This window comes from Nerophis ophidion, linkage group LG01, assembly GCF_033978795.1.
Source record: "Nerophis ophidion isolate RoL-2023_Sa linkage group LG01, RoL_Noph_v1.0, whole genome shotgun sequence".
In the NCBI taxonomy this organism is placed as follows: Eukaryota; Metazoa; Chordata; class Actinopteri; order Syngnathiformes; family Syngnathidae; genus Nerophis; species Nerophis ophidion.
This window is the reverse complement of record NC_084611.1, coordinates 6187384-6245500: the sequence shown is the minus strand read 5'-3', so window position 1 is coordinate 6245500 and position 58117 is coordinate 6187384. Positions and strand designations below refer to the sequence as shown.

At 41.2% G+C, this 58117-nt stretch overlaps 3 protein-coding genes across 3 annotated transcripts; all 3 read left to right on the top strand.

The window, feature by feature from the left end:
- The first annotated feature begins 2674 nt into the window (after positions 1–2674).
- On the top strand, positions 2675–7772 carry LOC133549578 (gastrula zinc finger protein XlCGF8.2DB-like). The gene is made up of 2 exons (XM_061895141.1): positions 2675–2960; positions 5010–7772. The coding sequence occupies exons 1-2, from the start codon at positions 2852–2854 to the stop codon at positions 6041–6043; spliced, it is 1143 nt and encodes a 380-aa protein (XP_061751125.1). The 5' UTR covers positions 2675–2851; the 3' UTR covers positions 6044–7772.
- A 2538-nt stretch (positions 7773–10310) lies between these two features.
- LOC133549573 (gastrula zinc finger protein XlCGF57.1-like) lies at positions 10311–25326 on the top strand. The gene is made up of 3 exons (XM_061895132.1): positions 10311–10599; positions 17513–17824; positions 21741–25326. The coding sequence occupies exons 1-3, from the start codon at positions 10509–10511 to the stop codon at positions 22691–22693; spliced, it is 1356 nt and encodes a 451-aa protein (XP_061751116.1). The 5' UTR covers positions 10311–10508; the 3' UTR covers positions 22694–25326.
- Positions 25327–30684: 5358 nt separating this feature from the next.
- Positions 30685–42106, top strand: LOC133549570 (zinc finger protein OZF-like). The gene is made up of 2 exons (XM_061895119.1): positions 30685–30990; positions 38884–42106. Exons 1-2 carry the CDS (start codon positions 30900–30902, stop codon positions 40182–40184), a joined length of 1392 nt encoding a protein of 463 aa, XP_061751103.1. The 5' UTR covers positions 30685–30899; the 3' UTR covers positions 40185–42106.
- Positions 42107–58117: the final 16011 nt, after the last annotated feature.

Here is a 58117-nt window from a genome sequence, read left to right as displayed (position 1 = left end):
ATCCTACAGCAAGAACAGAAGGGACTTTGAAAATAAGATAAACGGGTCCAAAACGGACCCGGGCCAGATGAGCCAGGGTTTTTATGAGTCCGTTGCTGGTCCGCGGCGGATGTATGTCTGGGTCCCAATCCGCACTCGCCGCGGAGGTAAGGTTTTGAACATGGATGCGGAGCGGATCCAGCTCGGAGCCAAGGCGCTACCCGCCTCTGTGGCGAATGCGTTCCTTGGAGCAGTGGTCCCCAACCACCGGGCCGTGGCCCGATTGGTACTGGGCCGCAGAAGAATTTTTAATACATTTTTATCAAAAAAAAAAATTAAAAAATGTATTTATTAAATCAACATAAAAAACACAATATACACTTAAAATTTGTGCACCAAGCATATATACTCTGTATACTTTAAATAGACCTCCTTTTTGGACCAGTTGATCAGCCGCTTCTTTTCTTTTTTCTCCTATGTCCCCCCCTCCCTTGTGGAGGGGGTCCGGTCCGATGACCATGGATGAAGTACTGGCTGTCCAGAGTCGAGACCCAGGATGGACCGCTCGCCTGTGTATCGGTTGGGGACATCTCCACGCTGCTGATCCGCCTCCGCTTGGGATGGTTTCCTGTGGACGGGACTCTCGCTGCTGTCTTGGATCCGCTTTGAACTGAACTCTCGCGGCTGTGTTGGAGCCACTATGGATTGAACTTTCACAGTATCATGTTAGACCCGCTCGACATCCATTGCTTTCGGTCCCCTAGGGGGCGGGGAGTTGCCCACATCTGAGGTCCTCTCCAAGGTTTCTCATAGTCAGCATTGTCACTGGCGTCCCACTGGATGTGAATTCTCCCTGCCCACTGGGTGTGAGTTTTCCTTGCCCTTTTGTGGGTTCTTCCGAGGATGTCGTAGTCGTAATGATTTGTGCAGTCCTTTGAGACATTTGTGATTTGGGGCTATATAAATAAACATTGATTGATTGATTGATTGAAGCACAAAAACCTCCCTTTTTCATGACAAAGAAAAAAAAAAAAAAAAGGACACCCCCCCCCGAAAATTGTGGCAATAAGTCGCCACTAACGGAGATCAGCGGAGCCAGCGTCCTCCTGCAGCTGCCGTGACTTCTCTCAGAGACTCTGGGTCAACACACCCGTGGCCACACCCCTCTGACTTTAAGGTACTATTTGACTCACTAAAACACTAGCAACACAATAGACAGATAAGGGATTTCCCAGAATTATCCTAGTAAATGTGTCTAAAAACATCTAAATTGCTCTCACTGTGTTGGGTTTCTTCTTTCTTCACTCATCTTCAATGAATACTCCAGTTGTATGTGTATGAAAGATGATGGTTTATTTTAAGGCTGGTTCAGTACAATGTCTCACAGCACCGGGAAATAAAACATCGGTGACTGGGGAAAATAGAACACAACTACATCAAACTTTCCTGTGTGTATAACGTCATTTTCTGGCACGCATTGAACCGGAAGAGATCACGTGACGATAACACGGATGAGCCGGCACTACCGTATATAACCTGTTGGAGGCACAAAACAACAACTGCAAGCCTCTCTCTCTTGATACACAGAAGCAGCATTAATAACAATGAGATCACATTTACTCAACACACTGCCCTCGTCTTTTTTTTTTTTCTTTCTAGGCCTTCACTCTAAATTTCCTCATCCACGAATCTTTCATCCTCACTCAAATTAATGGGGAAATTGTCGCTTTCTCGGTCCCAATAGCTCTAGCTGCTGCTGGCTATGGTTGTAAACAATGTGAGGATGTGAGGAGCTGTCTCGCTAAATTTCTTCCCCCTACAACCCCCCCCCCCCCCCCCCCCATTTACTTCCGGGGTCATGATTAATACAGATGTTTTGTTAACGCTATATTACAAAAATAGAACGCTATATTATAAAAATACAGACGTTTTGTTAACGCTATATTATATTTAAAAAAAAACAATGTCGTTGTGGTTTGTGCAGCCCTTTGAGACTCTTGTGATTTAGGGCTATATAAATAAACATTGAATGATTGATTGAAAAAAAAAAAAAATTTACAAACACAAGCTATGGGATGACGTAAGAGGAAACGTGAGGAAACGTGAACCCGGAAGTAAATGTGTCATCCCATAGCTTGTGTTTGTAAATTGTTTTTTTAATTTAATTTTTTATAATATAACGTTAACAAAACGGCTGTATTTTTATAACATAGCGTTATATTTTTCTAATATAGTGTTAACAAAACGTCTGTATTAATCATGACCCCGGAAGTAAATGGGGGGGGGGGGGGGATTTGTAGGGAGAGGAATTTTTTTTGTTTTTTAAAGGTTTATTTATAAATTTCAACAATTACAAACAATAAGTCAAACAACTATACATTTGGCGTGACAGCGCCCTACAACCGACGTCACGCGCACATCGTCTGCTACTTCCGGTACAGGCAAGGCTTTTTTTTTATTAGCGACCTAAAGTTGCGAACTTTATCGTGGATGTTCTCTACTAAATCCTTTCAGCAAAAATATGGCAATATCGCGAAAAGATCAAGTATGACACATAGAATGGACCTGCAATCCCCGTTTAAATAAGAACATCTCATTTCAGTAGGCCTTTAAATATACATTTAAAAATGCCTATATTTTGAAAATAAATACCGCTTTGAAGTAGGAAACGGAAGTGGCTTATATGTGGCGCATGCGCAACCGGACCCTGCGGCTCAAAGACTTTTGACTGGGCGATTATGGCTAAAATGAAGTAGTTTCACGATCTAACGGCTGGTATTTATTCTCAATGACTCGTCTTTGTTTTAAACCCACGAAATGCAAGTTGATTTTGGAGCGATATCTGAAGTGAAGATTGAAGACGTGATAGAAGATGGACGACTACTGCTATGCTAAGATGGCGACGTCATGTCAAAGAGAAAGTGAAAGAGAATCAGAAACTTCCAGCAAATCACCAACGGAGATAAAGACGGAAGATGAAGGTGAGTGAGTTGAATTTTCGTCACTTGAAAGTTATTTCAGGCCCCAAAAAGAGCGTCGATGAGAAATTAGCCGACTTTTGTTGAAGAATGTAAAGAAAGAGCCGCCATGATTGTTAGCTTGAAGAAGGCAGTGGAGTTCACATCAGAGGAGATGAAAGAATGCAAAAGTCAAATGAAGAAAGTGGAAGAGCAAAACAAGCGCTTGTGTAAAGAAAACAATGATTTTGAAAGGAAATGATAATGCCAACAAAACACCCAGGTTCGATACCAGAAACTTCCTGGCAGTAAACCAGCAAACAAATTGTTATTTTCAGGTTTCTCTAAGTGTGCATTTTCACACTTTGCACTATTTTGTCCCACTTTATTACGCATTCCTTATTTTTACACCATTTAACGAGGTTGTTGTTTAATGCCATCCATTTCTTACCGCTTGTCCCGTTCGGGGTCGCGGGTGGGTTGCTGGAGCCTATCTCAGCTACAATCGGGCGGAAGGCGGAGTATACCCTGGACAAGTTGCCAGCTCAACGCAGGGTTGTTTAATGTTTATTGTGATTTTAGAATGTTCAATTAATCAATGTTTATTTATATAGCCCTGAATCACCGGTGTCTCAAAGGGCTGCACAAACCACAACGACATCCTCGGTTCAGATCCCACATAAGGGCAAGGAAAAACTCCCAACCCAGTGGGACGTCGATGAGAATAATGATGAGAAACCTTGGAGAGGATTGCAAATGTGGGTAACACCCCTCTCTCTCTCTAGGGGGGACCGGATGCAATGGACGTTGAGTGGGTCTGACATAATAGTGTGAGAGTCCAGTCCATAGTGGATCTAACATAATAGTGAGAGTCCAGTCCATAGTGGATCTAACATAATATTGTGAGAGTCCAGTCCATAGTGGATCTAACATAATAGTGAGAGTCCAGTCCATAGTGGATCTAACATAATAGTGTGAGAGTCCAGTCCATAGTGGATCTAACATAATAGAGTCCAGTCCATAGTGGATCTAACATAATATTGTGAGAGTCCAGTCCATACTGGATCTAACATAATAGTGGGAGTCCAGTCCAAATTGGATCTAAAATAATAGTGTGAGTCCAGACCATAGTGGATCTAACATAATAGTGAGAGTCCAGTCCATAGTAGATCTAACATAATAGTGTGAGAGTCCAGTCCATAGTGGATCTAACATAATATTGTGAGAGTCCAGTCCATAGTGGATCTAACATAATAGTGTGAGAGTCCAGTCCATAGTGGATCTAACATAATGGTGAGAGTCCAGTCCATAGTGGATCTAACATGATAGTAACAGTCCAGTCCATAGTGGATCCAACATAATAGTGAGAGTCCAGTCCATAGTGGATCTAACATAATAGTGAGAGTCCAGTCCATAGTGGATCTAACATAATAGTGAGAGTCCAGTCCATAGTGGATCTAACATAATAGTGAGAGTCCAGTCCATAGTGGATCTAACATAATAGTGAGAGTCCAGTACATAGTGGATCTAACATAATAGTGAAAGTCCAGTCCATAGTGGATCCAACATAATAGTGAGAGCCCAGTCTATAGTGGATCTAACATAATAGTGAGAGTCCAGTCCATAGTGGATCTAACATAATAGTGAGAGTCCAGTACATAGTGGATCTAACATAATAGTGAAAGTCCAGTCCATAGTGGATCTAACATAATAGTGAGAGTCCAGTCCATAGTGGATCTAACATAATAGTGAGAGTCCAGTCCATAGTGGATCTAACATAATAGTGAGAGTCCAGTACATAGTGGATCTAACATAATAGTGAAAGTCCAGTCCATAGTGGATCCAACATAATAGTGAGAGCCCAGTCTATAGTGGATCTAACATAATAGTGTGTGAGTCCAGTCCATAGTGGATCTAACATAATAGTGTGTGAGTCCAGTCTTTAGTGGATCTAACGCAGTGGTTCTTAACCTTGTTGGAGGTACTGAACCCCACCAGTTTCATATGCGCATCCACCAAACCCTTCATTAGTGAAAAATAAAATGTTTTTCAAATTCAAATTGTGTCCCGCAGATGTTCAGCAGCTGATTGGTCATCCAGAAGAACTTCCCTCTCAGTCAGGGGGGAGCTCCACTTTGAAGCAGACACCCTACATTAAAAAGGAAGAGGAGGAACTCTGGATCACTCAGGAGGGAGATTATTTTCTTGGATTGCAAGAAGCTGATCTCACCAAATTGCCACTGACTGTTGTCTCTGTGAAGACTGAAGACGATGAAGAGAAACCACAACCAGACAACTTCTTAGCTCCACTATCAGAAAATGAGGCTGAAGACGATGTTGAAGAACCTTTGAGCAGCGATACAGACTGTGAAGATGATATGAGGACTCACACCGACAACAAATACTCTGAATACGCAAAGAAGAAAGGTGAAAAATCTTTGAGCTGCTCATTTTGTGATAAAAGCTTCACTAAAAAGAGCAGTTTGACTCAACATGTGAGAGCTCACACAGGAGAAAAACCATTTACTTGTTCTGTTTGTGGTAAAGGTTTTGCCCGAAAGAGCAGTTTGACTCAACACATGAGAACGCACACAGGAGAAAAACCATTTGATTGCTCAGTTTGCCATAAAAGCTTTACGACTAAGTGTAATTTGACCCAGCACAAGACGATCCACACAGGAGAAAAAGCCGTTAGTTGCTCAGTTTGTTGTAAAGGCTTTATCAAAAAGAGCCGTTTGACTGAACACATGAGAACACACACAGGTGAAAAACCATTTTGCTGTTCAGTTTGTGGCAGGAGCTTTTCTATTAAGAGACGTTTAACTCAACACATGGGGACACACAGAGGGCAAAAAACATTTAATTGCTCAGTGTGCGGTAAAGTCCTCGTGTCCAGACAGGGTTTATTTCGACACATGAGTATACACACAGGTGAAAAACCGTTTCATTGTTCACTTTGTGGTAAAACATTTTCCCGGAAGAGCAATTTGACGCAACACATGAAAACACACACAGGGGAAAAAACATTTAGTTGTTCCGTCTGCGGCAAAAGCTACCGCCACAATGCAGACGCATTGACACACATAAGAACCCACAAGGTACAATAACCAATCAGATGATTAGTTTGTGGTATGTTGTGATACATCTACCCAATCGCAGGATTTTCTCAAAAGAAGTTTACTGCGTCTTACAAAAACATTTGAGTTATTTGTACAAATTGGGATTGTTTGGGGCTTAAATGTATCTCCTCGCGACTTCATGTCTTCTGTGTGTCTGACATTTTCCTGAAAAGTAAGATAGATTGGAGTGCTTGTAGTCTTCTTCAGTGATGCTTTTTTCATGAATCGATCTGCCAGGCCAGGACACATCACTACAAACTTCATTGCATTTGCACATCACAACTATCTGTACATTCATCCTATTAAATATGTTTCCTGTCAGGACTGCACAATGTTGGGAAGAAACCCAATTGTGATTTTTTTTCTCTTAAATTGCTATTGCCTTTCGATTAGCGACTTTTGTATTTTAAACATGTAAATGCATAAAATAGTAAAAACAACTAATGAAGGAAGACTTTCAAAATGTCATTCAACATATTCTTGTTTGAAGGTGCTACACATTAAAACATTATGCAATCATGTATTTAAAAAAATATTTGGCTTTATGCAGACAGACTAAGAGTTTGTGTCTACATCATGCTCGTGGGGCGATTTAGCTCGGTTGGTAGAGCGGCCGTGCCAGCAACTTGAGGGTTGCAGGTTCGATTCCCGCTTCTGCCATCCTAGTCATTGCCGTTGTGTCCTTGGGCAAGACACTTTACCCACCTGCTCCCAGTGCCACCCACACTGGTTTGAATGTAACTTAGATATTGGGTTTCACTATGTAAAGCGCTTTGAGTCACTAGAGGAAAAAGCGCTATATAAATATAATTCACTTCACTTCACTTAAACTAAATAAATATTTGATAACAACACAGTGTTTATAATGTAATGTACTTGTAATATATAATAATAATAATACAAATAACCATTTAAAAGGATATACATTTTTATTTCTTATTACTGTAAAATTGTACTGTGATTGGAAGGTAAAAACTTGTAGTTATCCTAAACAAATACACACAAAAATAAAATGGACTCTTATCTCTGTCTGCAAAATAATTTACTAAATATTCAACATATCTATTTTTTTTTTCGCGAAAGGAACAAGCGGTAGTAAATGGATGGAGTCTGTTTTGCTTCCTGTGTGTGTAATCTAGTGGTCTTGATCACCAAGACAAAGATTGTGAATGACTGAAAGGAGGGCTCACTCTGTCTGTTTAGTTAGTTTTACTGTTAAATAAAAGGTGCTGGGAGCTATGCAGAGAGTGAGACCTCTTTCTGTGGGAAAAACTGGACTCTTTGGAATACAGTTGTGTCTGCGTGGTCATTTAGTGCAATGACAGTAATTAATATTGTAAAGATGATATTTTCAATGGAGATGTACAGGAAGAATAAAGTAATTTTGTTCTGGATGTTTTTTTCTATGTGGTAAATCATTAACTACCTCTTGTTAATGTTTATGTTGTGGTTCCATCCATCCATCCATTTTCTACCGCTTATTCCCTTTTTGGGGTAGCGGGGGGCGCTGGCGCCTATCTCAGCTACAATCGGGCGGAAGGCGGTGTACACCCTGGACAAGTCGCCACTTCTTCGCAGGGCCTATGTTGTGGTTCTCTTTTTCTATTATGTAAACTTTTATTTTTATTTAGAAAATAAATAAAATGTTAAAATATCACAGCATGTGTGACTTTGCGGATTTTTCAAACACATTTTTATGGATTTTATTGTAAAAAAAAAAAAAATCAACAACAATTCAGTCATTTTTTAAAAGAATAATGTCTACATAAGGAAACCCATGAACAGTTTAATATCTTTTTCTTAATTAAACATAATTGACAACTATCTTCTAATACGGTAGTGCGAAGAAAATCTTTCCCAAACATTCTGTAAATACAACATAAAAGTTTATATATACATATAAACATATATATATATATATGTATATATATATATATATACACACATATATATATATATATATATATATATATATATATATATATATATATATACATACATATACATATATATATATATATATATGTAGGTGTGGGAAAAAATCACAAGACTACTTCATCTCTACAGATCTGTTTCATGAGGGGTTCCCTCAATCATCAGGAAATCTCCTGTAGATTGAGGGAACCCCTCATGAAACAGATCTGTAGAGATGAAGTAGTCTTGTGATTTTTTCCCACACCTACATATTGCGCTCTACCACGGTATCGAGCACTATTCTCTGGATAATCCAATCAAGACATATATATATATATATATATGTATATATATACATATATATATATATATATATATATCAATCAATCAATCAATCAATGTTTATTTATATAACCCAAATCACAAATGTCTCAAAGGACTGCACAAATCATTACGACTACAACATCCTCGGAAGAACCCACAAAAGGGCAAGGAAAACTCACACCCAGTGGGCAGGGAGAATTCACATCCAGTGGGACGCCAGTGACAATGCTGACTATGAGAAACCTTGGAGAGGACCTCAGAGGTGGGCAACTCCCCCCCCCCCCCCCCCCCCCCCCCCTCTCTAGGGGACCGAAAGCAATGGATGTCGAGCGGGTCTAACATGATACTGTGAAAGTTCAATCCATAGTGTCTCACACACACATATAGATATAGATAGATAGATATAAATACATTGATATATATGTATGAATATATACATATATATTTGTATATATATATACATACATATATTTGTATGTATATATATAATATTTATATATGTGTATATATACATATATATGTATATATATTTATAAATATAATAATATTTATATATATATATATGTGTATATATACATATATGTATATATATTTAAATATATATTATATATATGTATGTATATAAATATACATACATATATATGTATGTATATAAATATACATACATATATATATGTATATATAAGAATATATATACATATATATATATATATATATATATATGAATACATATGAGTATATATATATGTGTGTGTACATATATATATGTATATATGTATATTTATGTGTATATATGTGTGTATGTATGTATATATGTACAGTACATATAAATGTATGTATATTTATACATATAATTTATATATGTATGTATGTATAAACAATATATATGTATAAAATATATATATACACATATAATATATGTATACATACATATAATGTATATATTATATGTATATATGTGTGTATATATAATATATATGTGCATGTCTTTGGTGCATGTCCAAAGACATGCACCTGGGGATAGGTTGATTGGCAACACTAAATGGTCCCTAGTGTGTGAATGTGAGTGTGAGAATGTGAGTGTGAATGTTGTCTGTCTATCTGTGTTGCCCCTGCGATGAGGTGGCGACTTGTCCAGGGTGTACCCCGCCTTCCGCCCGATTGTAGCTGAGATAGGCGCCAGCGCCCCCCGCGACCCCAAAAGGGATTGAGCGGTAAAAAATGGATGGATGGATGGATATAATATATATACATATAATATATGCATATATATACACATATAATATATATGTATGTATATGTGTATGTATATACATAATATATATATATATACATAAATTGTATATAAAATATATAATTGTATATATAATGTAACGTACATTTAGCGTCATACACCCTCACCACCACAAATAGATTACAGTTCTGTTTCAAACGCTGGACTATCCAGTTGTGCCTGCGTGAGTCATTTAGAGCAATGACAGAGTGAAATGAGTGATTAATTATGTGAAGATGATATTTTCAACGGAAATGTAAAAGATGAATAAATAAACTCTGTTCTAACGTCTATATTGTGGTTCTCTTTTTCTATTGTAGCCGAGTTTCCTGGGTTCGCCAATACAGTGTAGTTATATAATAAAATAATAAACGGGAGACATTAGAGCAGGTCCGGTAGTCACCGCTTCTTTAATGTGTACTCCTTTTTAACTCCTTTCTAACTCCTTTCTAACTCCTTTCTAACTCCTTTTTAACTCTCTCTCCACAACAACACACACCCTACGTCAGCACCCCAACGGCAACTCTGAAAGGACAAAACTCCTCCTCACTCGCTGTAAACTTGGGACACCCTGAACTCTTTGTTACACTATCATGTAATCATTTTTTTATCATTTAAACTAAATAAAACGTTAAAATAATGCAGCAGAAATGACCCTGCAGGAATAAAGAAAAAGAAGCTGTTGGAAAGGATGGAGGGATGGTAATGACTTCGTCTGAGCGCATGCGCAGAACTGACCGTGCTTCCGGTAGTGAAATGCCAGGTGGCGAGCAAGATGGCGGACTGAGTGGCTGTGACTTCCCCGTCTATAAATGACCATATAACAGCGAATATAGAAACATCGAACCTCAAACAATCGTCTTTTCTTGAACCCTCAAAACTTAAGTTGCGTTTGGAGCTCTGGAGTGTTAGCTGAAGTGAAGATTGAAGACGTGATAGAAGATGGACGACTACTGCTATGCTAAGATGGCGACGTCATGTCAAAGAGAAAGTGAAAGACAATCACCAACGGAGATAAAGACGGAAGATGAAGGTGAGTGACTTGACGTTTCGTCATTTGAAAGCTGTCGTAAGCCATTAAAAATGAGTGCCGATGAGAAAATAGCCGACTCACTTAAACGTAAAGAAAGAGGCGCCATGATTGTTAGCTTGAAGAAGGCAGTGGAGTTCACATCAGAGGAGATGAAAGAATGCAAAAGTCAACATTTCATTTCATCCATACATCCATTTTTTACTGCTTATTCCTTTTGGGGGCGCTGGCGCCTGTCTCAGCTACAATCGGGCGGAAGGCGGTGTACACCCTGGACAAGTTGCCACCTCATCGCAGGGCCAACAATGTCAATCAATCAATCAATGTTTACTTATATAGCCCTAAATCACTGGTGTCTCAAAGGGCTGCACAAACCACTACGACATCCTCGGTAGGCCCACATAAGGGCAAGGAAAACTCACACCCAGTGGGACGTCGGTGACAATGATGACTATGAGAACCTTAGAGAGGAGGAAAGCAATGGATGTCGAGCGGGTCCAACATGATACTGTGAAAGTTCAATCCACAATGGATCCAACACAGTCGCGAGAGTCCAGTCCAAAGCGGATCCAACACAGCAGCGAGAGTCCCGTTCACAGCGGAGCCAGCAGGAAACCATTCCAAGCGGAGGCGGATCAGCAGCGCAGAGATGTCCCCAGCCGATACACAGGCGAGCAGTACATGGCCACCGGATCGGACCGGACAAGCAAAATCATTTTCATTATTTTTTTTTTGTCTTAATCGTCCAGCCCGAGGTCCAGTATTGGCAAGAGGGGGGATTCACAAACCACGTCAAACTAGGAATGAACCATATGGCCTTTTTTTTAATATATCGTTATTTGTAGGCCATGTCACGATACACCATATATATCTCCATATTTTGCCTTAGCCTTGAATGAACATTTGATGCATATAATCACAGCAGTATGATGATTCTATGTGTCTACATTAAAGGCCTACTGAAATGAGATTTTCTTATTTAAACGGGGATAGCAGGTCCATTCTATGTGTCATACTTGATCCTTTCGCGATATTGCCATATTTTTGCTGTAAGGATTTAGTAGAGAACATCGACAATACAGTTCGCAAGTTTTGGTCGCTAATAAAAAAGCCTTGCCTGTACCGGAAGTAGCAGACGATGTGGGCGTGACGTTACGGGTTGTAGGGCTCCTCACATCCTCACATTGTTTATAATGTGAGCTCCCAGCAGCAATAGCTATTCCGACCAAGAAAGCGAAAATTTCCCCATTAATTTTAGCGAGGATGAAAGATTCGTGGATGAGGAAAGTTAGAGTGAATCACAAAAAAAGAAAGAAGAAGAAAAAAACGACGGCTCCAGGCAGCGGCATTGGGAGCGTTTCAGATGTAATTAGACACAATTACTAGGATAATTCTGGAAGATCCATTATCTGCTTATTGTTTTAATAGTGTTTTAGTGAGATTGTAAATACCTGAAAGTTGGATGGCTGCGGTAAATGCCAGTGTCGCTCAGAGAATCCAATGGAGGATTCCATTTGATGCATATAATCACAGCAGTATGATGATTCTATGTGTCTACATTAAAGGCCTACTGAAATGAGATTTTCTTATTTAAACAGGGATAGCAGGTCCATTCTATGTGTCATACTTGATCATTTCGCGATATTGCCATATTTTTGCTGAAAGGATTTAGTAGAGAACATCCACGATAAAGTTCGCAACTTTCGGTGCTAAGAGAAAAGCCTTGCCTTTACAGGAAGTCGCAGACGATGACGTCACAAGTGTGGGGGCTCCTCACATATTCACATTGATTATAATGGGAGCCTCCAACAAAAAGTGCTATTCGGACCGAAAAAAACGACAATTTCCCCATTGATTTGAGCGAGGATGAAATATTGGTGTTTGAGGATATTGATAGCGACGGACAAGAAAAAAAAAAAAAAGTTAAATAAAAAAAAAACGCGATTGCATTTGGACGGATTCCGATGTTTTTAGACACATTTACTAGGATAATTCTGGGAAATCCTTTATCTTTCTATTGTGTTGCTAGTGTTTTAGTGAGTTAAATAGTACCTGGTACTCGGAAGGGTGTCTCCACGGGTGTCTGAGGGGGAGTCGACGACAGCTATGGACGGCACAAGCTCAGCTTTTCCCCGGTAAGAACTGACTTTTTAACCACAATTTCCTCACCAAAACCTGCTGGTTGACATTCGGTAGGGATCCATGTTGGCTTGACCGCGCTCTGATCCATAGGAAAGTTTCACCTCTGTGAATTTTAAACAAGGAATCACCGTGTGTTTGTGTGGCTAAAGGCTAAAGCTTCCCAACTCCATCTTTCTGGATGTAAATATAAACAGAATACAATGATTTGCAAATCCTTTTCAACCCATATTCAGTCTAATGCACTACAAAAACCAGATATTTGATGTTCAAACTCATAAACTTTATTTTTTTTTGCAAATAGTAACTAACTTAGAATTTCATGGCTGCAACACGTGCCAAAGTAGTTGGGAAAGGGCATGTTCACCACTGTGTTACATCACCTTTTCTTTTAACAACACTCAATAAACGTTTGGGAACTGAGGAAACTAATTGTTGAAGCTTTGAAAGTGGAATTCTTTCCCATTCATGTTTTATGTAGAGCTTCAATCCTTCAACAGTCCGGGGTCTCCGCTGTCGTATTTTACGCTTCATAATGCGCCACACACTTTCCATGGGAGACAGGTCTGGACTGCAGGCGGGCCAGGAAAGTACCCGCACTCTTTTATTACGAAACCACCCTGTTGTAAAACTTGGCTTGGCATTGTCTTGCTGAAATAAGCAGGGGCGTCCATGGTAACGTTGCATGGATGACAACATATGTTGCTCCAAAACTTGTATGTACCTTTCAGCATTAATGGTGCCTTCACAGACGTGCAAGTTACCCATGCCTTAGGCACTAATGCACCCCCATACCATCACAGATGCTGGCTTTTGAACTTTGAGCCTATAACAATCCGGATGGTTATTTTCCTCTTTGTTCCGGAGGACACCACGTCCACAGTTTCCAAATATAATTTGAAATGTGGACTCGTCAGACCACAGAACCCTTTTCCACTTTGCATCAGTCCATCTTAGATGAGCTCGGGCCCAGCGAAGCCTGAGGCGTTCTTTGGTGTTGTTGATAAATGGGTTTTGCTTTGCATAGTAGAGTTTTAACTTGCACTTACAGATGTAGCGACCAACTGTAGTTACTGACAGTGGTTTTATGAAGTGTTCCTGAGCCCATGTGGTGATATCCTTTACACGTTTTTTGATGCAGTACCACCTGAGCGGTCAAAGGTCCGTAATATCATCACTTATGTGCAGTGATCTCTCAGATTCTCTGAACCTTTTGATGATTTTACGGAGCGTAGATGGTAAAATCCCTAAATTCCTTGCAATAGCTCGTTGAGAAATGTTGTTCTAAAACTGTTCGACAAGTTGCTTACAAATTGGTGACCCTCACCCCATCCTTGTTTGTGAATTACTTAGCATTTCATGGAAGCTGCTTTTATACCCAACCATGGCACCCACCTGTTCCCAATTAGTCTGCACACCTGTGGGGTGTTCCAAATAAGTGTTTGATGAGCATTTCTCAACTTTATCCGTATTTATTGCCACCTTTCCCAACTTCTTTGTCACGTGTTGCTGGCATCAAATTCTAAAGTTAATGATTATTTGCAAAAAAAAATGTTTATCAGTTTGAACATCAAATATGTTGTCTTTGTAGCATATTCAACTGAATATGGGTTGAAAAGGATTTGCAAATCATTGTATTCTGTTTATATTTACATCTAACACAATTTTCCAACTCATATGGAAACGGGGTTTGTAGAACATGATGTCTGTCACTCCTAATCGCTAAATCCGATGAAATCTTCTTCCTCGGTGTCGCTTCTAAACAACTAGTTTTCTTTATTTCAATAAGAGTAGCCTCCACTTCTCGCCAGTCCCTTACAAGTTTCTCGCTTACTCCAAACTTTCTGTCTGCTGCTCGATTGCCTTTTTCTGCTGCATATTTCTCTACTTTCAGCTTATAACCTGCAGTTTACGATTTCCTTTTCGGTGCCATTTTTGTTCAGCCTTTCTCAGTTTTTATAACTTTCTGTCAATGTTGAAATGATCAATTTTCATTTTCAATTTTTTACGGTAATATGTTAATAATTTCACACATAAGTCGCTCCAGAGTAGGGCTGGGCGATATATCGATATATCGCGGGTTTGTCTCTGTGCGATATAGAAAATGACTATATGGTGATATTGGAGTATACGTTCTCACGCAGTTGCTTTTAGCTGCGGGCATTACACTACAGCAGGGGTCGGGAACCTTTTTGGCTGAGAGAGCCAAGGACCCAAATATTTTAAAATCTATTTCCGTAAGAGCCATATAAAAAATTGTTCAACACTGAACACAACTAAACGTGTGCATTTTTAAGTAAGACCATTTCTAGAGTATAATAGGTCTCTTATTCTTTGTATTAACATTGTTATTCCGAAGCTAACTGTGGAGGGGGCGTGGCCTGCGGGCCTGCAGCGAAGCGGGGTGTTGCCAGGATCGGCCTCGAAATCAGCGACAGATTCGTAGATGGCCCACCTTTGCCTTGTTATCTAATCACCTGTCGCTCTGTTATAAGCAGCAGCCAGGAGGAGAGACGGGGTTGGGGCTGGAGCCAGAGCGCGAGCGGGAACGAAAGAGGAAAAGACAATTACTAGGAAGCAACTGAGAGACGTATTGAAAAATAAAACAATACTGTAACCCTAAAACAGGCTCTCATGTCGGTGCTTGGTGGTCTGAAGAACCCCCAGGAGGGCAAGCCCCACACTAACCAATAATAAATACATAACTTCTTACCATTAACGCAACTTCTTGAACAGGTGCGGTAGAAAACGGATGGATGGATTCAAAATGCATGAGATTTTTTTATATTTTGAGCGTTACTTTTAACACTGTGATTACAAGTGGAATTATTCATTACTTATCGTGTTACGTAATGTCAGCTCAGATTTATCCGGGAGCCAGATGCAGTCATCAAAAGAGCCACATCTGGCTCTAGAGCCATAGGTTCCCTACCCCTGCACTACAGGCTCTTCTCAATTTTTCTTGTCCCTCCTCACAGGGACTTAAACGAGCGCACCTTCTTTCATACGTCACATACTTATACGGCCTTGCGGAGCAGAGAGATAGCAGCATGGGTAATGTTAGCGGTGATGCTAATGGAGCCGTGCGAGTGGTAATACGAGAGAAAGAATGGGCGAGCCTGGTAACGAATGAAGGAAGAATTAATTCCCAAGAAAAACAGCAGGGGGTCCATCGTCTGGCGGTGGTTTGGCTTCAAGCGGGAATATGTCGAACAGACAAGCGTAATTTGTCAAGTGTGGGGCAAAAGTGTTGCTACAAAAAGTAGCATTACTGCTAATATGTAGCATCATTCTTCTATGTCCCACTCTCCCCTGTGGAGGGGGTCCGGTCCGATCCGGTGGCCATGTACTGCTTGCCTGTGTATCGGCTGGGGACATCTCTGCGCTGCTGATCCGCCTCCGCTTGGGATGGTTTCCTGCTGGCTCCGCTGTGAACGGGACTCTCGCTGCTGTGTTGGATCCGCTTTGGACTGGACTCTCGCGACTGTGTTGGATCCATTGTGGATTGAACTTTCACAGTATCATGTTAGACCCGCTCGACATCCATTGCTTTCCTCCTCTCCAAGGTTCTCATAGTCATTATTGTCACCGATGTCCCACTGGGTGTGAGTTTTCCTTGCCCTTATGTGGGCCTACCGAGGATGTCGTGGTAGTTTGTGCAGCCCTTTGAGACACTAGTGATTTAGGGCTATATAAGTAAACATTGATTGATTGATTGATTGATCATTTGAAAAGTCACCTGCTAGAGAATGAAGAGTGCTTGAAACTCCGCATGTCAACATCTCCGTTCGGTGCCACACCAACAAAATATCGAGGCAAACATTTCCACATCAACACCTTATGTAAAAATTAGTCAACAACAAAAGGAGATAATGTCTGCAGGAACCTACCACATAGCGAAGGACATAAACTATTTGATTTCCTATTATGCAACTCATTTTTATTTGACACTTATTGAAATATCTTGTGTGACATCATGCACAAAAGTGCACTTTATTTGTTTTAAACTATTGTAGTGGCGTTCTGTACAAAAAGTACACTTTAATTTAGTGTTGTTTTGATATGTCATCTCAGTGACATCATGCACAAAAGTGCACTCATAGCTTGTTTTAAAATGTCTCAGCCAATCTTGCACTTTCTGTTTTTGGAAATGACATGAATGTTTGTGCCACTGCTTAATAACTGTTTCATAAATACACTTTTGGTCAGTTGACTTAGATGTGGTTTCCCTCTTTGCATGAAAGTTTAAAAGTAGCATATAGTAATGAAAAGTAGCATATATCAAAGCAGTATGAAGAAGAATGTTTGAATGTAGACACATAGAATCATCATACTGCTGTGATTATATGCAGCAAGTGTTCATTCAAGGCTAAGGCAAAATATGGAGATATATATGGTGTATCGTGACATGGCCTAAAAATATCGTGATATTTAAAAAAAAGGTCTATCGCCCAGCCCTACTCCAGAGTATAAATCGCATTGGCCAAACTATGAAAAAAACTGTGATTTATAATCCGAAAAAGACGGTAAATGTCAAAGAAAACATCCTACCCTTGTTCACTGTTGACTTCTTATGAATAGATTTTATATCATTGATATATTTCCATATATATTTACTATTTTCTATATTTCTAGCTTCACTTGTCCGAGTCCAAGCCAAGTCATGTAAAACATTGATCCATCATTCTGGCAAGGCACTTAAATGAACGGCCATGAAACACTACACACACATACAGTACATAGAAGAAAGTGTGTTTTTGTTGTTTGTGTCTTGCAGACGTCCAGCAGCTGATGGGTAATCCAGAAGAAGTTTCCCCTCAGTCAGGGGGGAGCTCCACTTTGAAGCAGGAGACTCCACAACCACCCTGCATTAAAAAGGAAGAGGAGGAACTCTGCATCACTCAGGAGGGAGAGTGTCTTCTAGGACGAGAGGAAGCTGATTACACTAAGTTCCCACTGACTGTTGTCTCTGTGAAGACTGAAGATGATGAAGAGAAACCACAAGTAGACAACCTCTTAGCTCCTCTATCAGATAGTGAGGCTGAAGACAAGCTTGAAGAACCTGTGAGCAGCGATACAGACTGTGAAGGTGATATGAGGACTCACACTGACAACACACACTATGAATGCTTTAAAAATAACAGAGGTTAATACTTTACAATAGATAATCATATGTTAAATTAATGAATAAATTGTGTTATTAATTGTGATTTCAATATACAGCAAAATATTTTGTTTGGAGATTTCCGATATTGTCTTTTATGCCGGTATCCAATATTACGATATTGTCCAACTACTGATATCAACCGATACCGATGTATTCAGTCGTGGAATGAACACATTATTATGCCAAATTTTTTTGTGATGACCCGCTGGATGCATTAAACAAAGCAACAAGATTTTTCAAAATAGATCAACTCAAGTTATGGAAAAAAAAATGCCAACATGGCACTGCCATATTTATTATCCATCCATCCATTTTCTACCACTTATTCCCTTTTGGGGTCGCGGGGGGCGCTGGCGCCTATCTCAGCTACAATCTGGCGGAAGGCGGGGTACACCCTGGACAAGTCGCCACCTCATCGCAGGGCCAACACAGATAGACAGACAACATTCACACTCACATTCACACACTAGGGACCCTTTAGTGTTGCCAATCAACCTATCCCCAGGTGCATGTCTTTGGAGGTGGGAGGGGCCTATCCCCAGGTGCATGCCTTTGGAGGTGGGAGGGGCCTATCCTTAGGTGCATGTCTTTGGAGGTGGGAGGGGCCTATCCCCAGGTGCATGTCTTTGGAGGTGGGAGGAAGCCGGAGTACCCGGAGGGAACCCACGCATTCACGGGGAGAACATGTAAACTCCACACAGACAGATCCCGAGCCTGGATTTGAACCCAGGACTGCAGGAACTTCGTATTGTGAGGCAGACGCACTAACCCCTCTGCCACCGTGAAGCCCGCCATATTTATTATTGAAATCACAAAGTGCTTTTATTTTATTTTAACATGCCTCAAAACAGCAGCTTGGATTTTGGGACATGCTCTCCCTGAGAGAGCATGAGGAGGTTGAGGTAGGCGGGATAGCGGGGAGGGAGTGTATATTGTAGCGTCCCGGACGAGTTAGTGCTGCAAGGGTTTCTGGGTATTTGTTCTGTCGTGTTCATGTTGTGTTACGGTGAGTATGTTCTCCCGAAATGTTTGTCATTCTTGTTCGGTGTGGGTTCACAGTGTGGCGCATATTTGTAACCGTGTTAAAGTTGTTTATACGGCCACTCTCAGTGTGACCTGTATGGCTGTTGACCAAGTATGCATGCATTCACTTGTGCGTGTGAAAAGCTGTAGATTTCATGTGATTGGGCCGGCACGCAAAGGCAGTGCCTTTAAGGTTTATTGCTGCTCTGTATTTCTTCCTACATCCGTGTACCACTCCATACAGAGGCGTGTTAAAAAGTCATAAAGTTTACTTTTTGAAAACGATACTGATAATTTACGATACTACATTTTAAAGCAATTATCGGCCGATAATATCGGCAGTCTGATATTATCGGACACCTCTAATTTTTGTTTATTAATTTAGGCATAATCCTCCAGCCCTTGCCTTAGTATTCACAAACATTTCACAATACAAGATGTATCGGGACACTTGGCAACCCCAACCCACATATGCGGTCCTCTCCAAGGTTTCTCATAGTCATCATAGTCACTGTCACCAACGTTTTTCTTTGCCCTTATGTGGGCTCTGTACCGAAGATGTCGTTGTGGTTTGTGCAGCCCTTTTAGACACTTGTGATTTAGGGCTATATGAATAAACATTGATTGATTGATTGATATAATACTCTAGTACAGACCTGGGCAAAATTAAGGCCTGGGGGCCGCATTTTGCCCGTTAAGCTTTTCAATCTGGCCCGCCGGACATTCCCAAATAATTTTTTTAGATCTTTAAGATGGAAGGTGTAGCTGCCATTATGATGTGCAGTCATGTTTTTAAATGACTAAGTCTTGAACAATACGAAGTATTTCAATGGTTGGAATCTGCGCTTTTGCATGATATACTAGTTACTATGGTCATGTAAATCATGGCATCTCGGACGAGGCACCAAGCAGTGTGGGTGGGGAGTGTTTCCACAGAGTGTCAGCCTGAAATGCAGGTGTCAGAGACAGACACGGAAGGAGATTTTTACAAAAAAGTTCTAAAGCTTAGTGATATATCCGTCAGGGTTATTTGTTGTTGGACCCCATGATGCAGAGATGGAGGCAGGCATTAGATAAGAAGACATGATTTAATTAAAACTAAACAAGAACAAACAAAAAGCATGCACGTGGGCGGAATAACCAACTAAGGGAGCTAGCATTGGGCGCTAGAAAAACAAAAAGGAACTTTAGCATGGAAGCTAGTGGATAGCAAACAGAAAAACTGGAAATAACTAATGCTAACAAAAACAACTTACCGCTACGACGACCTAGACAAAGTGTAGCATGACAGGTAGCGGCTGTAACAAAATGACACGCCAAGAGTGACATGTGGCAACGACAATGCAATACAATACAATGATCCAGCACTGACTGGAGGAACAAAGCAGGTGAAATAGGAGCTGGCTGATTGACATCAGGTGTGACTAAATGCCAATCATCAGCAGCTGAGTGAAGACAGGACACAGGGAGACCAACAGGAACCAAAATAAGAGCACTAGACAGGAACTAAGGACAGGAAATACTAAACACAGAGGAAACAGACAAATGCAGAGGAAAACTAAAACATGGACAAACTGTCAGGGGAAAGCCTGACAATATCAGATTGTAGGTGGGATTTTTTTTTTTTACCCTTCGCGTTCATATTTTATGGTGTTTGTTGCGTTTCGCTTGATTGTAAAATATGTCGATCAAGAGGGTAGGTGACGTTCACATGTTGTCAATATTCAGCGTTTTATCGTTCGTAGTTAATATTGTAAATCCCACATTCTTTATTTTCATGTACATTCTGGGTGCTTCACTTAGTAAACACATTTTAAATTCCATTACATTTTTTCAAGGCGCTCTGTCATAACGTTTTTAGCATTCAGTCAGACATTATTGTGAAGTTTGTATTAGTTTTCCTAAAAATAGATATACCGGCTCCTAGTCTCTAAATTTGGCCCCACGAGTCAAAATAATTGCTCTCGTCTGTCGCGATAAAAATATAAATATATAATAAAAAAAAAATTAAATGAGCTTGTTTATAGATGTACAATAAACTCATCATAGGAAGTCTCCATTTGTTGTATGTGTTATGTGTTTGTGACATGATACAATGCACATTAATGAACAAACACAATATAAACAGCCCTTTGAGACACTAGTGATTTAGGGCTATATAAGTAAACATTGATTGATTGATTGAAATGTGAGAGATCGTAGCCAAAGGCGGATTTCCATCTGCATATCATTGCAAAGAAACAAGCCCCGACTAATTCAGGCGTTATAGTGAGTTGTGTTTTCCATGCTCTTATTTTTGCTGTATTTATCTGGCACAAGTGGAAAGCCGGTCCCTGAAAATAATGCCTGCATTAAACAAAAAAGGTCTGGGACCACTGCACGAGATGACAGTCATAATTTATTGGAGAAACTGTGTCAAAAAACAAAGTAATTTGATTTAAATTCATTGCAATTGTACAGAAAGTGGATCAAATTTATTGCCACTTGAATGTAAAAAAAAAATAATCCTAATCTTCTTCATTGGCGACTGAAAAATAGAATTCATATCGATAAAAATGTTTTTGACATATTTCCATATTGATATCCTAATGTCCATCAAAACCGATATTTTCAATGTTCTGTTACTCTAGCTTCAAATGTGCTAGTTTAATGCCAAGTCATGTAAACATTGACCCATCATTCTGGCAAGGCACTAAATGAATGGCCATGAAACACTACACACACATACAGTACATAGAAAAAAGTGTGTCAGAATTTCAAGGAGAAACATCTCACGGATCATGTCTGAACTTAAGTTTGTGTTTGTGTCCTGTAGACATCCAGCTGCTGAGTCGGCATTCAGAAGAACTTTCCCCTCAGAGCTCCACTTTGAAGCAGGAGACTCCACAACCACCCTGCATTAAAAAGGGAGAGGAGGAACTCTGCATCACTCAGGAGGGAGAGTGTCTTCTAGGACGAGAGGAAGCTGATTTCACCGAGTTGCCACTGACTATTGTCTCTGTGAAGACTGAAGATGATAAAGAGAAACCACAAGTAGACAACCTCTTAGCTCCACTATCAGGTAGTGAGGCTGAAGACAAGGTTGAAGAACCTTTGAGCAGCAATACAGGCTGTGAAGGCGATGTGAGGACTCACACCGACAAACACCTTGATCGCTCTAAAAAGAAGAGAGTTAAAACATGTTTGAGTTGCTCAGTTTGTGCTAAAAACTTTAAAAGAAAGAGCCTCTTAGCTGAGCACATGAGAACACACACAGGAGAAAAACCATTTCAATGCTCAGTGTGCGGTATAACCTTTTCCCAAAAGAGCAGTTTGACACAACATATGAGAATGCACACCGGAGAAAAACCCTTTCATTGCTCAGTTTGTGGCGAGAGCTTTCCTCGTAACAGCTATTTGACTTCACATATGAGAACACACACCGGAGAGAAATCGTTTAATTGTTCGATTTGTCTAAAAAGCTTTACTACAAAGAACAGTTTGACTCAACACATGAGAATACACGCAGGAGAGTATCCATTCAATTGTTCAGTTTGCGGGAAAAGCTTTTTTGTGAAGGGCAATTTGACTCAGCACATGAAAACACACACAGGAATAAAACCATTTGTTTGTTCCGTTTGCGGTAACAGCTTTGTTTACAGACAAAGTCTTAACCGACACATAATGACCCACTCGGAGGACAAACGCTTCAGTTGTTCAGTGTGCTGTAAAAGGTTCCATCAGAATTCTGACGCAGTCAGACACACAAGAACACATAAGGTAGAATAACCAAGCAGCTGTTCAGTTTGTGCTATGACGCTCACATGTGGCCACAGCCACTAAAATCGGAATTATCTAGAGCAGGGGTGTCAAACTGGTTTGGATTGAAGGTCACATGGCAGTTATAAACCCTGTTTCCATATGAGAATTGTGTTAGATGTAAATATAAACGGAATACAATGATTTTCAAATTATTTTCAACCCATATTCAGTTGAATGCACTACAAAGACAACATATTTGATAGTCAACCTTATTTTTGTGCAAATAATCATTAACTTTAGAATTTGATGCCAGCAACACGTGACAAAGAAGTTGGGAAAGGTGGCAATAAATACTGATATAGTTGAGGAATGCTCATCAAACACTTATTTGGAACATCCCACAGGTGTGCAGGCTAATTGGGAACAGGTGGGTGCCATGATTGGGTATAAAAGCAGCTTCCCAAAAAATGCTCAGTCTTTCACAAGAAAAGGATGGGGCGAGGTACACCCCTTTGTCCACAACTGCGTGAGCAAATAGTCAAACAGTTTAAGAACAACGTTTCTCAAAGTGCATTTGCATGAAATTTAGGGATTTCTACATCTATGGTCCATAATATCATCAAAAGGTTCAGAGAATCTGGAGAAATCACTCCACGTAAGCGGCATGGCCGGAAACCAACATTGAATGACCGTGACCTTCGATACTATAGACGGCACTGTATCCAAAAAATGACATCAATCTCTAAAGGATATCACCACATGGGCTCAGAAACACTCACATCTGTAAGTGCAAGTTAAAGCTCTACTATGCAAAGCGTAAAGCCATTTATCAACAACATCCAGAAACCCCGCCGGCTTCTCTTGGCCCAAAATCAACTAAGATGGACTGATGCAAAGTGGAAATGTGTTCTGTGGTCTGACCAGTCCACATTTCAAATTGTTTTTGGAAATATTCGACATCGTGTCATCCGGACCAAAGGGGAAGCGAACTATCCAGACTGTTAATGACGCAAAGTTCAAAAGCCAGCATCTGTGATGGTATGGGGGTGCATTAGTGCCCAAGCCATGGGTAACTTACACATCTGTGAAGGCACCATTAATGCTGAAAGGTACATCCAGGTTTTGGAACAACATATGCTGCCATCTAATCGCCGTCTTTTTCATGGACGCCCCTGCTTATTTCAGCAAGACAATGCCAAGCCACATTAAGCACGTGTTAAAACAGCGTGGCTTCGTAAAAAAAAAATGCGGTTACTTTCCTGGCCCACCTGCAGTCCAGACCTGTCTCCCATTGAGAATGTGTGGCGCATTATGAAGCGTAAAATAGGACAGCGGAGACCCCGGACTGTTGAAGGACTGAAGCTCTACATAAAACAAGAATGGGACAGAATTCCACTTTCAAAGATGAAACAATTAGTTTTCTCAGTTCGCAAAAGTTAATTGAGTGTTGTTAAAAGAAAATGTGATGTAACACAGTGGTGAACATGCCCTTTCCCAACTACTTTGGCACGTGTTGCAGCCATGAAATTCTAAGTTAATTGTTATTTGAAAAAAAAAAAACTTTAGGAGTTTGAACATCAAATATCTTGTCTTTGTAGCATATTCAACTGAATATGGGTTGAAAATAATTTGCAAATCATTGTATTCTGTTTATATTTACATCTAACAATTTTCCAACTCATATGGAAACAGGGTTTGTATATCAGAGGACCACTTGTAACAGCGACTACTGTATGGACATGCCTCTGGATTTCATTGTTAATTACATAAATTGTTTTAAGTAGACTGTCGATTTTACAGATTATTTTATTTATTACATTTTATGGTATATATAATAACAGTACCACTTTTTTTTTTAGTTGTTTTTTTTTCTTACAGAAAAAGCTTGCAGCTTAGTTGGAAAAAATGTTACTATTACAATTACATTGGTTTTTTACAACATTGTCTGGTTCATGGAAAAACAGCACAAGTTCCTTTTTTATTCTGGCAACTTAGCTGCCAGTTTTTGTACCGTAAAAAGAAATGTACCGTATTTCCATTTACAATAATACGCCGTCAAAAATAAGATTTTACGTTAAAATATAGCAGTACAGTCAACAGAATGTTTAATGCTATTTTTTATTTCTTTTTTCAGTAATATACTGTAAAGAACACCATAAAATGTATTGTCATTTTTATTATATGGATGAGTAGTTTGCTGTAAAATCATAAATCAAGCAGATATTTGAGTATTGATTTTTAATTAGACAAAAAATGTGGGGAAAGTATAATAACATACTGTATTTTTTTTCAATTATAGATATTATTAAAGTTTAAAAGGCATGTATTTTCAAGCAGTACATATATTTTTTCCTGTCAAAATGAATAAAATCAGTTACATTTAATGAGAAAATATGAAGTACTTCTATTGACATATCACTTCTAGGTGTTTGCGGGCCAGATCTGGCCCCCGGGCCTTGAGTTTGACACCTCTGATCTAGAGCATAATCTTATCTCCTCATGACCCCATGTCTTCTGTCTATCTAAAAACTCTTCATACAGTGGGGCAAAAAAGAATTTAGTCAGCCACCGATTGTGCAAGTTCTCCCACTTAAAATGATGACAGAGGTCTGTAATTTTCATCATAGGTACACTTCAACTGTGAGAGACAGAATGTGAAAAAAAAATCCAGGAATTCACATTGTAGGAATTTTAAAGAATTTATTTGTACATTATGCTGGAAAATAAGTATTTGGTCAACCATTCAAAGCTCTCACTGATGGAAGGAGGTTTTGGCTCAAAATCTCACGATACATGGCCCCATTCATTCTTTCCTTAACACGGATCAATCGTCCTGTCCCCTTAGCAGAAAAACAGCCCAAAAGCATGATGTTTCCACCCCCATGCTTCACAGTAGGTATGGTGGTCTTGGGATGCAACTGAGTATTCTTCTTCCTCCAAACACGATGAGTAGAGTTTATACCAAAATGGATACATGGATGTTACAGCAGAGGATTGGGAGAATGTCATGTGGTCAGATGAAACCAAAATAGAACTTTTCGGTATAAACTCAACTCGTCGTGTTTGGAGAAAGAAGAATACTGAGTTGCATCCCAAGAACACCATACCTACTGTGAAGCATGGGGGTGGAAACATCATGCTTTGCGGCTGTTTTTCTGCTAAGGGGACAGGACGATTGATCCGTGTTAAGGAAAGAATGAATGGGGCCATGTATCGTGAGATTGTGAGCCAAAACCTCCTTCCATCAGTGAGAGCTTTGAATGGTTGACCAAATACTTATTTTCCACCATCATTTACTAATAAATTATTTAAAAATCCTACAATGTGAGATCCTGGATTTTTTTTTCACATTCTGTCTCTCACAGTTGAAGTGTACCTATGATGAAAATTACAGACCTCTGTCATCATTTTAAGTGGGAGAACTTGCACAATCGCTGGCTGACTAAATACTTTTTTGCCCCACTGTAAATAGTAAGATAGATGATGCTTGTAGTCCTTGGTTACTCTTTCAGATGACTCCAGCTGTGGAGCAATTGTAGTCGTCTTCAGTGAGGCTTTTTCGGCCTCCTGGATGTCTGACTTTGAACACCAACAACATGAATCAGTGTGCTTAAAACTACACCTCCCCAGGTCGCCTGGGGCCTTAAAATGTTTTAAAATGTCTGAGGATTCCCTAACAAAAATGGTGTGTGCTCAAATCAACAAAACGTACACACAAAAACAATTGGATGTATTAAAGTGTGCACCAGCATTAATCTACCGTCATCAATCAACGTTGAGTTAATCACACATGTTGGAGAAACTTGCTGCTTTCTATCCATGCCACCATTTAAATTTTTGTAAGGGGCGCTGGAAGCCGGCAGACCCGTCAGCGATCCTGTTCTGTCTCCCTTTAATGTTTGTCTGATCTTGAATGGGATTGTGCTGAAAATTGTAATTTTCCTGAAGGAACTCTCCTGACGGAATAAATAAAGTACTATCTAATCTAATCTAATCTAAATACAGAAGTCCTATTTAAATGAGCCATGTGCCTGACATCTCCTCCACGCTGTCACAAAACACAAACATAGTGAGCAATATTAGGAATTTGAGTTTCATTTTATTTGGAACATGCATACGATACAATGTAAGGCATCACATATCAGTGTTCCATTCAAGAACTCCTTCATTCCGCACTCCATCCAGCTGAGTAATCACTCGCCATACAGCAACAGATGATTTCTATTACCTGACACCTGACATGTTAGCTACTTCTCTTTGTTTTTAATGTCTATTTTCTACTTTCTGCTGGATTTACTCTATTTTACGCTGCAGCTGTCACATATACTGTAATATTGTACACGGTAATTGTTATATATTGTATATATCAATCAATCAATGTTTACTTATGTAGCCCTAAATCACTAGTGTCTCAAAGGGCTGCACAAACCACCACGACATCCTCGGTAGGCCCACATAAGGGCAAGGAAAACTCACACCCAGTGGGACATTGGTGACAATAATGACCCAGTGGGACGTCGGTGACAATAATGACTATGAGAACCTTGGAGAGGAGGAAAGCAATGGATGTCGAGCGGGTCTAACATGATACTGTGAAAGTTCAATCCACAATGGATCCAACACAGTCGCGAGAGTCCAGTCCAAAGCGGATCCAACACAGCAGCGAGAGTCCCGTTCACAGCGGAGCCAGCAGGAAACCATCCCAAGCGGAGGCGGATCGGCATCGCAGAGATGTCCCCAGCCGATACACAGCAAGCAGTACATGGCCACCGGATCGGACCGGACCCCCTCCACAAGGGAGAGTGGGACATAGAAGAAAAAGGAAAGAAACGGCAGATCAACTGGTCTAAAAAGGGACTATATTTAAAGGCTAGAGTATACAAATGAGTTTTAAGGTGAGACTTAAATGCTTCTACTGAGGTATATGCTATAGACATGATATGATATATCAGTATATATGACATAATGTACATATACTATGTAAATATTACGTATAAAAGTTATATTTTATATCGCTATATTTAGTCTATTTATACCTGCATTGTCCTTTCCATCCTCACACTTTCCATCATTGTAACTGAGCTACTGTGTGGAACAATTTCCTTTGTGGATTATTAAAGTTTGTCTAAGTCTAATTTCCAGTTGTTTCATTACAGCACGTCCGAAAAGGAGTAGGAAGAAGCAGAGGCACCCCTTTTTATACCATAGCAATCTTATCCCATTTCCTTTCCTCTGTAACTGTCAAGACTAGGACTATGGTGTGATTTGTTATCCCGAGGTGCAAAGCATGAATGTAATGACATATTTTAATGTTAACACTCAAAAGTACTACAAAACCAAAGGGTATAAACAAAAACTCGCACAAAGGCAGAACTATGGACATAAAACAAAACTTGCAAACTATGGCATGAATAAAGAAAACTTACTTGGAACAAGAAAAAAACATGAAATAGAGCAGCGTGTATAGAGGGTGATGTCGCCAGGCTGACTGCCTGGCAACTGCAGGCTTAAATGGTGATGTAGTGATTGACAACGGGTGCATGAGTCCAAAATGAATCAGGTGCGTGACATGAGGACAGGTGAACACTACTGGTTTGTCAGGGGAAAAAACAGGAACTGACAAAATCCAAAAACCAAACAGAACATAGCCAAACTAAACATGATCACCAGAACATGACAGTAACAGAACAGTGAATACATACATAATAAATAATATACCAAAGTAAGTAAACAGATATTAAATACATAAATAATCATTATCTAAAAAAAAAAAAGATGTTCATCATGATTATTGTTCTGTGTGCCGGATCACATTGGTGCTTTGTTTGCTTTCTTTGGTTAATCCATCCATCCATCCATTTCCTACCGCATATTCCCTTCAGGGTCGTGGGCCGGGCGCTGGAGCCTATCTCAGCTACAATTGGGCGGAAGGCGGTGTACACCCTGGACAAATCGCCACCTCATCGCAGGGCCAACTCAGATAGACAGACAACATTCACACATTATGGCCCAATTAGTGTTGCCAATCAACCTATCACCAGGTGCATGTTTTTGGAGGTGGGAGGAAGCCGGAATACCCGGATGGAACCCACGCAGTCATGGGGAGGACATGCAAAATCCACACAGAAAGATCCCGAGCCTGGGATTGAACTCAGGACTGCTCAGGACCTTGTTTTTGTTTCACTATTTTTAGTTTGTTCTGTGTCGTGTTTGTGTCTCCTTAGAAGATTAAAATAAAATTAAAAAATCGGTCTCAGCCTAGGCCCTGGAGTGGGGGTGCAGATTGAGGCCAAGGGAAAAAAAAAAAAAAACAACAACTCATAGTACACAGTACACATCCCTCTTCCATGTGTGTAAGAGGGAAACATCAAACATCAAAGAACACAGAGGACATTAAAGACATGAAAGCAGCAGATACAAGCAGACACTTCTACATACAGCTATGAATAAAAAGTAAAAGAAACATATCCACTGTGGTGGCCTCTGTGGTGTTCCACGCCATTGTCCGCTGGGGTGGAGGGAGGATGGCCAGAGACAGGAGCAGACCCAACAAAGCAACCAAGAGAGCCGACTCGACTCTCGGCCAGTGTCCAGTCCGCATGGATGAGTGAGGATACGTCCAAGGTGACTGAGGTGTCCGACACCTGCTCACCCAGTCGAGACACCGCAAAGCCTCTCCGTCCCAGCGCTCAGTGCCAGCTCCGCAGTCCTGTCCCCTCATCCGCATCTCCTCCAGTCCCTCCAAACAGACTCCGGTGTGGCAGACACCCAGCAGCTGGTCTCCATGTCCAAAAGGCTCCCGGGAGGCAGATCCAGAAGTCCACAAAAAAAGCACCACAGAGGTCACGAAAGTGCCACCCCTTGTCACACAGTCCCAAAGGGTCCCGGACCAAAATGCAAAAGAATATAATAAGACATGAAAACAAGAGGGAAACACAAAAGGATGACACAAGAGCACAGAGCTCCTGCCTACAGCAGCCACTACAGCAGCGTCATCTTGGAAAAATAAATAAATTAAAAATATATATATATTTTTTTATTACATTTATATTCATAAATGTAAGTTTCTTAATACCCGTCCTATCTTTTGTGCCTTTAAAAAAGATCTGGAACTTTACATTAAAACGCTCTCTACCTCTAACAACAAAAAAGCTGTGAAAACGATGATGCTGTGTTCCAAATTTAAGTTGTTTGATGAATCTGAATAAGCCTACGGCTTTGCATTTTGTTTATTATATATATATACAACGTCCGCATTACTGAAGACGCCGCACCGAGATCGACAGGCGGATCGGTGCGGCGTCTTCAGTAATGCGGACGTTGTACCGATCCGTTGTGGTGAAGAAGGAGCTGAGCCGGAAGGCAAAGCTCTCAATTTACCGGTCGATCTACGTTCCCATCCTCACCTATGGTCATGAGCTTTGGGTCATGACCGAAAGGATAAGATCACGGGTACAAGCGGCCCAAATGAGTTTCCTCCGCCGTGTGGCGGGTCTCTCCTTTAGAGATAGGGTGAGAAGCTCTGCCATCCGGGAGGAACTCAAAGTAAAGCCGCTGCTCCTTCACATGGAGAGGAGCCAGATGAGGTGGTTCGGGCATCTGGTCAGGATGCCACCCGAACGCCTCCCTAGGGAGGTGTTTAGGGCACGTCCAACCGGTAGGAGGCCACGGGGAAGACCCAGGACACGTTGGGAAGACTATGTCTCCCGGCTGGCCTGGGAACGCCTCGGGATCCCCCGGGAAGAGCTAGACGAAGTGGCTGGGGAAAGGGAAGTCTGGGTTTCCCTGCTTAGGTTGTTGCCCCCGCCACCCGACCTCGGATAAGCGGAAGAAGATGGATGGATGGCGCTGTTTTGTACTGTTTTCATAATGTTTTATCATGTTTTATATTGTTTGACTTACTGTTTGTAATTGTTGAAATTTATAAATAAACCTTTTAAAAAAATAAAAATAAAAATGTATTTTTCAAAGCGAAGGAAATGACGTTTTGCGAGCGCATGCGCAGAACTGACCTGATTTCGGGTAGTGACGGAGGCGAAAGGCGAGCAAGATGGCGGACTGAGCAGCCGCGCGCTTCCCCTTGTCAAATCACCATAAAACTGTTGTATAGATTCACAGCGAGTATGCTAACAGATACCTTATATATTCGCGTTTTCCCCAAGCTAACGACAAAAAGTTGAGTTTGGAGCGATAAGAGTGTTTTCTGAAGTGAAGATTGAAGACGTGATAGAAGATGGACGACTACTGCTATGCTAAGATGGCGACGTCATGTCAAAGAGAACATTCCAGCAAATCACCGACGGAGATAAAGACGGAAGATGAAGGTGAGTGATTTGACGTTTTGTCATTTGAAAGCTATTCGAATTTCAAGCCCTTAAAATCGAAATCAGCCGACCTTGTTGAAGAATGTAAAGAAAGAGCCGCCATGATTGTTAGCTTGAAGAAGGCAGTGGAGTTCACATCAGAGGAGATGAAAGAATGCAAGAGTCAAATGAAGAAAGTGGAAGAGCTTGTGTAAAGAAAATAAAGATGTGAAAGAGATATTTATAGTGTAACGACCTGCTGATGTTGATTTTGTGTTCTTGAGTGAGTGACATTCAGAATTCCTATTATTGTGAACATAGCACGCGAAGAAGGAGGAAGGTTGTTGTTGCGGAAATGAAAAAGCAGGATAGACGTGCACGTGAAAGGAACAAGATAAGTTGAGCTGTGTTAGACAGGTTGCTCAATAAAAGTGTCAGACTTTGCGTGCACTTCTTCTGGACCAGGGGTAGGGAACCTATGGCTCTAGAGCCAGATGTGGCTCTTTTGATGACTGCACCTGGCTCTCAGATACATTTTAGCTGACATTGCTTAACACGATAAGTAATAAATAAATCCGTTGATAATCACAGTATCAAAAATAACGTTCAAAATATACAACATCCTCATGCATTTTCCCTTCATCCATCCGGTTTCTACCGCACCTGTTCAAAAAGTCGCATTAATGGTAAGAAGTATTATATTTATTTTTGGCTAGCCTCAGAATAACAATGTTATTAAAAAGAATAAGAGACTTATTATACTCTAAAAATGTTGGTCTTTCTTAAAAATGCACGCATATAGTGGTATTCAGTGTTAAAAAAAAAAAAAAAAAAGTTGATTGGCTCTCACGGTGGCAGAGGGGTTAGTGCGTCTGCCTCACAATACGGAAGGTCCTGCAGTCCTGGGTTCAATCCCAGGCTCTGGATCTTTCTGTGTGGAGTTTGCATGTTCTCCCCGTGAATGCGTGGGTTCCCTCCGGGTACTCCGGCTTCCTCCCACTTCCAAAGACATGCACCTGGGGATAGGCCCCTCCCACCTCCAAAGACATGCACCTGGGGATAGGTTGATTGGCAACACTAAATGGTCCCTAGTGTGTGAATGTGAGTGTGAATGTTGTCTGTCTATCTGTGTTGGCCCTGTGATGAGGTGGCGACTTGTCCAAGGTGTACCCCGCCTTCCGCCCGATTGTAGCTGAGATAGGCGCCAGCGCCCCCCGCAATCCCGAAAGGGAATAAGCGGTAGAAAATGGATGGATGGATGGGCTCTCACGGAAATACTTTTTAAAATATTTGGCTTGTATGGCCAAAAAGGTTCCCGACCCCTGTTCTGGACGCTACAATATGAATGAGCATATCCGTTCGGCCACCGCGTTCAATGGAGAAGTCTGATCTACAAAATTTGCAGGCAGCATACACCTTCCCCTTCCAGCTGTCCTGGATGAACTGAAATTATTTTTTTTCCAATCATTTTGGAACTTGCAAGCGTACTTCTTCTTCTTACTCATCATCGCTAAGGCTGCAGCTAACAATTATTTTTCTATCGATTAATCCTAGTGTGTGAATGTGAGTGTGAATGTTGTCTGTCTGTGTTGGCCCTGCGATGAGATGGCGACTTGTCCAGGGTGTACACCGCCTTCCGCCCGATTGTAGCTGAGATAGGCACCAGCGACCCCAAAAGGGAATAAGCGGTAGAAAATGCAGGGTTTCCCACGCATTCATTTATTTGTGACGGTCCGCCACGAAAAAAGTACGGCCGCCACAAATTAAAAAAAATTAATTAAAAAAAAAAAAAAAATATATATATATATATATATATATCTTTTTTTCCGGCTTTTGATTGCTTGACCGTTCATAAAAGCTATGGGACTCTGTCTGTGAATGGAGCTTGTAGTTACATATTATATAAATATGTACATAAAGTGTTGTAATTATTCATTACAGCGATCGATAAAGTTCTACGTCTGTCTGTGTGTTTCTGTTCTTTGTCTTTGGCCTTCAAACTGGATACGAGAGATCTCGGGCCGTATTTATCAAGCTTCTTAGAATTACTCCTAAGAAGTCTGCTAAGAGTTGAGTTATGAGTAAAGAAATTCTTCGCTGAAAGCTGCATTTAAAAGTTAGTTATCAAGCGTCTTACTCACACTTTCAGCGAAGTGTAGGACTGAATCTTAAGTGTCACACTCAGAGCACAATTACGACATTATTATGTGCCGTAAACAGAATTTTAGGTGACGTCTTTTCTGTGTCCATAGAAATGACCAATCACGGAAGGGAATCCCTTGTCTAAGAATAAGGAAATATCTTAGAAATCTTTAAAGGGGAACATTATCAGCAGACCTATGTAAGCGTCAATATATACCTTGATGGTGCAGAAAAAAGACCATCTATTTTTTTTACCGATTTCCGAACTCTAAATGGGTGAATTTTGGCAAATTAAACGCCTTTCTGTTTATCACGCTGGAGGCGATGACGTCAGAATGTGACGTCGCCGAGGTAACACACCCACCATTTTCATTTTCAACACATTACAAACACCGGGTCTCAGCTCTGTTATTTTCCGTTTTTTTGACTATTTTTTGGAACCTTGGAGACATCATGCCTCGTCGGTGTGTTGTCGGAGGGTGTAACAACACTAACAGGGAGGGATTCAAGTTGCACCACTGGCCCGAAGATGCAAAAAGGTCTGCCGCCAGACCCCCATTGAATGTGCCAGAGTGTCTCCACATTTGACCGGCGATTCTAAGGCAGACATGGCACAGAGATGTATGGATAACCTGCAGATGCATTTGCAACGATAGTCAACGAAATCACAAAGGTGAGTTTTGTTGATGTTGACTGCCAGCTAATCGATGCTAACATGCTACGCTAATCGATGCTAACATGCTATTTACCGGCAGTGCTAAAGCAGACATGGCACAGAGATGTATGGATAACCTGTAGATGCATATGCAACTATATTACGTTTCCTTCCACCCACATTTAATGTGAAACAAACACTTACCAATCGACGGATTTAAGTTGCTCCAGAGTTGCTGCCAAAGTCCTGATTGTTTGGTTCGCACATTTTACCGGCGATGCTAACGCAGCTATTCGGCCATGCTATGGCTATGAATAGCGTCAGTAGCTATTCGCTCAATAGCTTCAGTTTCTTCTTCAATATTTTCATACTCCAACCATCTGTTTCAATACATGCGTAATCTGTTGAATCGCTTAAGTCGCTGAAATCCGAGTTTGAATCCGAGCTAATGTCGCTATATCTTGCTGTGGTATTCCCATTGTTTGTTTACATTGGCAGCACTGTGTGACGTCACAGGGAAATGGCCAGTGTCTTCGCAGAGAGCCGAAAATAAGGCACTTTAAAGCTTTATTTAGGGATATTCCGAGACCTGTAAAATTTTGAAAAAAACTTCAAAAAACACAACAAGCCACTGGGAACTGATTTTTATTGTTTTTAACCCTTTTGAAATTGTGATAATGTTCCCCTTTAAGTGGACAATGGGAGTGTATATTTTCACAATAAGCTACTAAATAATACAAAACAAACAAACAATATTGGCAATGAATCAAAAATAACTGTTTCCTTTTCTTTCTGATTCATTAATTAGGCAACTAATTTGAAAATGGTGTGGGTGGCTCTATGTATACTAGCCAAATGCAGCCACATGCAGAAATCAACATAGAATCGAAAAGAAAACCAAACTGGCGAGAGGAGGAGACCCTGTTGCTAGTAGAGATAGTCAAGGATGATGAGATGTCGCCCCTTATTAAATCTGTGACAAAAATAATACCCGCTCTGTCTAAACGATACCGTTTGATCAGCTGCTCGTCATCAAACAAAGCCAGGACATCCTTCCGCTCCCTGAACGTTCGCGCACGTCTCTCTCACCTCGGTGCCATCCCCCACTGGCAATTCCTAACCACTTATTACACCTCTGAAGGTCTCTTAAATATCGTGGGGAGTAGGAGTTATTCTTGAACTTAAGAAAGTGGATAAATAGCTTTTATTCTTAAAGGGGAACATTATCACAATTTCAAAAGGGTTAAAAACAATAAAAAATCAGTTCCCAGTGGCTTGTTGTATTTTTGGAAATTTTTTTCAAAATTTTACCAGTCCCCGAATATCCCTAAAAAAAGTTTTAAAGTGCTTGATTTTCGCTATTTGTGATGCGACTATCCATTTCCCTGTGACGTCACACAGTGCTGCCAATGTAAACAAACAATGGGAATACCACAGCAAGATATAGCGACATTAGCTCGGATTCAGACTCGGATTTCAGCGGCTTAAGCGATTCAACAGATTACGCATGTATTGAAACAGATGGTTGGAGTATGAAAGTATTGAAGAAGAAACTGAAGCTTTTGAGTGAAAAGCTATTGACGCTATTCATAGCCATAGCATGGCCGAATAGCTGCGTTAGCATCGCCGGTAAAATGTGCGGACCAAACGATCAAGTTTTTCGCATCTCTTGACACTGGAGCAACTTAAATCCGTCGATTGGTAAGTGTTTTTTTCGCATTAAATGTGGGTGGAAGGAAACGTAATATAGTTGCAAATGCATCTACAGGTTATCCATACATCTCTGTGCCATGTCTGCTTTAGCACCGCCGGTAAATAGCATGTTAGCGTCGATTAGTGAAGCATGTTAGCATCGATTAGCTGGCAGTCAACATCAACAAAACTCGCCTTTGTGAATTCGTTGACTTTATAGTTGCAAATGCATCTGCAGGTTATCCATACATCTCTGTGCCATGTCTGCTTTAGCACCGCCGGTAAATAACATGTTAGTGTCGATTAGCGTAGCATGTTAGCATCGATTAGCTGGGAGTCACGCCACAACCAAATATGTCTAATTAGCGCATGAGTAGACAACAAAACTCACCTTTGTGATTTCGTTGACTTTATCGTTGCAAATGCATCTGCAGGTTATCCATACATCTCTGTGCCATGTCTGCTTTAGCACCGCCGGTAAATAGCATGTTAGCATCGATTAGCGTTGCATGTTAGCATCGATTAGCTGGCAGTCAACATCAACAAAACTCACCTTTGTGAATTTGTTGACTTTATAGTTGCAAATGCATCTGCAGGTTATCCATACATCTCTGTGCCATGTCTGCTTTAGTACCGCCGGTAAATAACATGTTAGTGTCGATTAGCGTAGCATGTTAGCATCGATTAGCTGGCAGCCACGCCACAACCAAATATGTCTAATTAGCACATGAGTAGACAACAAAACTCACCTTTGTGATTTCGTTGACTTTATCGTTGTAAATGCATCTGCAGGTTATCCATACATCTCTGTGCCATGTCTGTCATTGCCGGTCAAATGTGGAGACACTTTGGTACATTCAATGGGGGTCTGGCGGCAGACACTTTGGCATCATCGGGCCAGTGGTGCAACTTGAATCCCTCCCTGTTAGTGTTGTTACACCCTCCGACAAGGCATGATGTCTCCAAGGTTCCAAAAAATAGTCGAAAAAACGGAAAATAACAGAGCTGAGACCCAATGTGTTTGTAATGTGTTGAAAATGAAAATGGCGGCTGTGTTACCTCGGTGATGTCACATTCTGACGTCATCGCAAAAAGAGCGATAAACAGAAAGGCGTTTAATTTGCCAAAATTCACCCATTTAGAGTTCGGAAATCGGTTAAAAAAATAGATGGTCTTTTTTCTGCACCATCAAGGTATTTTTTGACGCTTACATAGGTCTGCTGATAATGTTCCCCTTTAAGTTTGAGAGTAGGACTAAATTTCTCAAATTCTCAGGACTTAATTGTAAAATGGTACTCCAAACGCTTGCTAAATACGGCCCCTGGTATAAGGTCCGAAAGCGTTAAAAGTGCTGCCTCCAATCAAAAGACTCGGTTAGGCCAAACTTTGCCATTCTGGGGTCTGTGTCTGCGTGAAGTCCTTAACTCTGACACATTGTCATGTTCATTCACCAGGAAGCTGAGTTTGTTTGATCCACAACTCCTTCTGTCGCCAGTTCAACACACATGGCTCAACTCGGTTAACATGAGCAACTCTCGTGATGCAAGCACCTTATGTGACCAACTCTTATCCTCTAAAATGTCCACAGTAATTAGACTTCCTTCGGTTCCCTGATACTTAACACAGAACTTGCTGTCGACTTTTCCCATTTTAAACTTAGCTTATTCTTAATGCATCTAAAGGGCTTATTGGCATTTTCCAAATATAATTCCATGACATGTCTTTTTCTAAAATGTTTAAAGGCTTCCCTGTAAGGTTTATTCAGGTGTACTGGAGAGGAGGCTACGCCGGATAGCCGAACCTCGGATTCAGGAGGAACAGTGTGGTTTTCGTCTTGGTCGTGGAACTGTGGACCAGCTCTATACTCTCGGCAGGGTTCTTGAGGGTGCATGGGAGTTTGCCCAACCAGTCTACATGTGCTTTGTGGACTTGGAGAAGGCTTGCAACCCTCTCCCTCGGGAAATCCTGTGGGGAGTGCTTAGAGAGTATGGGGTATTGGACTGTCTTGATTGTGGCGGTCCGCTCCCTGTATGATCAGTGTCAGAGCTTGGTCCGCATTGCCGGCAGTAAGTCGGACACGTTTCCAGTGAGGGTTGGACTCCGCCAAGGCTGCCCTTTGTGACCGATTCTGTTCATAACTTTTATGGACAGAATTTCTAGGCGCAGTCAAGGCGTTGAGGGGATCCAGTTTGGTGGCTACAGGATTAGATCTCTGCTTCATCTGACCGGGATCTTCAGCTCTCACTGGATCGATTCGCAGCCGAGTGTGAAGCGACCGGGATGAGAATCAGCACCTCCAAGTCCGAGTCCATGGTCCTCGCCCAGAAAGGGTGGAGTGCCATCTCTGGGTTGGGGAGGAGACCCTGCCCCAAGTGGAGGAGTTCAAGTACCTAGGAGTTTTGTTCACGAGTTAGGGAAGAGTGAATGGTGAGATCGACAGGCGGATCGGTGCGGCGTCTTCAGTAATGCGGACGCTGTATCGATCAGTTGTGGTGAAGTAGCTGAGCCGGAAGGCAAAGCTCTCAATTTACCGGTCGATCTACGTTCCCATCCTCAACCTACCTAATGAAGTGGCCCCATAGCATGGCTGCCTTATTAGCATCGCCGGAAAAATTTGCGGACCAAACTATCAGGACTTTCGCATCTTGTGACACTGGAGCAACTTAAATCCGTCGATTGGTAAGTGTTTGTTTCGCATTAAATGTGGGTATCTAGTTTCAAATGTACATACAGCTAGCGTAAATAACATGTTAGCATCGATTAGCATAGCATGTTAGCATCAATTAGCTGGCAGTCATGCTGCGACCAAATATGTCTGATTAGCACATAAGTCAACAACATCAACAAAACTCACCTTTGTGATTTTGTTGACTTAATCGTTGCAAATGCATCTGCAGGTTATCCATACATCTCTGTGCCATGTCTGTCATCGCCGGTAAAATGTGGAGACACTCTGGCACATTCAATGGGGGTCTGGCGGCAGATTTCTTGCCAGTGGTGCAACTTGAATCCCTCCCTGTTAGTGTTGTTACACCCTCCGACAACACACCGATGAGGCATGATGTCTCCAAGGTTCCAAAAAATAGTCAAAAAAACGGAAAATAACAGAGCTGAGACCCGGTGTTTGTAATGTGTTGAAAATGAAAATGGCGGGTGTGTTACCTCGGTGACGGCACGTTCTGACGTCATCGCTACAAGACCGATAAACAGAAAGGCGTTTAATTTGCCAAAATTCACCCATTTAGAGTTCGGAAATCGGTTAAAAAAATACATGGTCTTTTTTCTGCAACATCAAGGTAAATATTGACCCTTACATAAGTTTGGTGATAATGTTCCCCTTCAAACAGTCTCCATGTCTAAGTGCTTGATTTCCTCCACCGGGCCAAGTGGTTAGGATAACTAAAGTATGTGTTTGTGTCCTGTAGACATCCAGCAGCTGATTGGTCATCCAGAAGAACTTCCCCCTCATTCGGCAGAAGGGAGCTCCACTTTGAAGCAGGAGACTCCACAACCACCCTGCATTAAAAAGGAAGAGGAGGAACTCTGCATCACTCAGGAGGGAGAGTGTCTTCTAGGACGAGAGGAAGCTGATTACACCAAGTTTCCACTGACTGTTGTCTCTGTGAAGACTGAAGATGATGAAGAGAAACCACAAGTAGACAACCTCTTAGCTCCACTATCAGATAGTGAGGCTGAAGACGAGGTTGAAGAACCTTTGAGCAGCGATACAGACTGTGAAGGTGATACGATTACTCACACCGACAAACACTGCGATCGCTTTAAAAAGAAGAGCGGTAAAACATGTTTGAGTTGCCCAGTTTGTGTGAAAAGCTTTACTAAAAAGAGCCATATAACAGACCACATGAGAACACACACAGGAGAAAAACCGTTTAATTGCTCAGTTTGTGGAAAAAGCTTTACTCGAAACAGCTATTTGATTCCACACATGAGAATACACACAGGAGAAAAACCATTTAAGTGTTTGATTTGTCTTAAACGTTATCCTACAAAGTGCAGTCTGACTGAACACATGAGAATACACACAGGAGAAAGTCCATTCAGTTGTTCGATTTGTGGCAAAAACTTTTTCATAAAGGGCTATTTGACTCAACACATGAGAACACACACCGGAGAGAAATCATTCATTTGCTCTGCTTGTGGAAAAGGCTTTGCTTCGAGACAAAGTTTAAATCGACACACAATGACACACACAGGAGAGAAACCCTTTAGTTGTTCCAGTTGCAGTAAAAGGTTTCATCAAAAGTGCAATTTGATTGAACACATGAAAAAACATACAGGGGAAAGAACATCTAAATGTTCAGTTTGTGGTAAAAGCTTCTTTCAAGACAGTTATTTGCGTCAACACATGAAAACACACACAGGAGATAAAACATTCAACTGTTTAATTTGTGGAAAGGGCTTTTCTTTAAAAAGCAATTTGGCCGAACACAAGAGAACACACACAGGCGAGAAACCATTCAATTGTTCAGTTTGTGGTAAAAGCTTTACCCGGAAAGGATATTTGACTCAACACGTGAGATCTCATACAGGAGAAAAACCATTTAACTGCTCAGTTTGCGGCAAACGTTTTTACATAAAAAGTGTTTGGACCCAACACATGAGAAGACACACCGGGGAAAAGCGATTTAGTTGTTCGGTGTGCTGCAAGAGGTTCCATCAAAATTCTGACGCATTAAAACACATGAGAACACACAAGGGCGAATAACAATTCAGCTGTTTAGTTTGTGATGTGTTGCTCATATGTGGGCGACATCCACAAAAATCCAAGGTCCCTTTGAAGTAAATTCACTGCTCCTTTCATAAATATCAGAGGTATTCGTGAAGGTCGGGATTATCCGGAGTAGAATCTTATCTCCTCATGACTCCCATGTCGTCTGTGTATCTGCAACCTTCTTGACTAGTAAGATAGATGATGCTTGTAGTGTTTGGTTGCTTTATCAGACATGACAGACATGAAGAGCCTAGCTGGGGAGGAATTGTAGTCTTCAATGATGCCTGACTTTGACCTTCTACATCATGGATCGGTCTGTTCCCCTAGAACATGGGTGTCAAACTCTGGCCCGCCGTGTAATTTAATTTGGCCCTTGAGGCAATTTCAATTTAGCATTAGATCTGGCCCGCCGGTGTTATAGAGCGTCGGTGCCACTGTAACACCGCATTCACCGCTAATACTCATACTTGCCAACCCTCCTAATTTTCCCGGTAGACTCCCGAAGTTCAGTGCCCCTCCCAAAAATCTCCCGGGCAACCATTCTCCCGAATTTCTACCGATTTCCACTTGGACAACTATATTGGGGGCGTGCATTTAAGGCACTGCCTTTAGCGTTCTCTGCAACCTGTCGTCACGTCCGCTTTTCCTCCATACTAACAATCAATCAATCAATCAATGTTTACTTATATAGCCCTAAATCATTAGTGTCTCAAAGGGCTGCACAAACCACCAAGACATCCTCGGTAGGCCCACATAAGGGCAAGGAAAACTCACACCCAGTGGGACGTCGGTGACAATAATGACTATGAGAACCTTGGAGAGGAGGAAAGCAATGGATGTCGAGCGGGTCTAACATGATACTGTGAAAGTTCAATCCACAATGGATACAACACAGTCGCGAGAGTCCAGTCCAAAGCGGATCCAACACAGCAGCGAGAGTCCCGTTCACAGCGGAGCCAGCAGGAAACCATCCCAAGCGGAGGCGGATCAGCAGCGCAGAGATGTCCCCAGCCGATACACAGGCGAGCAGTACATGGCCACCGGATCGGACCTGACCCCCTCCACAAGGGAGAGTGGGACATAGAAGAAAAAGAAAAGAAACGGCAGATCAACTGGTCTAAAAAGGGAGTCTATTTAAAGGCTAGAGTATACAAATGAGTTTTAAGGTGAGACTTAAATGCTTCTACTGAGGTGGCATCTCGAACTGTTACCGGAGTACTGGAGCCCGAACGGAAAACGCTCTATAGCCCGCAGACTTTTTTTGGGCTTTGGGAATCACTCATAAGCCGGAGTCCTTTGAACGCAGATTTCTTGCAGCGTGTCACATACTATTTGTGGTTCTTACACACACACATACACACGCACAAGTGAATGCAACGCATACTTGGTCAACAGCCATACAGGTCACACTAAGGGGGGCCGTATAAACAACTTTAGCACTGTCACAAATATGCGCCATACTGTGAACCCACACCAAACAAGAATGACAAACACATTTCAGGTGAACATCCGCACCGTAACACAACAGAACAAATACCTAGAATCCTTTGCAGCACTAACTCTTCCGGGAAACTCCCAGCAAACTGACCAATAATTAACGTTTTATTCATCCCTTTTCTCTTGCTACTTCAAGGCTTGAATGTTTGGTTCATTCATTATTGTTATTTTATTTTCAAATGTATTACTAGCCTGTGGAAAAAAAATTATATCTATCTCAGAAGATTGCAAATAGAAAAAAAGGCATAACATTTTTATTTAAATTTTATTTGATATGCCATTGATATTTTTTTAATTATACTTATTATTGTTTGAAACTGGATTTTGCATGTCACTAAAGTTATATAAGCCTTGCTTGTTCAATATTTAATACAAAACTTGTTTGGGTCCCTATTAAAAGGTTAATTTGTTCAACCTTGGCCCGCGGCTTTGTTCCGTTTAAAATTTTGGCCCACTCTGTATTTGAGTTTGACGCCCCTGCCCTAGAATGTAAAAATCCTGTGTTGAACCAGGCCACATCACTACAATGTGTTTCATTCCATTTGCACCTCACATGTGATCTATACATTGATCCTATTAAATATGTTTCCTTTCAGCACGTGAGGGTGCTTTTATAGCCATGTGTGTGCAGTCACTAGCTCTGATTATAGTATGAACACAGCTGTTGCTTCAAATTGCGCTTTAATGTTGGCCTGTTGTATGGGAATTGAGTATATCTGGTTTACATGCTGATCATTGTATGTTAGTTTTATGCACCACTTTGCCTATCTAAGCTTTTATATGTACCGTATTTTCTGCACTATAAGGCGCACCTAAAAACCTCAAATTTTCTCAAAAGCTGACTTCGCCTTATAATCCGATGCGCCTTATACATGGACCAATATTGAGCCACAACAGGTCTCACAACTACGATAAGCAGCCGCCAACCTTATTTCCCCCCGTAGAAGCTTCTACGCTAAGCAGCCGCCTACGACTATGACTGCGGGAGGCGTGCGGTTTCTGTGTGTTTATGTAAAGACCCCAAAATGGCTCCTAATAAGAGACACGCTTACGACGCAGAGTTTAAACTCAAGGCGATCAGTCAGACAGTAGAAGACAGGAATAGAGCAGCAGCGACACTGACTCGTTTAATGATGACTTCGACGAGACGGAGCCGGGCATGTTGGATGCCGTATCCGCCCACTGAATAAGAAGAATTTGAGGGATTCGTGGATGAGGAATAACTTAAAGGGGAACATTATCACAATTTCAAAAGGGTTAAAAACAATAAAAATCAGTTCCCAGTGCATGTTGGATTTTTTTAATTTGTTTTCAAAATTTTACCGGTCTCCGAAAATCCCTAAAATAAGCTTTAAAGTGCTTGATTTTCGCTATTTGCGATGCCACTACCCATTTCCCTGTGATGTCACACAGTGCTGCCAATGTAAACAAACAATGGGAATACCACAGCAAGATATAGTGACATTAGCTCGGATTCAGACTCGGATTTCAGCGGCTTAAGCGATTCAACAGATTACGCATGTATTGAAACAGATGGTTGGAGTATGAAAGTATTGAAGAAGAAACTGAAGCTATTGAGCAAATAGCTATTGACGCTATTCATAGCCATAGCATGGCCGGATAGCTGGGTTAGCATCGCCAGTAAAATGTGCGGACCAAACGATCAGGACTTTCGCAACTTTTGACACTGGAGCAACTTAAATCCTTCGATTGGTAAGTGTTTTTTTCGCATTAAACGTGGGTGGAAGGAAATGTAATATAGTTGCAAATGCATCTACAGGTTATCCATACATCTCTGTGCCATGTCTGCTTTAGCACCGCCGGTAAATAGCATGTTAGCATCGATTAGCGTAGCATGTTAGCATCGATTAGCTGGCAGTCAACATCAACAAAACTCACCTTTGTGATTTCTGTGACTTTATCGTTGCAAATGCATCTGCAGGTTATCCATACATCTCTGTGCCATGTCTGCTTTAGCATCGCCGGTAAATAGCATGTTAGCGTCGATTAGCTGGCAGTCAACATGAACAAAACTCACCTTTGTGATTTCGTTGACTATCGTTGCAAATGCATCTGCAGGTTATCCATACATCTCTGTGCCATGTCTGCCTTAACATCGCCGGTAAAATGTGGAGACACTCTGGCACATTCAATGGGGGTCTGGCGGCAGACACTTTGGCATCTTGGGGCCAGTGGTGCAACTTGAATCCCTCCCTGTTAGTGTTGTTACACCCTCCGACAACACACCGACGAGGCATGATGTCTCCAAGGTTCCAAAAAATAGTCGAAAAAACGGAAAATAACAGAGCTGAGACCCGGTGTTTGTAATGTGTTGAAAATGAAAATGGTGGGTGTGTTACCTCGGAGACGTCACATTCTGACGTCATCACCACATGAGCGATAAACAGAAAGGCGTTTAATTCGCCAAAATTCACCCATTAAGAGTTCGGAAATCGGTTAAAAAAATAGATGGTCTTTTTTCTGCACCATCAAGGTATATATTGACGCTTACATAGGTCTGATGATAATGTTCCCCTTTAATAAAGTGAGCTTTACATGTTTATTTTGTGTGTTGTGTTGTGTGACATTATCCTTTGAGCAACGTTGAGTTATTGATATATTATTGCTTTGCACTATTTCCAGTGTTACTATATTGTGATTGCAGTAACGTTTGAATTACCGTAACGGAATCAGACTGTTTTTTACATTATTATTGAATCGGGGGAGAAAACAAAACAGCTGTTTATTCATTTTGGGAGTGAACGGAGTTGTCAGAACGCTGGTTTGTAATCTATTAATAAAGTTTGACTGACCTATCTGACTGTTTTGTTGACATTCCCTTTAGCGCAGCTCCATCTAAAGCAGAGGTCGGGAACCTTTTTGGCTGAGAGAGGCAAAAGGCCAAATATTTTAAAATGTATTTCCGTAAGAGCCATATAATATTTTTTTTAACACTGAACACAACTAAACGCGTGCATTTTTAAGTAAGACCAACATTTCTAGAGTATAATAGGTCTCTTATTCTTTGTATTAACATTGTTATTCCGAAGCTAACTGTGGAGGGGGCGTGGCCTGTGGGCCTGCAGTGAACGGGTGTGCCCGGACCGGCCTCTAAATCGGCAACAGGTGCGTAAACGGCCCACCTGGGCCTTGTTATCTAATCACCTGTCGCTCTGTTATAAGCAGCAGCCAGGAGGAGAGACGGGGTTGGGGCTGGAGCCAGAGCGCAAGCGAAAACTAAAGAGAGAAATACAATTGCTGGAAAGCAACTGAGGGACTTATTGAAAAATAAAACAATATTGTAACCCTGAAACAGGCTCTCATGTCGGTGCTTGGTGGTCTGAAGAACCCTCAGGAGGGCAAGCCCCACACTAACCAAAAATAAATAAATACATTCTTACCATTAACGCAACTTTTTGAACAGGTGCGGTAGAAAACGGATGGATGGATTAAAAATGCATGACAATGTTTTATATTTTGAACCATATTTTTATGATTACAAGTGGAATTATTCATTACTTATTGTGTTAAGCAACGTCAGTTCAGATTTATCAGAGAGCCATATGTAGTCATCAAAAGAGCCACATCTGGCTCTAGAGCCATAGGTTCCCTACCTCTGGAATAGAGGCTACAGTAGAGGCTGGGGTTACGTTATGCATCCTTTAGATCAGGGGTAGGGAACCTATGCTAATCGATGCTAACATGCTGTTTGCCCGTGATGCTAAGACAGACATGGCACAGAGATGTATGGATAACCTGCAGATGCATTTGCAACGATAAAGTCATAGAAATCACAAAGGTGAGTTTTGTTGATGTTGTTGACTTATGTGCTAATCAGACATATTTGGTCGCGGCATGACTGCCAGCTAATCGATGCTAACATGCTATTTGGGCGAGCTGTATGTACATTTAAAACTATATTTACATCCAGCATTTCCTTCCACTCACATTTAATGCCAAACAAACACTTACCAATCGACAGATTTAAGTTGATCCAGTGTCACAAGATGCCAAACTTCCGATCGTTGGTCTGCACATTTTACCGGCAATGCTAAGTGAAACATGGCCGAATAGCGTCAATAGCTATTCGCTCAATAGCTTCAGTTTCTTCTTCAATTTTGTTTTTGCTCTCTGCCTCCATACTACAACAATCCATTTCAATACATGCGTAATGTGTTGAATCGCTTAAGCCGCTGAAATCCGAGTCTGAATCCCAGCTAATGTCGCTATATCTTGCTGTGGTAACCGCCATGTTTGTTTGTATTGGCATCGCCATGTGACGTCACAGGAAAATGGACAGTGTCTTCGCAGATAGCGAAAATCAGGCACTCTAAAGGGGAACATTATCACAATTTCAAAAGGGTTAAAAACAATAAAAATCAGTTCCCAGTGGCTTGTTGTATTTTTTGAAGTTTTTTTCAAAATTTTACCGGTCTCGGAATATCCCTCAATAAAGCTTTAAAGTGCCTTATATTCTGCGAATACACTGGCCTGTGACGTCACACAGTGCTGCCAATGTAAACAAACGATGGGAATACCACAGCAAGATATAGTGACATTAGCTCGGATTCAAACTCGGATTTCAGCGACTTAAGCGATTCAACAGATTACGCATGTATTGAAACAGATGGTTGGAGTATGAAAATATTGAAGAAGAAACTGAAGCTATTGAGCGAATAGCTATTGACGCTATTCATAGCCATAGCATGGCCGAATAGCTGCGTTAGCATCGCCGGTAAAATGTGCGGACCAAACGATCAGGACTTTCGCATCTTTTGACACTGGAGCAACTTAAATCCGTCGATTGGTAAGTGTTTTTTTCGCATTAAATGTGGGTGGAAGGAAACGTAATATAGTTGCAAATGCATCTACAGGTTATCCATACATCTCTGTGCCATGTCTGCTTTAGCACCGCCGGTAAATAGCATGTTTGCATCGATTAGCGTAGCATGTTAGCATCGATTAGCTGGCAGTCAACATCAACAAAACTCACCTTTGTGATTTCGTTGACTATCGTTGCAAATGCATCTGCAGGTTATCCATACATCTCTGTGCCATGTCTGTCTTAGCACCGCCGGTAAATAGCATGTTCGCATCGATTAGCGTAGCATGTTAGCATCGATTAGCTGGCAGTCAACATCAACAAAACTCACCTTTGTGATTTCGTTGACTATCGTTGCAAATGCATCTGCAGGTTATCCATACATCTCTGTGCCATGTCTGTCTTAGCATCACCGGTCAAATGTGGAGACACTCTGGCACATTCAATGGGGGTCTGGCGGCAGACACTTTGGCATCTTGGGGCCAGTGGTGCAACTTGAATCCCTCCCTGTTAGTGTTGTTACACCCTCCGACAACAAACCGTCGAGGCATGATGTCTCCAAGGTTCCAAAAAATCGTCAAAAAAAAACGGAAAATAACAGAGCTGAGACCCGGTGTTTGTAATGTGTTGAAAATGAAAATGGTGGGTGTGTTACCTCGGCGACGTCACATTCTGACGTCATCGCCTCCAGCTCAATAAACAGAAAGGCGTTTAATTCGCCAAAATTCACCCATTTAGAGTTCGGAAATCGGTTAAAAAAATAGATGGTCTTTTTTCTGCAACATCAAGGTATATATTGACGCTTGCATAGGTCTGCTGATAATGTTCCCCTTTAAAGCTTTTTTTTAGGGATATTCCGAGTAAAATTTTGAAAAAACCTTCAAAAAATAAAATAAGCCACTGGGAACTGATTTTTAATGGTTTTAACCCTTTTGAAATTGCTATAATGTTCCCCTTTAAAGCATTTATCTGCCGATAAGCAGCCTGATATTATCGGACATCTTTAATAATGCATTGTTTGTTCAAGCCAAAGTAAAATAGCCTAAATCTTTAGACATTACCACCAACTTTACGCCGTGTGCGAATGCAAACCTCCGTCGTGTGTGTTGACACTCCAGTTTCCTCCCACATTCCAAAAATATTCATGTTGGGTTCATTGGCGACTGCAAATTGTCCATAGGTATGGATGTTGGTAAGAATGATTGCCTGGCTGTGCCTCGCGATCGGTCGTGCTAATTTGAGTTAGCTTGTCTATGAGCAAGTCCATTGTACGTTAGCATTAAGCTAGCAGCAGTAGAGCTCAACCTTCATCCCACATAATTGTAATGCTTTTTTCTGTATAGTCCAGATTATATTATTAATTGAACGAACGAAGAGTGCATAGTCAAATTCCTTGTGTTAAAGGTGAATGTGATTCTATTGACATAAGATGTTTTTAAAAATATATAATTAATGGTATTAACTAGCCATGCACGAACCTCCACGTATTTAGTTGCAATCTAGGGGAAACCCTGCATATTTACTTTATATTTGGGTTTTGAAATCTTGCTTTATTGTCGGAATATCCACGGTAGCCTGGCAGTTTTTTGTTTTGGTTTTTTTCATTACATTTAGAAAATTTATAGAAGCTTGTTTAAGTTTTATGGTCACATTTTTGCCCTTTTGAAAGATGTGGTCTTTGGTGTTTTTTTTTTTGTATCGCTTTATTTTAATAAATATTAACTTTTTTTAAAAAGTGTTCATGTTTATTACTCAATTGAGTATCTTAGCGCACACACTAATGTGTTTATACAAGATTGGGTTACAATGTTTGTAATGGGGAACTACGTTAATGTTTCTTGTATTCATGTTTGCGCTTAAAGGGGAACATTATCAGCAGACCTATGTAAGCGTCAATATATACCTTGATGGTGCAGAAAAAAGACAATGTATTTTTTTTACCGATTTCCGAACTCTAAATGGGTGAATTTTGGCGAATTAAACGCCTTTCTGTTTATCGGTCTCGTAGCAACGACGTCAGAATGCGACGTCACCGAGGTAATCCATCCGTCATTTTAATTTTCAACACATTACAAACACCGGGTCTCAGCTCTGTTATTTTCCATTTTTTCGACTATTTTTTTGGAACTTTGGAGACATCATGCCTCGTCGGTGTGTTGTCGGAGGGTGTAACAACACTAACAGGGAGGGATTCAAGTTGCACCACTGGCCCGAAGATGCCAAAGTGTCTGCCGCCAGACCCCCATTGAAGACAGACATGGCACAGAGATGTATGGATAACCTGCAGATGCATTTGCAACGATTAAGTCAACGAAATCACAAAGGTGAGTTTTGTTGATGTTGACTTATGTGCTAAGCAGACATATTTGGTAGCAGCATGACTGCCAGCTAATCAATGCTAACATGCTATTTACGCTAGCTGTATGTACATTTGAAACTAGATACCCACATTTAATGCGAAACAAACACTTACCAATCGACGGATTTAAGTTGCTCCAGTGTGACAAGATGCGAAAGTCCTGATCGTTTGGTCCGCACATTTTACCGGCGATGCTAATAAGGCAGCCATGCTATGGGCCACTTCATTAGGTACACCCATGCTATGGCGGAATAGCGTCAATAGCTATTCGCTCAATAGCTTCAGTTTCTTCTTCAATTTAGTTTTCGGTATCTGCCTCCATACTCCGACCATCGGTTTCAATACATGCGTAATCTGTTGAATCGCTTAAGCCGCTGAAATCCGAGTCTGAAGCCGAGCTAATGTCGCTATATCTTGCTGTGGTAACCGCCATGTTGTTTGTATTGGCAGCATTGTATGACGTCACAGGGAAATGGACAGTCGCAACGCAAATAGCGAAAATCAAGAACTTTAAAGCTTTTTTTAGGGATATTCCGGGAGGTGTAAAATTTTGCAAAAAACTTAGAAAAATAAAACAAGCCACTGGGAACTGATTTTTATTGTTTTTAACCCTTTTGAAATTGTGATAATGTTCCCCTTTAAGATAGCTATTGATTTGGGGTGTTATGTGTGTAAGCTGCTAGCTAGCGATCAGCGCAGTAGCTTGCTTCTTCAGGGAATGAACATTATTGCCGGTCTGTGAGTTTATCAATCATGATTATGCGTTCATTTTCATTTAAAGGCCTACTGAAATGAGATTGTCTTATTTAAACGGGGATAGCAGGTCCATTCTAGGTGTCATACTTGATCATTTCGCGATTTTGCCATATTTTTTCTGAAAGGATTTAGTAGAGAACATCCACGATAAAGTTCGCAACTTTTGGTCGCTAATAAAAAAGCCTTGCCTGTGCTGGAACTAGCAGACGATGTGTGGGTGACATCACGGGTTGTGGAGCTCCTCACATCTGAACATTGTTTACAATCATGGCCACCAGCAGCGAGAGCGATTCGGACTGAGAAAGCGACGATTTCCCCATTAATTTGAGTGAAGATGAAAGATTCATGGATGAGGAAAGTTAGAGTGAATAATGAAGAAAAAGAAAAAAAGACAGAGCAGTGGGAGTGATTCAGATGTTATTACACACATTTACTAGGATAATTCTGGAAAATCCCTTATCTTCTTATTGTGTTACTAGTGTTGTAGTGCGATTATACTGTCGTATCTGAAAGTCGGACGGGTTTGGCCACGGGTCTGGTGACCGCCAGTGTCTCTGAGGGAAGCCACGCAGCTGCCTCTTCGACAGCTGCAGGAAGAACGACGCAAGCTCCTCTCATGTCTACGGTAAGAGCCGACTTATTACTACCATTTTCTCACCGAAACCTGCCAGTTGACATGTGGTCGGGAACCATGTTCCCTTGACCGCTCTGTTCCATTGTAAAGCTTCATCTTGGGGAATGTAAACAAGGAAACACCGGCTGTGTTTGTGTTGCTAAAGGCAGCTGCAATACACCGCTTCCCACCTACATCTTTCTTCTTTGACGTCTCCATTATTAATTGAACAAAATGCAAAAGATTCAGTGGAAGTAGCAGACAATGTGCGCGTGACATCACGGGTTGTGGAGCTCCTCACATCTGAACATTTTTTTTAATCATAGCAACCAGCAGTGAGAGAGATTCGGACTGAGAAAGCGACGATTTCCCCATTAATTTGAGCGAGGATGAATTTTCGTGGATGAGGAAAGTTAGAGTGAATAATGAAGAAAAAAAAGACAGAGCAGTGGGAGCGATTCAGATGTTATTAGACACATTTACTAGGATAATTCTGGAAAATCTCTTATCTCCTTATTGTGTTACTAGGGAGATTATACTGTCGTATTTGAAAGTCGGACGGGTTTGGCCACGGGTCTGGTGACCGCCAGTGTCTCTGAGGGAAGCCACGCAGCTGCCTCTTTGACAGCTGCAGGAAGAACGACGCAAGCTCCTCTCATGTCTACGGTAAGAGCCGATTTATTAGCACAATTTTCTCACCGAAACCTGCCAGTTGACATATGGTCGGGAACCATGTTCGCTTGACGTCTGTTTTCCATAGTAAAGCTTCATCTTGGGGAATGTAAACAAGGAAACACCGGCTGTGTTTGTGTTGCTAAAGGCAGCTGCAATACACCGCTTCCCACCTACATCTTTCTTCTTTGACGTCTCCATTATTAATTGAACAAAATGCAAAAGATTCAGTGGAAGTAGCAGACAATGTGCGCGTGACATCACGGGTTGTGGAGCTCCTCACATCTGAACATTTTTTTTAATCATAGCAACCAGCAGTGAGAGAGATTCGGACTGAGAAAGCGACGATTTCCCCATTAATTTGAGCGAGGATGAATTTTCGTGGATGAGGAAAGTTAGAGTGAATAATGAAGAAAAAAAAGACAGAGCAGTGGGAGCGATTCAGATGTTATTAGACACATTTACTAGGATAATTCTGGAAAATCTCTTATCTCCTTATTGTGTTACTAGGGAGATTATACTGTCGTATTTGAAAGTCGGACGGGTTTGGCCACGGGTCTGGTGACCGCCAGTGTCTCTGAGGGAAGCCACGCAGCTGCCTCTTTGACAGCTGCAAGAAGAACGACGCAAGCTCCGCTCATGTCTACGGTAAGAGCCGATTTATTAGCTCAATTTTCTCACCGAAACCTGCCAGTTGACATGTGATCGGGAACCATGTTCCCTTGACCGCTCTGTTCCATAGTAAAGCTTCATCTTGGGGAATGTAAACAAGAAAACACCGGCTGTGTTTGTGTTGCTAAAGGCAGCTGCAATACACCGCTTCCCACCTACATCTTTCTTCTTTGACGTCTCCATTATTAATTGAACAAATTGCAAAAGATTCAGCAACACAGATATCCAGAATACTGTGTAATTATGCGATTAAAGCAGACTACTTATAGCTTGGGTCGGGCTGGAAAAAAATGTCCTCTACAACACGTGTCATCATACTGACGTTTTCAACAGGATACTTCAAGCGAAATTTAAAATTGCAATTTAGTAAACTAAAGTGGGCGTATTGGCATGTGTTGCAATGTTAATATTTCATCATTGATATATAAACTATCAGACTGCGTGGTCACTAGTCAGTAGGTCTTTAAAAAAGATTTTCAAGAATTCAAGAAACTTTAATAATCATACCAGCACACGTGTGGAATTTAGTCCTACACTAACAATAGTGCATACATCATTGAAATAGAATGGGATAAACAGTAAATAGCACTAGTTAATATAGGAATGGATTATAAAAAAGTTTTTTCCCCAGTTCCCATCCCTAGTTCTCCTTCTTGTTGTGTGTGCAGTTGTGCACTGAGCTCGCAAAAGCCCGGAGATGTTAGAACGTGACTGGACCGACACGCTGTTTATAAGGAGGAAAAGCGGACGTGACTGTAATTATCGTGTTTGACCACATGGTGGCAGTAATAGTCTACAAATGACTAGGGAACCAATTGTAGCAGTGGTTCTCAACCCTTTTTCAGTGTTGTACCCCCTGTGAACATTTATTTTAATTCAAGTACCCCCTAATCAGAGCAAAGCATTTTTGGTTAAAAAAAAAGAGATAAAGAAGTAAAACACAGCACTATGTCATCAGTTTCTGATTCGTTAAATTGTATAACAGTGCAAAATATTGCTCATTTGTAGTGGTCTTTCTTGAACTGTTTGGGGAAAAAAAAGATATAAAAATAACTAAAAACCTGATGAAAAATTAACAAGTGATTTAATTGTAAATAAAGATTTCTACACATAGAAGTAATCATCAACTTAAAGTGTCCTCTTTGGGGATTGTAATAGAGATCCATCTGGATTCATCAACTTAATGTTGAGATCCGCTTTTTGGATCCTCCACATATTATTGTTTATTGTTCCATTTTTATTTTCACTCTCCATCTGATCCTATTATTTCCTGTTTAAGTCGGTCACCATGGTAGCTTATCAGTTTTCACCTGTTTCTCACGGCCCTGCACACCTGTCCTCACTAATCACCTACCTTATATCAATCAATCAATCAATGTTTGCTTATATAGCCCTAAATCACTAGTGTCTCAAAGGGCTGCACAAACCACTACCACATCCTCGGTAGGCCCACATAAGGGCAAGGAAAACTCACACCCAGTGGGACGTCGGTGACAATGATGACTATGAGAACCTTGGAGAGGAGGAAAGCAATGGATGTCGAGCGGGTCTAACATGATACTGTGAAAGTTCAATCCATAATGGATCCAACACAGTCGCGAGAGTCCAGTCCAAAGCGGATCCAACACAGCAGCGAGAGTCCCGTTCACAGCGGAGCCAGCAGGAAACCATCCCAAGCGGAGGCGGATCAGCAGCGCAGAGATGTCCCCAGCCGATACACAGGCAAGCAGTACATGGCCACCGGATCGGACCGGACCCCCTCCACAAGGGAGAGTCCGACATAGAAGAAAAAGAAAAGAAACGGCAGATCAACTGGTCTAAAAAGGGAGTCTATTTAAAGGCTAGAGTATACAAATGAGTTTTAAGGTGAGACTTAAATGCTTCTACTGAGGTGGCATCTCGAACTGTTACCGGGAGGGCATTCCAGAGTACTGGAGCCCGAACGGAAAACGCTCTATAGCCCGCAGACTTTTTTTGGGCTTTGGGAATCACTAATAAGCCGGAGTCCTTTGAAGGCAGATTTCTTGCCGGGACATATGGTACAATACAATCGGCAAGATAGGATGGAGCTAGACCGTGTAGTATTTTATACGTAAGTAGTAAAACCTTAAAGTCACATCTTAAGTGCTAGCTTTTCACGCTCAGCCATTTGTTTATTCCAGCTCTCATGCTGTATGTTTTGTGTTACTCTTTAATGTGTCTGCGTGCCAGTTTAGTTCTCATTTTTGTATATCCTAGCTTTGGTTTGCCTTTCATTAGAGCCAGTGTTTTGTTTCATAGATCCTTTTCGTTAAATAAATTGTTTATGCCTTACCTTTGCTGTGTTCACTTGTTGACGCATCCACGAGGGAATCGAACCCGGCATCAAAATACCAAACAGGCGTAACACTTAATTCTAAACATTTCTTAACAAAAAAAGAAATATTTAACATCAATATTTATCAATCAATCAATGTTTACTTATATAGCCCTAAATCACTAGTGTCTCAAAGGGCTGCACAAACCACTACGACATCCTCGGGCAAGGAAAACTCACACCCAGTGGGACATCGGTGACAATAATGACTATGAGAACGTGATACTGTCACACTGATGATACTGATGACTATGAGAACATATGAGAACATGATACTGTGACTTAATCGGTAATACGATAGACTTAGTGCTTGTCAGGGGTATCACCGCTTCCAAAGTTACGATACTCCCGTATACTAAAGTATTGTCCGATCATTACCTTATAAAATTCGAGGTTCAGACGCATGTTCGTCAAACTAATAATAATAATAACTGCTATAGCAGCCGCAACATTAATACGGCCACAACGACAACTCTTGCTGACCTACTGCCCTCGGTAATGGCACCATTCCCAAAATATGTGGGCTCTATTGATAACCTCACTAACAACTTTAACATGTCCACAAAAAATCTAGCTGTCAACACTGAATATTGCATTGTTGCATTTCTTTTCACAGTTTATGAACTTACATTCATATTTTGTTGAAGTATTATTCAATAAATATATCTATAAAGGATTTTTGAATTGTTGCTATTTTTAGATTTTTTTGTAAATCTCACGTACCCCTTGGCATACCTTCAAGTACCCCCTGGGGTATGCGTACCCTCATTTGAGAACCACTGGATTATAGTATGTGTCTCTTTAGAAGGGCTTCACGGTGGCGGAGGGGTTAGTGCGTCTGCCTCACAATACGAAGTTCTTGCAGTCCTGGGTTCAAATCCAGGCTCGGGATCTTTCTGTGTGGAGTTTGCATGTTCTACCCGTGAATGCGTGGGTTCCCTCCGGGTACTCCGGCTTCCTCCCACCTCCAAAGACATGCACCTGGGGATAGGCCCCTCCCACTTCTAAAGACATGCACCTGGGGATAGGCCCCTCCCACCTCCAAAGACATGCACCTGGGGATAGGTTGATTGGCAACACTAAATGGTCCCTAGTGTGTGAATGTGAGTGTGAATGTTGTCTGTCTATCTGTGTTGGCCCTGCGATGAGGTGGCGACTTGTCCAGGGTGTACCCCGCCTTCCGCCCGATTGTAACTGAGATAGGCACCAGCGCCCCCCGCGACCCCAAAAAAGGGAATAAGCGGTAGGAAATGGATGGATGGATGTGTCTCTTTAGAAGTAGACACATTTTGTACGCACGAGGGTTGAAGAAGCGTGGGTCATATGTTATTGTTATTAAAAGACAATAACATAACATGCTACCAGGAGTAAACGAAGATTGAAGTGGAGTATTTTGAAAAGCGACATGGATTTAAAGCCACCTGAAAAGCTGAAGCTGAGTGGAAATGTCGACAGCAATACATGCTTTTCATGTGACGTCATTCATCCGGGTCACGAAGGGTCGTGCGACATTTTAAATCAATCAATCAATGTTTATTTATATAGCCCCAAATCGCAAATGTCTCAAAGGACTGCACAAATCATTACGACTACAACATCCTCGGAAGAACCCACAAAAGGGCAAGGAAAACTCACACCCAGTGGGCAGGGAGAATTCACATTCAGTGGGACGCCAGTGACAATGCTGACAATGAGAAACCTTGGAGAGGACCTCAGATGTGGGCAACCCCCTCCCCCCCTCTAGGGGACCGAAAGCAATGGATGACGAGCGGATCTAACATGATACTGTGAAAGTTCAATCCATAGTGGCTCCAACACAGCCGCGAGAGTTCAGTTCAAGCGGATCCGAGACAGCAGCAAGAGTCCCGTCCACAGGAAACCATCTCAAGCGGAGGCGGATCAGCAGCGTAGAGATGTCCCCAACCGATTCACAGGCGAGCGGTCCATCCTGGGTCCCGACGAGCGGTCCATCCTGGGTCTCGACTCTGGACAGCCAGTACTTCATCCATGGTCATCGGACCGGACCCCCTCCACAAGGGAGGGGGGGACATAGGAGAAAGAAAAGAAGCGGCAGATCAACTGGTCTAAAAAGGAGGTCTATTTAAAGGCTAGAGTACACAGATGAGTTTTAAGGTGAGACTTAAATGCTTCTACTGAGGTAGCATCTCGAACTGTTACCGGGAGGGCATTCCAGAGTACTGGAGCCCGAACGGAAAACGCTCTATAGCCCGCAGACTTTTTTTGGGGCTTTGGGAATCACTAATAAGCCGGAGTCCTTTGAACGCAGATTTCTTGCCGGTACATATGGTACAATACAATCGGCAAGATAGGATGGAGCTAGACCGTGTAGTATTTTATACGTAAGTAGTAAAACCTTAAAGTCACATCTTAAGTGCACAGGAAGCCAGTGCAGGTGAGCCAGTATAGGTATATATGTATGTATATATGTATATAAAGGTATATACAGTATAGGTATATATGTATGTATATATGTATATAAAGGTATATACAGTATAGGTATATATGTATGTATATATGTATATAAAGGTATATACAGTATAGGTATATATGTATGTATATATGTATATAAAGGTATATACAGTATAGGTATATATGTATGTATATATGTATATAAAGGTATATTCAGTACAGGCGTAATGTGATCAAACTTTCTTGTTCTTGTCAAAAGTCTAGCAGCCGCATTTTGTACCAACTGTAATCTTTTAATGCTAGACATGGGGAGACCCGAAAATAATACGTTACAGTAGTCGAGGCGAGACGTAACAAACGCATGGATAATGATCTCAGCGTCTTTAGTGGACAGAATGGAGCGAATTTTAGCGATATTACGGAGATGAAAGAAGGCCGTTTTAGTAACGCTTTTAATGTGTGACTCAAAGGAGAGAGTTGGGTCGAAGATAATACCCAGATTTTTTACCGAGTCACCTTGTTTTATTATTTGGTTGTCAAATGTTAGAGTTGTATTATTAAATAGAGTTCGGTGTCTAGCAGGACCGATAATCAGCATTTCCGTTTTTTTGGCGTTAAGTTGCAAAAAGTTAGCGGACATCCATTGTTTAATTTCATTAAGACACGCCTCCAGCTGACTACAATCCGGCGTGTTGGTCAGCTTTAGGGGCATGTAGAGTTGGGTGTCATCAGCATAGCAGTGAAAGCTAACAATCGTCAGGCAGGTAGCCAAAAGCACACAATATGGTAGTATGTGTTGGGTTAATGGGTGCACTAATCGCCGCCAAAGTTCAGTCAAACGTGGATTCTTTAGTATTGCTAAAATTCGTCGCCACAAAGCGAAATAACCAAGAAAATAAGCGAAAATCGGCGAAGGGCATGGTTAGCCAGCATAAATAGGAAACACGAGCCCTCCCAGTCATCGAAGATATGTTCAGATCATTTTGTTACAGGGAAGCAAACGTTTTAGGCAAGTTTATTTTTCTCATATTCAAACTAATTCTAGGGTATTATTTTTTTACAGGCCCAGAAAACGCAGGTTATGTCTAATATTCTGATTCAATTCCATTTGAGGACCGCTTAAATATGTACACCAGTAGTCAGTACACGATACAGATTGACAAAATTGTAACAGTTGCTTGTGCTTTGACAAATATGTGTGGATCTGTTGTGCCATTTAACTGAATGTAGCCAATTCATATGATAAAGCTACTCAGTCAACACTCAATACAGTCTTCACCATTTGTTTACTTTTTAACAAAGTTGTGTTTAGTCTTTTTTTTAGAAAGTCCCTGTTTAACCCTTGTATTATGTTGTAAAAAATGACATTGATTGTGTTGCGGGTCGTTTTGACCCATACTGTGTAAATGCACTCAAAACAGTCAAGAAAACCGGTTAAACCAATAACAATTTTATTTTAGGTTATATAAACATTTAGAAAAGTGACATACAATACATTTTTTATTCCAATTGTATTATGTTAAGGGTCAAATTGACCCATTTCAGTTTTTGTGTTGATCAAAGTACTGGTTATTCTTTCTTTTTCTTGCTGAAATCTGGTGACTTTTCCTCATCTAGGGTCATGAACTGGTGTGTAAATCTGGACACTTTGTTGTGTAGTGGAATGTTTGTGCAGAATTTGTATAAAAAGATGATGTTGTGGGTCATTTTGACCCAGGCGCTTTAATGTGGGTAAATAGCTGTTCAGATC

What these genes read in the sequence shown, in the direction of transcription:
- LOC133549570 (XM_061895119.1), top strand. Translation starts at nt 30,900, where the DNA reads ATGGACGACTACTGCTATGCTAAGATGGCGACGTCATGTCAAAGAGAA. An exon ending in GATAAAGACGGAAGATGAAG is followed by an intron (nt 30,991 to 38,883) that starts GTGAGTGATTTG and finishes TGTGTCCTGTAG; the next exon opens with ACATCCAGCAGCTGATTGGT.
- LOC133549578 (XM_061895141.1), top strand. Translation starts at nt 2,852, where the DNA reads ATGGACGACTACTGCTATGCTAAGATGGCGACGTCATGTCAAAGAGAA. An exon ending in GATAAAGACGGAAGATGAAG is followed by an intron (nt 2,961 to 5,009) that starts GTGAGTGAGTTG and finishes TGTGTCCCGCAG; the next exon opens with ATGTTCAGCAGCTGATTGGT.
- LOC133549573 (XM_061895132.1), top strand. Translation starts at nt 10,509, where the DNA reads ATGGACGACTACTGCTATGCTAAGATGGCGACGTCATGTCAAAGAGAA. An exon ending in GATAAAGACGGAAGATGAAG is followed by an intron (nt 10,600 to 17,512) that starts GTGAGTGACTTG and finishes TGTGTCTTGCAG; the next exon opens with ACGTCCAGCAGCTGATGGGT. An exon ending in CAGCGATACAGACTGTGAAG is followed by an intron (nt 17,825 to 21,740) that starts GTGATATGAGGA and finishes TGTGTCCTGTAG; the next exon opens with ACATCCAGCTGCTGAGTCGG.